Below are 71,442 nucleotides of genomic sequence, written 5' to 3' on the forward strand. Positions count from 1 at the left end.
CTAGAATTCGAGTTGTCTTGAAATTACTAAGCTTGTGAAATACTTGAGTTCGACTCGTTAAAAGCTCGTTTATCATGTTAATTAAGTCGGGCTCGAGCTTGGTTTATTAATAGCTCGTTTATCATATTTAACAAGCCTGACTTGAGTTCGGCTCGTTTTCGAGCTCGTAAAACATACAATTGAGCTCGAATTTGAGCTTGATTCGAGCTTGTTAAAATTAAATATATCTATGAACTAATTTTATATTAGACATACAAGTTTAACTTTTATTAGTACTAATATTTTTATTTGTCAACTCAACAAATGAGTCAAGCTCGAGCTTACGAGCCACCTAAACGAGCCGAGTTCGAGCTCGCGAGCCTATTAACGAACATGTTTGCGTGCTCACGAGCCGAATACGCTTAGGCTTGAGCTTTGTTTGATTAAGTTGTCGAGCTCAAAATCGAGCTTGAGTTTGGTTTGATATGATTAACAAACGAACTCAAACAAGCTTTTTATCGAGCCGAGCTCCGAATAGCTCGTGAACGGTTTGGTTTGTTTACATCTCTATTTAAAAGCATCTTTATTTATCTTATTCTACTCTTTTAGGCAATAAGTAGATTAAAGGGTAGGAAAAAAATTTTATATATGTCAAAACTTTTGGTTAGATTAAATAGTTTTATTTATTTATTTATTATTATTTAAATCAATTAATTAATTTTCGACTAAATACCTCAATATTTTTTAGGTTTTACATTTAATCTCTATTAGCTTTTGACTATCACGAAAGGGGAGAATTTATATGGTTAAATGAATTCAAAATTTTCATTATCATGTATTGCCCAATTAAAGGGGAGTTTTATGCCAAATAAATAAAATTTTTATGTTTGAAAATTACTTGAAATTTAGATTTCATAATTTAATCAATTTTGTGATCATAAAAAATAGGAGATTTTTTAGCCTTAAACGCGTAAAAAAATAAAATGGAGGAAGTTAATTTTATTAATAGTTTAAATGAGTAAGATGCAGAAAACATGTTGTGTATGATTCAACTGTTGGATTAAATGTTTTGGGTTTTGAGGTTTATGAGCTTTCCATACGAGTGAATGAAAATTAGGAAAGGTGTGTGTTTCTCACATCGGAAAATAAAAGTTGTATAAATGAGTTTATATTGTGTTGTACTTTACGAAAATATAACAATAATTGGTCAAAAGGTTCTATCTCGCATACGCAGGCGCAGGGATGCAAAATCATGGGCCTGATTTGAACAGGAAAAAACTTGATTTGTGTGCAAGCATACGAGCACGACCTGGGTGCAACGAATGTCATACTTGTGTGCACAAGTGTACGACGAGCAACATCACTCCTGGGTCTACCGTTGTATCCTAGGAAACAGACATCCGTCGAAACCTCTAAGGACATACCGGATGCGACAAATCTGTTTTAAGGAAACTGTACATGTTACATGCATCAGTTTGGTTTAGCTTTTCATTGCACAATGATCATATTGTAAACTCATTTTGGCTACTGGTTGGTCTTCACAAGTTTGTTTTTCAGCTTCCGTTATTAGCATTTTCGCTAACCAACTGGTTCTGAATTTGTGAAGATCGTTTCGTAAGGACGAACCAGTTCAAACTAGATAGTTCAATGTGAAGTTCGGTAGAAGCGGAAGTGTTTCGGAAGCAGCAATTCAGAAGTTCCGAAAGGCGTTTGGAACGTCCGAGTCATGGCAATAGATTCAGCAAAAATCTGAAAATTTACAAGTTATACCATGAACATTTCGGAAGCTTCGATGAAACTTCGGAAAGTCCGATGATCAGCATATCAATCATACAGACTTCAGATACTCAAGTTTGCTGGGCGCCAAACAGTTGGGAAGCAACATTCCTAGATCGGAATGTCTTATCACAGCCTTGAATGGAAAACATAAAGCTATAAGGAACAGATCATCGGATCTCGGCCCATTTTTGAAATACTTACCATTTCAGTCGAGCTCCTCAAACACTGTATAAAGGACGTTCATCAACCATTTCAAGATGCAACAACAAGCATTCAAAGCTAACTTATCTCATTTCTTGTGCCTACATTGAGTTTTTTGTAATATATCTTTAAGTGATCAAGAGTGGTGCTCGTGTAATCTTTTTTTAAAGTTGTATTGAGTTTGTGGCTATCCTTGGAGCTACGAAGGCCAAGACGACGCAAATAGCGTATTTGTAATGATGATAACTTGGAGCCATCAAGGCCAAGAAGATATAGTGCATACCTCAGTTAATCATTCTTTACTGGTAAGGGGAGACGTAGACGGACTTCCAAAATTCAAGATAAAGATATCCCATATAGATATATGGATTACTTTAAGAACTTACTAAATGGTACAAGTAAGGAGGAGTTAAGCATGGGAAGACACGAGATTCATGAAGTAAGGCATCTAGTGTTCTATTGTAGAGCTAGTTCTAAAGAAGTAACAGATACACTGAAGAAGATGAAACTGGCGAAGTAGTTGGACCAGATGAGATAACAATTGAGGTATGGAAGTGTCTAGCGGGAGTTGGGATCCAATGGTTCGTTAAACTCTTTAATAGGATACTAGAGAAATGATATAATCTTGGAGAAAAAAGTATTGAAGTACCAATTTATGAAAATAAAGGAGATATAGAGGACTATTCAAACTATAGAGGGATTAAGCTTATGAGCCATATGTTGAAGTTATGGAAGCGAATGATAGAGAGTAGACTTGTGAGTATCATTACTATATAACCAACTTGATTTTATATCGGATAGGTCTACAATGGAACCTATCTTCTTGATTAGACAAATGATAGAGAACAACAGAAGAGTCTGTATATGGTATTTATCAATTTAAAAAAGCTTATGATAGATTGTCTAGAGAATTAATCTTTTGGGTACTTAAAAAGGAAGAATATCTTCAATGCTACATCGAGATTATTAAAGATATGTATGAAGGTGCCATAACTAGTGTTGGTCTATTGGAGGGATGTCATGTGAATTGTCTATGGCAGCAGGACTCATCAAGGATCGGATTTTAGCCCTTGCCTCTTTTCTTTGGTTACAGAAATGCTGACGAGACATAATTAAGATGAGGTACATTGGTATATATTGTTTGCAGATGATATTGTTCTGATAGAAAAGGCTAATAAAGAGTAAATAAAAAATTAGATAGATGACGCGAAGTTCTTCAGAGTAAATGTTTTAGAATTAATCGCTCGCTTGTAAGTTTGGCCCAGATCTAGACGAATGGGTAGCCTTATTGAGATTGACGGTCAAAAATTCCCAGAGTGAAGCTTTTTTGTTATTTAGAATCTATTATCCAAAAGACTGGAAAAATTAAGATGATATCGACCATATGATTAAAGCAGGGTGGACGAAATGGAGGATGACATCACGAGTCTTGCAATAAAAGGATACTAGCGAGATTGAAAGAAAAATGTTATAAGATTATTGTATGACCAGCTATGCTTTATGGTTCAGAGTATTGGACCACCATAGGATTACATATGCATAAGATGGCGGTATCATAGATGTGTTTGTTGAGATGAATATGTGGAAAAACACGCAAGGATAGAATTAGGAATTAAAATATTACGAGCTATTTATGTTTATCCCTATAAAGGATATGATTAGGGAGAGATATCTCAAATGGTTTGGTCATGTAAAAATGAGATTAAACACTGCTCCAATCTGACATATCTTAGATTGACGTGTTAATGAAAAGAGTAGAATGATGGGTAAGCCATTGAAAAGTCAAAAGTTCAATAAATGTGGTTAAACATGATATCTTAGATCATGTTGTAAGAAATGACACATGGAAAAATCATTTGGAGAACTAATATCCATATAGCCATCCTCGCAACTAGCGGAAATGTGCTATCATCACGTTGTATCTGTGTATATTAAATGCTTTGAAAAATCATCCAGATGGATATTTTAAATGAAGAGAAGTTACATCAAGAATAAAAAGGCCTATCGGCGTACGAGTGAAACAATTTCCCTTGAATGCTTGTCCAACTTTTTTCCAATGTGTAATTCAAATATTTGGAGGTGTGTACTCGAGAAAACCCAACGCAACTGACATTGTTCATTTTCTTCAAATTCATTAGCAAATGAACAGTTTCCTGGCATGTTAGGAAACCATGATTGCATGCATTGGGTCCGGAAAAACATTTCAGTCTCATGGAGGGCCTGTACGCATGAGGAGATGATGACTACCAAAAATTGTGCTTAAGGCGGTCGCGTATGCCGACTTATGGACACGACATGCCTTTTTTGGTGCCATTAGGTCTCGTAATAACATCAATGTACTTAAAAAAAATTCTCTTTTAATGAAGTCTTTAAAGAAACGCATCGGAGGTTAATTTTATTGTGAACGGTACACAATATGCAAAAAGATACAACCTATAGATGGTATATACCCGGAATGAGCACTTTCATGAAGATTTTTTCATTGTCCCAAGAATCCCAAAAGAATTAAATTTAAGGAAGACAAAAAGCTACAAGAATGGATGTTGAGGAGGCATTTGGAGTACTCCAAGCTCGTTGGGCAATAATAAAAGGTCCAGAGTGACACGAATTCATGGATAAATATAAAGAAATCATGTGTACGTGCATTATTTTACATAACGTGATTGTTGAGGATTAAGATCATACAATATCGATTTTGGATAATGACAAACAAGATACTTTCATAGTGAATCAAGATTCAACCCTAGAATTTGATGAACACCTTTGAAGAAATTTCGGTTTATGTGATAGTCAGGTGCATTAACATCTTCGTCACAAGTTGGTTGAACAAATTCGAGAAACATGTTGGGATGATAAGTGAAGGGCTAACTTATCAATTATGAAATTCTTAGTTATTTTAATTTTGAATTTGCCAAACTTCGTATTGTTATGTTGTTCAATTTCTTATATATATAAAAAATTAATAGTAAATTATTTTACTAGATAATTGTCAAAATGTTTACATAATTCAATATTAAATGAAAATTATTAGTGAAAAATAAAAATGAAATTAATTAAAATAAAATAAAATAAACTTAAAAAGTATAAATCATTTTATTTAAATGAAAAATAAATAAAGATTGATAAAACGATAGTGAACCGATAAATATTTGGTTGATGAGATATTTGTAAAATGCGAGACATTTGAGGATTGAGACATTTGGTTGATGATGTGAATCAATGGACCCACAAATGTTTGGGAAAAATGTCTCATTTATAATGGGTGCTTTAATGGGTCCAATGACGTGGAGGGTAATGACGTGGAGGTTGTTCTAGTCAGCACAAGTGTCACGAGGATTGGGTAAAGTGAATAATGATTATGCTCCATTGAGATGCTTGGGATTTTCGTAGTTGAGAAGTCGTTGGATCGCGATCAGATTGCACTGAACCGAAGAAGTGTGATGGTTCACGATCTAGACATCTGACATATGTGATTTAAGGGATGCCTTGAGCGGTTTGATCATATAGTATGGGGTGCGATATGGATCGTTAATCTAGGAATAAACACCTTAGATTCAATCTCTTGAAAAAATATGATCCAATTGTTGTAACCTTTTCAAATGAAATGTGATATACACATTTAGATCAAAATATGACAGATTAGATTGAGTCTTAATCATGAGTCACAAATAATCATGGAAATTCCCCTTCAATCGTTGGAAAAAGTATAAATAGAAATTTGGCTTGGAATTCACTCATAACATAAACATATACATATTCTGCATATATTTTCATTACAAAGAGTTCTAAAAGAATATTTAATTCGATGGTTTTATGATTTTGAGTGCTTCCATAAGAAAACATAAGTTGTTATATTTTGAAAAACTATTGTCGTATTAAATCACACAATGTGAGAAAAATTCGTCTTAAAGAGACATAATCCAACTCTAGCATTTGCTTAAAATGTACTCTATTTTGTTCCAAAGTTTGTCGCGTCATGGCATCTTCCGACAACAACTTTCTGACAATTTCAGTTTGTGCAGAAATAATCTTTACTTTTAGTAATATTTTAGGGTTTTATGCAATTGTGAAATTTATATTATCTGTATACCCATGCAAGCTGCACAAATAAGTCCTTCAATATACAATAGGTACCATGAGATCTACCTCTCAACTAAGACCATTAAACTCATTAAGAAGTATACCATATATTCTAAACATGTTCCTATTCGAATCATTTGTTTGCCTATGGATGAAGATATCCTGTATGATCTGATGATCTAATAGTGCAATGAATCTCTGGTCAGAGTAAGTCATTTATATTTTGGAAAGGTGTTTCTTCAATTGCACATATCATGTCACTGTTAATACTCAAAAATATATAATATCATTATCGAATTCATTTGCAACTCTCGATATACAAATGGTTGCAGATTCAATTAGGATATATAAGTTGAAGGGACCATATTATACACTAACCATAACTTAATGTTTTTGTAAGCACTATCTGTGATACATATGGGATCATAGATTGATGCTATTAGATACTCTTACCATGATCGAATAGGTGCATCAGACTTGAGTTCTGAAATTCTTGATCAAGGGGTTGATGAAAAGAATGAGACTAATTGGATAAGCCCGAATATGAACAAATGGTGTTCTGAATCACATGAAGTTCTGATCTCATGGCTAGCTATATCTCTGAGCCATTGAGAGTCACACAAATGACTCTGTGTTCTCGTTGAGATAGTCAAGTTCCAGTAGTATAACGACTGTAGTTTGATGGAAATCAAACAGATTTCTTATAAATGAGTTTATAAGTTGATTTCGTGTAATGGAACATGTGGAAGCTAAGTTGATAGCTAATTAAGTGAGGAATGTGGAACTGCATGTTTTAGTGAAGAAGTTCACAAAACTTGTAGCTGCCAAAAATAGATCAGTGGAAAATTGTCTTTTGAACTTTTCAATTTTATTATATGAATGAGATTTTTAACCTCGATACATCGGCACTGTCAAATCGCCCGTCGGGATTATAATTAGGTCACAAGTATTTATTTAGCAAATTTAGAATCTATTAATTAAATAATAATATTAATAGTGGTGACTACTAAGTGCAAAATTCTCATCAAATGATTTAATTACGCATGATATTTTCAAGACTAGAAATTACATGCATGAGAAATTTTGAATAACGGAATTACAGTGCCTTATTCAAGTAAGATTCCAAATTTGATCAGAAATCTTTTTAATATTTCATAAAGGTTATATGAAATAACATAATTTTTACACCAAAATTTTTCTCTTTTCTCTCCTCCACTCAAAATTTTAGGCCACCCCATTGTTTGAGGGAAATTTTTTGGCCAATCTTCTACCACACTGCCGCAACACTACCGGATTCTAAAATTCCGGTTATCCAATCTTCACGCAAACTTTGTTTATCTCTAATGCGATCCATACAAGGAACAAAATTTCTGATCGTGGATTTGATTTGACGATTGAAGAATGTACAAGAATGGATATATCTGCTTAAAATCCGAAATAGTTGACGCCGATGTTATTTATGCAAATGTAAATCAGATCTAACACTGTATTAATTATGTAAATCATACGACGCCGAAAGAACATTTTAGACATTAAAACTAAAATTTTAAACTTCAGACGAGCTTTGGGTGTGAGAAAACAGCGCTCCGACAATTATATCATTAGTTTTTTGCGTAATTCGGTCTAGAGCATGCTACACTTGAGTTCTACTCCGGTGCAGCCCACCTATTGATATGCATGGCCTCACATGAATTTTTTGTGGGGCCTATGTATCATGTGTCTCTCACCCCACCGGGTATGTTATACCCGGTGGGGGAAGATACACTCGACAAGGATAGAAATTTTCGCAAAATTCGGACTTTTTGAAAATAATATTCAATACATGTCTTCCGAAATTATCATCCCAAAATGCGTGCATACACTTTCTAGCACCATGATCAAAATACAAGAACCATCAAATCTTACAAACGTGTTGTTTTCATGTTGGGAAATTGGACAAAAAAAATTTGGTTTGAATTCTATCAAATTTAGGAACGATCGAAATTAAATGAAGTACAAATCAAGGGCTTAATTTGTGATTGACAATGGTACGTCTGAATCTAACGAAATTCATGAAAAATAATATCATCACCAGAGATGTGGTAAGTTATTGCCGAATGATGGAAAACGGGAGCATTTAGTGTCCATAAAGGTGAAATCAATGTTCATATAATCAGACTGATGATCGAACCGATTCATCTTAAATAATAGTTTAATAAGATGATCGAACTGAAACACTGTGAATGGGGCCGACCGATTCTTGACCAATTTGACTAATAAAACGGTTTTTGGGTTTGGACCGGTCACGCCCATTCAAACCAGATCTGAAAGCACGGGTGAAACGAGCATAACTGTTAACACCTCAAATCAAGACATTTAAATATGAAGCCAATTAAAATAATAATAATGAAAAACCATGTTTATGGTAGTGGAGAATTAGTCACTTAATGCCCGACAGCGGATAGAGATGGCTTTGAGTCCCCAAAAATATCCAATTAGTGGGTTGTTAATGCCTCAAATTCAAGTCTATACTGGTGATGCAGTAACTCTACCAGTAAGCTGGATTATTATTTCATTTACTTTTGGTTCATCAGTTTCTTTCATCTGCTCATTGCCACTATTGCAATTTGTGCAAGAACTTTCCACTATACATGCATGAGAAGGCACACGAGTAGGTAATGTCCAAAAGATAAACTAAGCCACACCTCTTAATAGACTTAGATATTCACCAAAATATATAATGCATAGAAACATGGTCTGTGAATGTTACAAATCCTGCCCAACAAAAGGGAAGGAATAAAAATGTATGGGTACTTTTAACCTCTTAACACAAAACTGAAGCAAATTACTTCGGGACACATTTTTTCCTTCTATTGCAAATGTATAGCATTTGAGATAGTACCGTCGCAGGGATCAACCTGATGCACCTGCAGCTGCTCCCTTGTCATATTCTCTTTGCTCTTCTATAACAAACTCTTCTATTAATTGGCGCTGCCTCTGGGTCAAGTTTCTGATAGAAGAACAAATAAGGTAAGTTGGAATTACAGACTTAGGAAATAAAGTTTATCGTATGTACTCGTGGAAGAGCGTGTAATACTCGTGTAATACTCACACAGTCATCTTTTAAATTTGCTATTCTTACTAGGTACGAGTTTAAGACGAGGGCTAAAAGGACAAGCCTTAATTATATTAGAAGTAGAGGGGTTCGCTGTTTTAAAAATGGAACATCGCCGTAGAAATAGGTTTTTTATGTTCACCACCGTCGTTCCACCATGAAACTAATCAGGAAACAATAAATAGTTTCCCAATGACAGGATACTAGGGAGAAAGGGTTCAAGGTACTTACGTTGGAATGCTCACGTTGAAGTGAACATACTGGTCCCCAAATGAATACGAGTTTCTGACTTTGATCCCTGCATGACATTGAGAATAATTAATTTTACTGGTGTACAAAAAACATACGAGCTTCTAAAAATTTGAGAGAGAAGTTTCGTTCAGATCTATGCTAAACAAATCCCAAAAACCGTTGGCATTTACAAGCAAGGGAAATTTTGATATATAATAATTCCAGCAAAGGAAAACAATGACTACTAGCATTCACGTTCATTGAAAAAGTTTATACTGCATCTTAGCAAGTAATAAGTGTAATCAAAACTTCTGAAAAAGGAATTGCATGCCAAGCATACTGTTCTCCACTGCAGTTCCTCGCGAGACTTGACATTAACATATCAGCAGCACATTAATATCGGTTTTCACGTGCGTTCTTCTCAAGGAAGACAATAATGAGATACTGATGAAATATAAGCCAGCTCATCAAATATTAAAGTAAACTTACAATAGGCACAACTAGACATACACCTCAAAGAACCCTATTTAATTCCATATTAGGGGATAAGTCAACCATTTTGTACCTTACATGTCTCTTATCCTCCAATACATTCCTATACTTCTTAATGAACTGAACACATTTAATCAAAAAGAGACATTCTTTAACATATTCCAAACAATATATCGCAAGACTCGCGGGACACATATCCACATTGATATTTTTTTTTTGCATCAGAATATCTAAATGACCTTCAAGATTTATGACCTCTCAATGATTAGCGAATGAACAAGAGGATTTTAAATCCACCAAAACTCATACCTTTTTTCCTCAAGACAACCTTTTGGCCAGGTTGAGTACCAGGTCGTACCTACAAACCAGAAATAAATAAATAAATAAATTTTACCGGGAGGAAACAAATTGAAAGGCTGATAGTACCAGAAAAAACACCTTTCACGACAACATCACACAAAACCCCATACCAGCCCTCTCCATCACAAAAATTAATTTTTTTTAAAAAGAAACAAACAGTTAAAAAGCAATCGCAAACTTTCAATTGCAAGTGATAAAGTCCAAAATAAATTCATAAGTGTGGGTGTTGTAAGAATAAACAAATCCCAAAACAACCTCAGACAGACCTTAACAACAACATCCCCAGTCAGGGTGGGCACCTGGATAGATCCTCCCAAAATTGCCTGTAAAAGTATTAAAGTATAGAGTTACTGATTGACTTAGTCATGTAAGAAGCATAGCTATAAAATAACTGGATCTGATAATACCGAGGAGACAGCAGTACAAGCATCAACTTTCAGTATTTTAGAAGTATAAAACTTGAACGTTCAGCATAGTATATTACACCAATATATAGTCACTATCACCAAAAATAAAATCAATGGCCACAAACCAACTCATTTACAAATTACAAAGTTTTGTTACTCTAGAAAAGGTTCAACAAAAGTGTATTTCATTAGGAATTACCTGAGTGATACTTAAAATTGCATCAACATGGATGTCAGCCCCTTCTCTACGGAACACTGGATCTTCTCTGACCTATAAAATATATCCATAAGCTTATAGAAAATAAAATAAAATACATCCATAATGACTTTGAGCATGTCACTATGACCACAATCAAACGATAAAATGCCCAGAAATAGAAACTCGTGCCCCTGTAATTGAGCTAATCAAGTAACCTTGATCATAACATAAAGGTCACCAGATTGACCCCCATCTGGATCTGCTCCTCCACTCCTGGGGACCTTAATAGTTTCATTATTATCCACCCCTGCATATTGAGTAATTTAAACCAACACAAGAAAAATTGAAAAATAAATACACATCCATGCAGAATCATATCATTTGAAAAATCACGTTTCATGTCGTCATAACAACATGTTTGTCCCAGAATTATGCAGAAACAGGGCAGTAACAAAGCATTCGGAAATGTCCATAAAACCTCAGCTAAAAATAAAGTTTCAAACATACAACAGTTTTGCCATCATCATTATGGTGCATACGATTACAGAACGGTTGAGAAAGTTAGATTGATTTAACAGGAAGAGAAAACATGAAACATCATTTCAGTCAACTCTAATTTGGCCTTGAGATTGATACAGTGATGAGTGCGCTAAAAGCTGCAAAAGGCAGTTGCTTAACACAAGACTAAAATCAAGATGAATAAAATCCATCAAGCACACAATTGATTAACCTTTCTATGAACTGACCTGCCATGACATTCATTTTCACCGCTTTCGGACCTCTCAACACTCGCTTACCCTTGCAAGATTTGCAGAAGCTCTGTCGGCAATAGAAAATTGGAATCAATAGTCAGTATTATTTTATTTAATTCACCAATACATTTTTATCATCACTAAACCATAAAAAACATATGGAAAAACAAATGTTTAAAGCAGATTATCAGTTTATTATGGTGGCATTCGCACAACTTCAAGGACCAAATTGTTTGGAAGAGTAGAGTTCAAGTAAATATCTTTTCTCATTCTCCATTGGAGACAAAGTTGGACATTCTCAAGTAATTGTATTGACGTGATATTTTTGTCGGGCCAAAACAGTTCCACTTTTGTATGCTATAACCTAAATTTTTTTACTGACGAAAACATATAACCCTACTTAAATACACTTCCAAGTATTCGTATGGTAAACCTAGAGCACAAAGAATGAAATGCCAACGATTTCTCCCAACAGGAAGACGAAGAAATCAACCCAAAGGTGAATATATTCAGTAAAACTATTTCAAATATTTGAAGAGATCCCAGCACAAAGTTACATGAAAATTATTAGGGAATCCTAACCATGCAATAATAGCAATGAATATATAGTCATATTTTCCCGTCATTGCTGAACTTACGATGATGCCACCAAGTTCTACCACTTTTTCGTTCCTACACCTTCACTCATGCAGTAGGAAACTACCACACACCTGGTTTCAACATGAAGAATAAAAAGAAAAAATAAAACCAATAATAGTACATAGAGACACATATATTTCATTAGCTTCCCAAGAGGACCATCATTGCCATTAAATCAGGGTAAAGATCAGTACAAGCAATATCAACAGCTATCCACTGCCTCCCAGGCCATTTTGCTCACTTCTCAGATAAATGGTCCAATTGAATGAAAAGCTTAACCAAGACAGACTAAAGTATCCACAGGGACAAGGAATATAGCACGACATAACTGAAAAAATCAAGTTGATGAGAAGGAAATAACAAAACATCTTATTAGGACATAAAATGTCATACCGACACGATTTTCCCAGCACCTCCACAATTTGGACAAGTAGACTGAAGCGTGAAAGGACCATTCTGTGATATTATCTGGGTACACAAAGAAAGATATTAATACTCACCAATAACACAAGGTGGTGATGCTAAAGATACTCACCATGCCCGAGCCTCTACAACGTCTACAAGTTTCAGGCCTGGTACCCGGAGGGACACCAGTTCCACCTAACAAAATCAAGCAAAATGATGGAGAACAACAGTATGACAAGTTGGATAAATCACTTGAGCATTAATAGACCAATCATACCACGTATATTCTAACTTACTTAACTAACTCAAAGGATTCAAAGCTAATAAACCAACGCAGAACATAATGTATGGACTTCATAAGTTTTGATAGTGATAGTATAGTTTTCAGGGAAGGTATAAGCTAATACCACAAGTATCACAAGCTATATCAGTTAGAATTGATAGAGTTTTTGTGCATCCCTGGACAGCTTCCATAAAGGATAGTTCCAACGAAACCTGCATTCAATGACCAAAATTTATCATATTTATATTATATTAAAAAAGTAAACATTAAATTTATAGACAATTGAAAAAAAGATAGTAACCTTGACATCCTCGCCACCCATGTCCCTATTAAAGATGTTGAAAATCTGAAATTGCAACAAAATATGACAAAACACACATCAATTAGAACTTTGGAGCTTGAGTGGAAAGTAGCAACAATTTAGATGAAAAAAAATATCAAGGTTTATGGTGCAATACTGCAACTTGGCCAGTACAAACATGTCAAGGACAGTAAAATCGAAGGCCAAAGTCGATTCTCGCATAGTGTAATGCATGTCCATGTGTAACTCATCTACAGCTCTTTCCACGCAAATACCACTAAATCCAGGACACCAGTTCTATCCTGATCATAAAAAAACTTGTATAGCATTAAAGTTTCTGGTGGCTGTAGCCTGTATATCTTTTATTTTTGATAAGAAACTAGATATTATTAATAATTGAAGTTTTACAAAGCATTTAATAGTTGCTGCACTCAGGATTTCTCCCCTCACAAAATCAAAGATTGGAAGAGTAAAGATATATATGGTTAATGTGGTTCGGGAAGAGAAAGACATAAGGAATTCATTCGTTTCTTATAGTTTACAGTACATTTATAAAAAGATCCTACCTTATCAAAAGCTAATCTAATTCAAATACAAATAATAGATAACCTTCTATCTAACCTAACTACTAGATAATAATCCTATTATATCAATTTCATCACTCCCCCCAAGTTGGGTCATAAAGGTTGATCAGTGCCCAGATTGGAACTCAAATTTAAAAAGGTAGGCCGAAAGAGTGCCTTGTTTAGACTATCTGCAATTTGCAATTGTGTGGGAACATATCTGACATTGATGATCTTGTTTTCAATCTTCTCACTCATGAAATGAGGATCCACCTCAACGTGTCTTGGATACACTAATCGCAGCCTGATTATCACACATAAGTTCCACTGGTCCAAAATCTTCCATCTTTAGTTCATCGAGTAATTTCTTGAGCCACATACCCTCACAAATTCCATGAGACAGCTCAAAATTCAGCTTCAGAACTGCTGATAGCAACCACCGGTTGCTTCTTGCTCCCCCAAATTACAAGGTTTCCCCACAAGAATGTATAATACACGGAAGAGGAGTGCCTATTTATTGGTGCCGGCCCCGATCAGCATCACTGTAGATTTTGACACATGTAGTTGATGTTTTTCTGAATATTAATATTTTTCTTGGAGCCTTTTTCACATATCTCAACACTCGATAAGTAGCTTCCATGTGGTCTTCAGTTGGGTAATTCATAATGAACTGACTAACGACACTCACAACAAATCCGATATCTGGTCGTGTGTGAGATAGATATATATAAGCTTTCCAACTAGTCTTTGGTATCTCCTTTTGTCAACTGGTGGGCTATCCTTTTTCACTCCGATCAAGATATTTGAATCCATAGGCATATCCGCTGGCTTACACCTTAACATATCGTTTTCCTTCAGGGGGTCTAAGACATATTTTCGTTGCGAAATTGAGATACCAAGAGATAATCTTGCCACCTCCATTCCCAAAAGAATACCAAAGGTGGCCGAGGTCTTTCATTTCAAATTCCTTCGAAAATATAGATCTCACATGAGCCATTGCTTCTTTATGATTTCATGTAATGACAATATCATGCACGTAGAGTATGAAAACCGTAACCTTTACCAATTCAAAGTGTTTCACAAATAACATATGATCATATTGACATTGTCTGTAACCATCTCACTTCAAGTCATTGCTGAATCGGTAGAACCAGGCTCTAGGAAATTGTTTGAGACTTCTTCAGTTTGCACACCTTCGTCGTTGCTTCAGATACAAAACCCGGTGGGATCTCCATATGTGCTTCCTCAAGATCTCCATTGAGAAATGTATTTTTGACATCGAGTTGATATAAAAGACAGTCTAGATTTGCAGCAATTGATAAGAGGACCCGTACTGCGTTAGTCTAGTCGCTGGAGCGAAGGTCTCTTGATAATCATATGACTGCGTGTACCATTTGGCTACCAATCATGCTTCAAGTCTTTCAATTCTTCCGTTTTGACTTATGTTTGATCATGAAAATCCACTTACATCCAGCTGTTTTTTCCTAGTGGGATAACAGTTATCAGCCATGTATTGTTCTTTTCAAGTGCTTTTATTTCATCAATGACTTTAGATTTCCAATTTGGCTCACATAATGCTTCTTCAATAATTGATGGTACTTGTACCTGGTCGAATTTTGAAACAAAAACACGATATGTAGCAGAGAAACGATCAAGTGACACGTACTTACATATGGGATGTTGTGTACATGTTCTTATTCATTTTCTGACTGCAACGGGTCTATCATCAGTATCACTCATTTCAATGACAGAAGAATTAACTTCAATATCAGCTGCACCTTGACAAGTTTTACTTGAATTTGGCAGCCGAGAACATTCTCGGACGTGTTGATTCACAAAGGATCGTGTATGCTCCTCAGTTGTGGTTGTTCCTTTCAAGAAATCACTTGGAAAGGCCTGCTCGGATGTAGTGGGTACCTGCTGATATATGGGTTTGGGTTCGAGTAATCTGTATGTGGTACGCTGGATCTGAAGGGGTTACGACTGGGTTGATGGGGTCTGAGTATGACAGGAAAATGTCCAAAGTCAGAGCTTCAATACTGGTAGTCTCCCCATGATGCGAAGAAGTGGGGTAGAATGGCTCATCTTCAAAAAATGTGACATCCATCGACGTATATAGACGTTTGGTGAGAGAGAATAACTTTGTGTCCTTTTGGTTGGGAGAGTAACCAAGGAAGATGCACTTAACAGCTCTTGGTTCAAGTTTGTCGCGGTTGTGTGAGACTGTGAGTGGATATGAACAAAAGATGAACATCCAAAGATTTTGAGCGGGATATTGTGAAGGTGTGTGTTAGGTAAAAACTCAAGAAAAGCCTCGATTGGAGTTTTGTAGTTAAGGACACGAGAAGGCATCCTATTAATGAGATACGTGGTCGTAATAATAGCATCATCCCAACAAGACTTTGGGACATTTGACGTGAACATTAAAGATCGGGCAACCTCAAGTAAGTGTCGATTTTTCCTTTGAGAAACCCCTTTCTGCCGAGCTATGTTGCATGGATACGGGTACGATTATCGTAACAAATACGATACGACCGACAAAATCTTTCTTAAGCAAGTAAAAAAAATCTAACATCCATATCGATTTCATCACCAACACTACCTTCATCAGTAAATAAGACCGACTCCAATTCAGTTTCATCAAGAGACAAATTGGCAATTTTAATGATAGCAACACCCTCCATGTCCATGGAATCGAATGCATCCGCTCCAACATCCAACATCCAACATCTTACTTTGTCCTTCACTATAATGTGGACTCCTCCTTGATAAAAGACGAAGATTGTAGTGAACATACACCAAATCTTCCGCTCTTTGTGGTGTTATTTGTTTCTCTTCAACGAGTGTATGAAATTGTAGGTGCTCCAATTTTTCTCACAACAAGAAGAAGAAGAAAGCTGCCCAAGTAGCTTTAAAGCTAAACTTTGAAGAGTTGGTGTGGAAGCACCATGTATAACCCTCAACTTAGTTGGAGACATCAAACCTCGATCACGGATTGCATCATTATCAGAAAAATCATCAATGGTGGCTAAAAAAGAGGCAAACTCCTCATTGACACTTCTTCGTTCTGATGAATAAGAATAATATCTTTCAATGCACTTTTAACTTTCCCTTGAAACTTCGATGTCCCTATGAGGAGGAAGACGATTGGAAGATTCTTGGAGCCACTCATTGCTGTAATATCTATATAAAAAGATTGATAATTAAATATGAACTGATATGTATAATTTGCTCAAACTTAGTTAAATTTTTTAGAGTTTTACCTTGGATTCAAAGAATGCGCCAAACAATGTAGAGATGTATTGCTTTTATTCGATCGCTGCATCAGAATATCATGAACAATCTCATAAAACTTTGAATCTCCATTGTGAGGCCCTTTCGAGATAGCAACCCTGATCTTCTTTATCATTTCATCCCACCACTCATATACTAAATGAAGACAAGGTTGATCAGTGTCTGCTTTTCTTATCATAAATTGGACTTGTGAAAGAAAGTATATAATCAATGTTTTCCCAGAATTGATCATCTAATATCTTGTACTTCACTGCTCTAGCCTTCTGTACATCATCCTCCTTGTACAAATTTCATCTTTCACTAATCACCATGTTTTCAAGACATTTCTTGATTTGCCCTGAACCTTTTAAGCATACTGATCATGGAAGCAAATCGAGTCTCTACAAGTGAGAGCATCTTCAAGTTCGAGTTATCGTTGAACATCGATAATCACATATTGTGGTTCATTATAAAATTCTTGATCATCGAAGCATTATCTGATACTTCTGCTATCCACTTGCACTCTTCAAAGACTTCTTTGTTTTGTGCAGAGTCAACCAGTGCACAAATATTCTTTAAAGCAAGATTCAAAGTATGCACAACACAAGGTGTCCAAAATATGTGTGGGTACTTTGCCTCAACAAGTAACCCAGCGGCCTTGCATACGGGAGCATTATCAGTGACCACTTGGACAACATTCTGATGTCCCACTTCGTTTATGGCATCAATGAGCAACTTAGAGATGAAACATTTATCCTTGTACTCACCTTCACAATTTATTGCTTTTAAAAACATATGACCACTTTCACACACTGCCATGATATTAATAAGCGGTCTTCTTTGTACATCTGACCACCCATCACTACAAATACTAACACTTTTTTGTTTCCAAACAGCTTTTGTTGGCTCCAACAACTTTTCAATATGAGCTTTTTCTCTTTGAAGAAGTGTAGTTCTCAATAAATTGTACTGGGTGGAAGATAACCTGGAATCGTTCGTTGAATAGCCATACTGAAAGCACGAATATAATAAGGATTTCTAGCAATATTGAAAGATAATCCCCCTGTGTAAAAAAACCTCGCAAATTCATAATGCAGCTCATCTCTCGCATTCAAGTTAAAAGCTTTTTCAAGAGGGCCAAGTGTTCGTTTCCTCTTCTTTGTTGGATCGTCACTTTGCAAAGCGAAAGGAGCAATGCATGAGGATTTGAAGCCATGTTTTATGATGCAGATGATGAAGGCAATTGTACTTCTTTCGGTTTTGCATTTTTCCTTCTCAATTCTGCGTCATCCAGAAGTTGTTGCATATGTTTTATTTGATCTATTGAAACAGCCACACAACCGGCAATTCCAAGTCCTTTGAGTTTTAATAGGTGTGCTTTCACCCTTAAGTACGATCCCTTGCACACTTTATTACATATGTTACACGACCAAATAACATTTCCTCCATCAGCTCCCTTTTCAATCTTCGTTACAAATTTCAACAAAGGAGAATAATCATCTACATCCTCTTGTATACTCTCTTTTTGAAAATTTCCATTGCAAATAGGCTGCTTGAAGTTATGACAAGCCAGAAACATAAAGTCGGCCATGGCCCATGGAATACGCCGTGTCATCTAAATTGACCAAATTCTAATTTACAACAAATAGTTCATAATTATTACTTCTCAGACTATTAAACAATAAGAATGCAATTAAAATTTTATTTACATCACAAAAGTCAAAAACTTTGGATAATTCATTTTCAAAATTTATTTTGTTATGAATTATATGTTAGAAATCTTCATAGAACTTAAATACTTAATCATACAGTTCTTAGATTAGTTAATCCAACTGAACGAAGCAAACACTTCTAAGCCTCTTTCTTACAAATAATGTTATAACATTAAACTCTTTTGTGATGCATGAAAATTATTTTCCAATAGCAAAACAAGAGATAGAAAACTCGTTGTATAGCCAAGAGATTTTCAAAAAAAAAAAATTAAAGTAATTTATTTATGGCAAGAGAGATGCAAAAAAGATTACTATCCACTTGGCTGCAGGCGGCGACGGCAGTTGCAGGGGGCGACGGCAGCTGCGACGGCGGCGAAGGCGGAGGCGACAACAACAACAGCAGCGGCGAGTGGCGACAGAAAGAGAGAAGAAGGGCGACACGATTGAATTGAGAGCCGCTTGAGCAGGAATAAAATGAAAGAGACGGACAAATGTATTTAGGGATTTAAAAGCCCAGCCCTATTTATTTTAAATTATTTTCCTTTTAGTCCTTAGAAATTTTATTTTTTTTAATTAACCCCTAACCATAGTTATTTGAGGCGCAAGGCGCACTAAGGCGCTAGGGTACCTTGGAGCCTGAGGCGCGAGGCGAAGCGCACGCTTTATCGAAGTAAAGCGCATTTGATACAAATTTTAAAATTCAACATATATAAAGTATTTTATACTATTTAAATTCAATACTTTTCACAAAATAACAAATAATATAAATAAAAATCAATTAACAGATAATATAGCATAAGTATGTACAAGCGCTTTACTTCGATAAAGCACTACAAAATCAATTAACAGATAATGTAGCATAAGTATGTACAAGCACTACAAAATTTTTCTGCAACATGCTTTCTAAATTTCATCGTTGTTACTTGTTAGTATGTAAATAAGTATGTAAACTCACAGTTTTTGATGAAGCACACTAGCAGTCTAAGTGTCTAACACAGGTTTATGAAGCACATTAGCACATGCAGAGAGAGACGCACAGATCAGATGACAGAATTTCCAAAAGTTTGAGAGAGGCCGCTGCACGTCGCACACACAGAGAGAAACTGAGAGGTCGCTGGAGAAAAACGGCACATGCAGGGCTTTGTAAAAAATAAAATAGGGATCCTATTTGTTATTGGGCTTAAAACTTATTGGGCTTTAATTAATTAATATGTATCGTTGGCTTTATTTGACACAGGCGCACAAGCGCACGCCTTCAGCAGAGCGCGCGCTTGATTGATGTATTGCGCCTGGGTGGTAACCCAGGCGCAAAAGGTGCGCCTGGCTGCGCCTGTCGCCTAGGCGCAGCCAGGCGCTCGCCTTTTATAACTATGCCCCTAACACCTTTAAATATTTGCAATTTTTCCCCAACGTATCCACGCCGTATCTATGGCGTGTCCTCGCCGTGTCCAAAACGTATCTGGCTGGTCAACCCTAAACAAAGTCAACGACACGGATTTTGAGGTATCCGACATGCGTCGTATCTGTATCCGATACTTCAAAAAAAAAATTAAGGTATTTGTGCTACACTACTGCCGAGGAGAATCAAACACATGAGCTTTGGTGCACAATACCCATAATTTGCAAGTAACCCCCAAGATTTAATTGAAGAATCACGTGCTCGGTCCGTTATTAAAACTTGAATCTTGCTGGAAAATTGAGTTTGTATCATAGTGTGGAATTGTTTGAATATCTTTGAAGTTGTGTTTAGTCTTTCATAAGGAAAACCCAGGCAGACACGTATGATCAACAACAAATAGTAGAAACCAGCGGGTTCCATCAATATTTTTGACGTCAGAGGGTCCGCAGATATCACTATGTATGAGGGAAAAATTGCAGATGGCTTGTAACGATGTGTGAAAATGGTACGAGTGTGTTTTGACAATTGGAAAATATCACAATATATAGGAGCTGAACTTTTATTTTAATAACGAAGACATAATCTTGCAAGATACAGAAAATTTGGGTGTCCATATATCGATAGTGCCATAACAAAATTTCACTATCTCTATTAGAACTCAAGGTTGGCACAGAATAGGATAAAGGACCGGTTGAACTTGTGGTCAGGCTTCTCTTGGGAACATCCTACTTTCAGGAGATATAGCCCTGAAGGAGATATGCACACAATTCAGCACTGCGAATCGTCTTGACTCTTGCCAATGCTGAATCCAGGAAAACACATGAACCAGCAAGGAATTTAGCGGAGCATTTGAGGTCATTTGTGAGTTTACTTACAAACAAAAGGTTACAACTAAGGCCAGGTACGAATAAAACAGATTGCAAGCAAATTTCTAGAGTCACATATCGTTCCATAACCGGCTACCCTGGAGCAAGATCCATTAGCAATTCTGACAGCATGAAAATCAGTACATGGTGTGAATGATCAAAATATATTCAAGTTTTCAGTCGTGGTCCGAGGCACCCGAGTCAACAATCCACGAGGTAGATTTCACATGTGAAAGCAAAGCGTGAGGGATAGTACCTTGATATGCCACATTATCAGAACTTATAAGTGAAGGATTGGAGGACGGGATGATTTGTCCGAACAGTTTTTGAAGGATCTCAAGTTGCTCTTTGGTAAAACGTTGCTTGTCTGTAGAGCGTCACAACAGCGTTGGCTCTCCTTTCACAGGCTGGTTTCCAATCTGCAGGCTTTCCATGGATTCTCCAACAAGTGTCAAGTGTGTGATTAGGCTTTTTGCACTTTTCGCACCATGTACGACCATTTTCAGTTTTCCATTGAAGGCTGTTGGCTGAAAATTGTTCGGCATGCAAGGATCAGTGTTTGTTGATGTATGAGTAGCGAGAGCCAATCCATCAGTGGGGAAAATAGCAGATGAAGGACCCAACATCACTCTCCTGCGGTTCTCTTCATGGCGGGCTTCTGAAAAAACGGTGTGCTGACTCGACAATGATTTTGTGCCCAATATGGACCACGTACTTCATCCAGTGTGTTGTTGAGGCCCGATAAAAATTTGAAGATGCGTTTTGTTCAATAATTTCAATATAGGGACAGGTTGTTGTCTGGACATTTCCATTAATAAACCTCGAATAGGCCCAATTCTTGCCAGTGTCGTGTAAGTGTAGTGAACTACACAGTGACTGTGGACTCCTTGAACTTCGGATTGGTGGTTTCTGGATATGACGATGTGCCAGAGATGAGATCGTCCTTTCTTTACCATAGATGAACATTTGATGGATTATGACCATTGAAGGAAGTTTTGTCTGTTGAGTTTGTGGCGAGTGATTGGGATGGGTGAACGGTCTGTGATCATTGGTGCGATGGGAAAAGGCTGGTCGTTGGATTTTGAGGATTTGGATGGAGCAGCCATGCGGCATTTGGACATAGATTAATAGCTCTCTAATACCATGTGCTTCTGGAAGAGAAAGTAATAAGGAATTCGTTCCTTTCTTATTGAATTAATCAGCATAAAGTTTACAACCCGTTTATGAAAAGATCCTACCTTATCAAAAGCTAATCTAATAAATTTTAAATACAAATTATAGATAAAGTTCTATCTAACCTAACTACTACATAATAATCCTATTATTTCGACTTCATCAGTTAACAATGCAACCCAAAATACTTTACTCCCCCAGAACTACCAAACTAAAAAAGCTAGTCTCGAGTGGAATAACATAACTCTTCATCTATACGCCTCTGTCATTACAACCTCCTGCAATTTCTAAAACCACCCTTATAATGCTGCCTCTCCGAGAGTATTGCATGATCTCATCAACTAACATTTAAAGCCTTTAAAGTGCATGTGATTGCTTTTATTTGATTAATCCTTTGTATTTATCATTAGAAAGATATTCATCACACTATTTAATCAATTGCAAAATCTCAACATACCATCCATCTAGGTCGTTTGAAGAAAACTGAGAACCAAAAACTGTGGTGAACAATAGTAAAAGAAATTGTCTTCTGATCAAATACTCACATCGGCATTTTTAAATATGTCCTGGAAAGGATTGAAGCCAGCTCCTCCAAATGGATCAAATCCGGGACCTTCACCATTACTAACTCGTTCAAAAGCTTCATGACCAATCTGTTAAATGGGAAAATTTTCGACCCAGTAGCAAAAACAAACATTAAAGTCTTTGAGGACATATTGCTGTTCGTTAGATAAATATGAACCAATAGCCCCTTCAAGCCAGATTATGCATTTAGTCACTATCTTGGAAGTTGGCAGTAGGAAACACAATTGAGAATAAGTAAAGTTATATGCACAATATATGCAAAGATATAATTGAGACCTGATCGTATTGTTGGCGTTTTTCTTCATCTTTCAAAACCTACAAAAATAGTACCACACATAAAGGTTCCCAGGAGTTTACTCGAGGAACCAAAGGTTTTCAAAATGTACCTCATATGCCTTCTGAACTTCTTGAAATTTCTTTTCAGCTTCTGGATCATCTTTGTTTGTATCTGGATGTAACTTCTTTGCAAGCTATGGAACCATAGAAATTACTAAGAAGATGAAAACTATCGGAAAACCCCCCAAGTCATCTCCCTCTGAAGCTCTGACAAAAGTGAAGAGGCAAACATACCGCATAATAAGCTTTCTTAATTTCTGATGCCGTTGCATTTTTACTGACATGGAGTACGTCATAAAAATCTCTTGACAGTTGTGCTATTCAAGGAAAATATAACAAAAAGAAAAAAATGTGAACAGATTAAAATTGATAAGCTACTATAACAGAAAAATAACGAACCAATTCAATCTCATCCCTATCACATATCAATTATCATGAATTATATCTCTTTCAAGGTCTATATTATAGACATCAACGAGTGCACAATACACTTATTTACACATATTCATCATAATATACAAATTAAAAATATATTTTATCGAAAAAATCACTTTTTTCCACAAGCTCAAGCTTATGGAAAGATCATATGGGAAATGACCTAGCATTCATGGTTCAAGATGCCTCTAAAATTAAGTTTTAAATCAGAAATATATGTCAAAATTTAATACTGCGTCATACTCACAATTGCAGTCAGATACTGACAGTAAAGGCCCTGAAATAACCAGCCAAAACGATATTAACTCTATACAACGGGGAATGCACATACACAATTCAAGCTTGTGACAACTTCTCAGATTCCAATTTCCATATTAGGAACCACTTCTCCAAAAAGAACAGGTTCAAGAAAGGGGGACCAACAAAAAAACCTATTCTTTAACATGCGTATGACATCTCCATGTCAACAATCAAATTCCAAATACAACAGAAATCACAACAAACCTGCAGCCGATATAAAAAAATTAATAATGATAGGTAAGTGATTACCAGTGGAATGAATTGACCTTGGAGAGCCGAAAATATTACCAGATAATCCCAGCTTCAACCAGTACTTCTTTTCATCACTGCCTGCATAAATTAAAAAACGAGTTGGAACACATAATTCATTCAGAAACCAAACAAAGGTAGCATCATGAAGCAATAGAAATGAAACACTTCAGCAAGAATTCAAGTACCATTTCCAAAACTGGAATTAAAGTATTGATTGGACAGAATGGTGCTGAAGCTCCTGCAATCCCCTTTTAATAACGAATCGAAAAACTGCAAATCAATCACAGAAATAATATAACGTCCCGCAAATATAAAGCAAAAAGTAAACAGCTTTACAAAGACGTTGTCAGAAGAGGTGTACAGAGGAAGGAGAATCGTGAAGGAACAAGGACAAGAGGGACCGGCGGGCGGCGGCAGCGCGGCGAAGGCCTTGGGAAGGGAGCATCTGCTGGTTCCTGTATTCGCGGGAATCGGGAAAGGAAGTTGAGTTATAGCAAGCAGTGGCAGGGACACCAACATTTACAGTGTGTTTGGCAACCAGGATTTGGGAGGATTTCATGGGATTTGGATTTCAAAATCATATTTTTACTGTTTGGCAAGATGTTAAAAAAAAAAAGATTCGGATTTGCTTAGGATTTAATGGGATTTCATGGGATTTCAACAAGTATATCCAAATCCCATCAAATTTGATAAGATTTGGTGGGATTTGGATTTTAAAAACATAAAATTACTTTTTTATCCAACACATCATTCTCCACCGAAAGTTTCTAAGGGTAGTTTAGTAAAATTTTAAAATCCCAAATTCGAATCTTTTTTTCTCCAAACAAGAAATGAATTTGTAAATATCATTTTTAAATTTTAAACCAAACACCAAATGGAATTTCAAATACTTGAATTTCCAAATCCAATTCCAAATCAAATTACAAATCCCACAAAATACTCTCAAATCCTGGTTACCAAACACACTGTTACAAATGGGAGAAGGGTTTCTCGTCATGGGTTTTAGCCTCTCTTTCTTTTTCTTTTTCTTTTTCTTTTTATATATATATTTGGGTATGACAATATTTTGAAATGGAATATCGATTGTCCCGAAAAGTAGGAGAATTAGTAAATATGTTTAAAATAGTTAATTTGAATTTGTTTTTAAATATATAATTTGAATTTGGTGTATACTTAATTAAGAGTAAAAATCATTTTGGTACACAAATTATTGAAAAATCGTAAAATTTATACATGAACTATTGTAAATCACTTGATTTGTGGGGATATCTAGCACCTGGTCTAGTGGCATACCTTGAAGTTACATATACTGCTCCAGGTGCCAGTGGACTCGTCGATCAACCAGTGAAGAGACTCCGATAGTATTATCAATCAGATCAATGCAGAAGAAATGAATGCATTTCCATACTATTTCATTTTTAGATACTAGCCTTTTATAGAGAGAATTTTAGTGTTGACTAATCCAAAAAAGAAGTAGGGATCCGGACGCTAATTCATGTCTTAATCATTATTAAAGTCAAATATAACAATTAAGATAAGTGGGACTAATTTTTTTAAAAAAAATTATAAATGCGGAAGCATAATGTAATCTATTAAATATACATATCAGTATAAAAATACAAATCATGTACTACTAGTCTCTATCTTCACTAGGTTCAACAGCTATACTTCAAGTGTTGTATCCTATTCTGCTTCTGGGCCCGGACCTCCACACTAGCTATCATCTCTCATCATCTTCCTGATCATGTCCCACCTGTTGTCATGCACTCATACAAACAAGACAACAGCAGGATAACTCCGGTGAGAATTACATTCCTAAGTATAAATCATGTATACATGTATTTCATATAAACAGATATAAAAGCATGACATAGATATTTCATAACATGTATCAATCAGAAGTGTAAATCAATATAAACTCTGAATATAACATGTATCAAATCCGACACATGAATCAACACAAACTCTGAATCAGACTCAGTGACTCATGGACTCTGACTCGACTCATCCTAATCTAGGGATCCCGATCGGAATAAGAACATACACCCACTTACACTCCCGATCGGGGTGTTGGTATGTTCTTATTCATGGAATTTGGCTCTTTCCATATCGAACATCAGTAATAGAAGAAACTCCAATTCTATCCACTCCGATATAGCCAAACGTCTGGCGTCTTGGCGAATCAGCAACAGACTGGGCCTATCGACCCTGGCGTCCATATCGAACATCAGTAATAGAAGAAACTTCAATTTTATCCACTTCAATATAGCCAAACCTCGGTGACAATGTAGCAATGGGCCAGTGACGATTCCATCACAATCAGGCACCTTTGTCACGAGATCAAATGTATACGACTAGGCACATCCGCTTATGACTCAATACATACATTGTCTATAAGTCCATAGACCAAAGATATCAATCACATTCAATTGCAAATATCAATGCAATAAAGTAAAGTATGTGATTTTGGGAGACTCAAGTCAATCGGACTCGAGTTGTGCAATCCCGCATCAATATTAATTTATACCTTTGTCTTCTCGGTCCGACGAAGTCGAAGTCTCGAAATCAAATCTGTCCATATCCAATCTGAAATGACAATATCGGATAGACTATGTCAATATACAACTCAATTCACTGCCTGTTCTGATTAATACGCAATTCAAGACATAATCTGATCAATATCGAATTAAAATACAATCTAATCCATATCGACGATATCACGATATAATCGAAGTCACTACTGATTCTGATCAATATCAACCCACTGATGTTTCGACGGTATAACAATACAATCTCAATAACGCCAGCAATATCAACATCCCGGATATAATATCACGACTCATAATTGATATCGTAACAATCATGATCTCAACTATAACAGATCATAATATCAAATATGTGCAATCTCAGTCTTATCAGTTCTGAACATCATAACAATTACATAAACAGTCTGTTCTTCGATCTGACTTCAACTATATACTGATCAGTATATTCAGAACACATAATATCAGTCAAATCACAATTTCTCCAATATCATAATTTCACACCATGTCTAAACGTATAAAACTCATGTCCAGTTGTAGCCTACGTCGATAGGATCTCAGAACCGTGCTCAGATTAAAAGTCTGATGGTTGGATTTTGCACAATCGCAAATCTACGATTCAAAGAAATACAAATTCTCCCAGCGTTTCCCTTCGGTTTTCTTTTTTCTTTTTTTGTTTCTGAAGGAATTGAAGCTTCTTTATATATATATATATATATATATATATATATATATATATATATATATATATATATATACCTTCATATTGGATTAGTCCAAGTTGGAATAAACCTTTAACAAAAGAAGGATTAAATACCTCTATTCTTGCTATTTTAAGAGATGCCAGATTCACTAACTTTGAAGACTCCTTGTTAAGTTCCGTTGAATCTAGTCTATGTACGGGACCAATTTCTTTTGATTGCTATCCAAATTTTTCAGTCTCCTTAAATGATAAAAATATTCTAAAATCTTTAGTTCTACAAGTTAAAACTCATAATTATAATATGCTTCAAGGTTCAATTCCCGTAGCCTTAATTTTTAAAGTACATTATAAAGCCATGATTTCTGCTTTTGCGACAAAAGTAAAATTTCACAGTAAAAAGGGAGAAACTCTTTTATTACAAACAGATTTAAGAAAATCTAATACAGTAATTCCTAAACCGATTTAATGGAAAGATATAACACTTCCAGAAGAATGGATTTTAGAAGTTATTGTCAAAACAGAATTTATAGAACAAGAAGAACCCAACACCCAATTAAAAGAAATAACTCAATATTTAAATGGAAGAGTTAAACTTTCTTTTGATAGAACAAGTAGTCATAACAGTAGATCTGATGATTCTTCAACTTCAGATACTATAGATTTAGGAAGAATATCACAAATAAACTCTCCTTATAAAACCCAACCTAGATATTCTACTTAAGATATACCCAATTCTGTAATAAGAAATGTAGATTATTCCTCAGAAATACCTAGACCTATATATACCAAAAATAGGATAAGAAGACAATTGAATATTCCAGAACAACAATTTGAATCAGAACAAGATCCAACTAGTCCAACTTTTTCCTCAATAACAGAAAATATAATTAATGAACTAAATGTTATAGAAAAATAATTCCAAATAGATAAAAACTTTCTACATAAAGATTTTTATGATATACATAATAAAGAGAAAAGATTATGGTTTTTTGAAAATTTTATGAATACCAGAAAAGATATTCAAGAAAAATTCTATGAATTTATAAATAAATATAAAATTCACATTTTATTATTCGATTGGTTTGAAATATACTCCTCTCAAAATTCTTTAAAATACTCATTTTCAAACTATGTTAATCATATTACAATGAGAAATAAATCACCAGAATGGGAAACCATTACTGATTCTAGAAAAATTCAATCTAATCATCCTCCTTTACAAGGAATTAAAATACTGGTACAAAATCAACAAATTGAAGCAATTCCTAAAAAAAAATCCAGGAGATAATGAAAAAATTAATATAAGAAACATCATAATAAAAAATAATTTCACAAATACAAATTTAAATACCATAGGAAAACAACTAGATCGGATAGAAAAACAAATACAAAAACAACCAACAACTAAAATAGAAACCTCGAATAGTAAACTCAAAAACCCAATTTTTAAACCATACCAAATAACTGAAAATAGTGTTAAAAATATCAAAGAGAATAATTTTGAATTTATAAAAATAATACAAGATAAATTAAGTAAAATGGATACAACAGCCAGTAGCTCAAATCAACCCATAGATCAAACTGCTCTTGAAACAACAAACTCTAATCTTAGAATAAATACCTTAAATCATGATTCAGATATTAGTGAAGCTTTAGAACAATTCCAAAATCCTACAAATAAAATCAATAAAATGGATTGGAATCAATCTTCACAAAAATTACAAATTATTCATGCTCCAGATTTAGGAATAATAAAACCCATAACACAATCTCGTTTTAATGCTTCTTCCGTTTATGATTGGAACATAGATGGAATGACTGAATATAATATTCTTAGTATTCTACAACAAATGACTATGGCAGCAAATGCCTATAAAACTCAAACAAATACACAAGATAGAACCATAGCCGAACTCCTTATAGCTGGTTTTTCTGGCCAAATTAAGGGTTGATGGGGGGACTATTATCTTACTAATCAACAACAAGAAGATATTTTAAATTCTATAAAAACTGATGAAGACGGGATACCAATTTTAGATCAAGATGAAAATCCCCAACAAGATGTTGTAGCTACTTTAATCCTAACAATCTCTTTACATTTTATAGGTGATCATTCACATTTAAAAGATAAAAATGTTTAATTATTATCAAATCTTAAATGTAAAAAATTAAGTGATTTTCAATGGTATAAAAATACTTTTCTAACCAGAGTCATGCTTAGGGAAGACTCTAATCAACCATTTTGGAAAGAAAAATTCCTAGCAGGATTACCAACTCTTTTAGGAGAAAATGTTAGAAATAAAATTAGGGAATCATGTGGAAAACAAATAATTCCTTATAATGAATTTACTTATGGTCAATTAATTAGTCTAACTCAACAAGAAGGTTTAAAAATATGTCAAGATCTAAAATTACAAAAACATTTAAAATGGGAAATGAAAAGAACGAAACAAGAATTAGGAACTTTCTGTCAACAATTCGATATAAATCCTAATAAACCTTCTCCTTCTAAATGCCTAGGAAACTGTAGTGAATCTAATGAAAAACCATATAGAAAAAATTTTTACAATAAAAAAAATTTTAAATCAAAAGAAGAATTTTATAAGAAACCTTATAAGAAATTTAAAAATTTCAAACAATATCCTAAAAAATCATTTAAAAATATTGAATGTTATAAATGTCATAAAAAAGGACATACTGCTAATTATTGTAGATTGAATAAACAGTTAAATGAATTAGAATTAAATGAAGAAATATTAAATAAAATTTCTAATCTTTTAATTGATTCTTCTGAGTCAGAAGTAGAAAATTTTTCTTCTAAAGATGAAAATGAATCTTTACAAATAGATGAATTAATTACATCTAGTAATGAATCTGAAAAACAAATTAACATGCTTTCAAAAGATCAGCAATTCCTTCTTGATATTATAAAAGATATAAATGATCCCAATATTCAAAAAGAATATCTTGATAAAATTTTAAAATCTCTCAAAGAAAATAAAGAAGAAAAAACAGAAATAAAATATACTACTTTACCAAATACTTCTAAAAATACTTACGACCTAACCAATATTTTAGAAAAAAATAAAGAGATAACAATCCAAGATTTACAAAAAGATATAAAAGAAATAAAAATAGAACTAAAAGAATTAAAAGAAAAACAAAAACATGATTCTGAAATAATCAAATGAATATTAGATAATATTAATATTGAAAATTTCGAAGAATATGAAGATAATGAAATTTAAAACATTTAAAACCTTGAAAAAATTCCAGAAGACTTTCTTTTTGTATTAAGAGAAATAACCTCAAGAAAATACATACTAAAAATAAATCTGGTATTTTCAGAAAATTTTAAAATTTATACAATAGCACTTTTTGATACTGGTGGTGATTTAAATTGTATAAAATCAGGGATAGTACCTAAAAATTTTCAAGAAAAAACTAATGAAAAACTTTCGGCTGCTAACAATTCTAAATTAAATGTTAGTTCAAAAACAGAAGCATCAATATTAAACAATGGAGTTTTTATTAAAACTACATTTATTTTAGTTAATGACATACATCATACTATAATTCTAGGAACACCCTCTATAGAATTAATTACTCCATATAAAGTAAATAATAATTCCATCTCTTTTAAATTAATTATAAAAAATTAGATTTTGAATTCTTAGAAAAACCTCGTACAAAAAATCTCAATTTAATAAAAACATATTCTATATATGAAAATAGTATTAATGCACTAATTCATGGGAAAAATTTTCAAAATAATATTTCTCTAAAAAGAATAAAAACTTACGGGGATTATGAAAGAATTCTAACAAATTTATTTGATCAATGCAGGAAAATGGCGTCATCAAGAAATGTTAATTATTCCCAACAGAAATCCCCCACAGAATTAATTTCTTTTGGAGATATCAATCTCTCTGTTTATCCTCAAAACTCACAAAAATGTTTCAGGAATTTAAAACCTTTTCATCTAGAAAAATCCCAAAAAACTTTATTAAATTCAATATGGAACGTCCAACCAAACGATTCCAATCAAAAAGTCATAGTCTTAAACGCCTTGGCCTATTATTTCAATCAAATAAATCTTTCTTCCCAATCAGCACATGAAGCTGATTCAGAAACCATATTATATTACGTTGTTTATCAAGAGAAGGTGACAGGAGTCTACAACCATTGGACCCGAGTGGTTGAAGTTATTAAAAATGAACAAAATTCTTTTTATAAAAGTTTTAAAACCCTTCCTGAAGCTCTAAAATCAGCCAATCGTTGTATTGGTCCAAATTACTTTATTGATTATCCAATCCGAAAAGATATAAATACCCAAAAGAGTTATGGTAAACAAATAGCCAATGAAAATAATTTTCCAAAAAAGAGTTTTTATGAAATTCCTAAAAAAGTTTTAAAAACTGATTTTCAATTTTGTAATCATTGCGAGACGATGGTAAAAAATTTTAAAAGACTAAATGATTCGAAATCATTAATGTCTGATAAAATAAAGGAATTGATGGAAAAATTACAAACAACAGAAGCAACCCTTAAGGCAAACCTTATAAACTTGGACCTTCTTAAAAAGATTCAAGATTTTGAAATAGACAAACTCAGTCTATTAGACAGACCTAGTCTATTTAATTCTGGGCAAAAACTGAGCCCAACAAGATTTTTCTTTAAACCACTTACAGAATTAAGCATATTACATACCCAAATAAATGACATTATTTTCTCAAAAGCCAAAGAAAATTTCTACAAAAAATTCCAAATGATCCAAGAAATTATTTTCTTAAAACCTGATGGCATAAAAATTACTCCTTTAAAATTAATAAATGAATATGCCAAACATAAAATTGATTGTGAAAAAGAAACTTTAGACATACAATTGTTCTTGTCAACTTCAATTCTAAATCCTTTCTACCCAAATACACTTTTCATCATTTAGAGATTTTTTCTTTCAGTTTAATAATAAGGAAGAAAGAATAAGTATAAATTCCTTATTAGATTTAGGATTAGTTTCCGAAATAATCATTACAGATAAAGATAACATAGACAGTCTCAACAGTGTTGTCCTGAAAAGTGCAATCCAATATATCTTTGATATCGACAATAATGAAGTAAAATTAAAAATAAGATCAACATGTCCAGAATGGATTAGAACAGATTTAGAACCAGCCGTTCACAGAATTTGGGTCAACCCTTTTTTAAATGGCAAAGACAAGAAGCAGAACCCAAAGTCCATCATCCAACCATTTGCAGTGCTACAATCCAAAAACAACTAAAACATCAGAGATTACAGACATTAGCCTTCAAGTATAAATTCATCGAAAAGAGAAACTGTAATGCCCGGAAATTTCATCCTAGTAATCTATAATTATTGATATATAATTTGATACGATTATGAAAGGATTAACCGGGACACGAAATAAGATTAAATATGAAGGGTGCAATCTTTGGACAGAACCAGTGGCGCCCGAGCGGTAAGAAATGACCACCCGAGCGCCAAAGTTCCATGGAAGCACGTCTTGGACAGAAGATGTGGCTCTCGGGCGGTAGTTTGTGACCGCCCGAGCGCCAAAGTGCATTAGAAAAATGCTTGGACAGAAAGTACCGCGCTCGAGCGGTATTTTCTTACCGCCCGAGCGCCGACTGGAAAACATGAAAACAAGCCACGTTTCTTTAACCGAGCAACTTGATGTATATATTTATATATATATACATGCAACTTCGAATTTCCTCAGAGGAACGAGCAAAAATCGAGAAAAGGGTTTCTGGAAAAGAGATAAAAATCCTTACGTCTTTTCTGAGAAATCCGTCCGTCCAAATTGTAATCTGACTTCAGTACTGTAATCCTATCGACGTAGGCTACAACTTGACGTAAGTTTACTACGTTTTGACATGTTTTGGAATTATGATATTTTCAGAATTGAATAGGATTCATATATGATGTTCTTGATATGTTAGACATCGTAGAATCGAAGTCAGACTGAGAAACGGACTGATTATGGAATTGTTATGAATTTTTAGGGTATATTGATTTATACCAGACAGATTTGAATCGTGATTTAATTACAGATTGTAATGGATATGAGTTGTGATTGGTAATTGATGTCTGTTGATTTGGTATTGACGGGGATACTGAGATTGTACCGTTATGCCGTTGATTTTGAAATTAAATCCAGATTAATCAGATTGTTAGTAATTTGAAAGATATATTGATATGAGATTATTGGTATTGCCATTGTCAGATTGAGGGATTGACAGAGTTTGGATTCCAGACCGAAACTGCAACGAAAGGTATAAGTCAATGTGTATTGGGACATCGACTCAAGTAGGATGTACTTGAATTTCCCTAAATCACATACTTATTATTTGTTTATCATTGTGTTTAATGATTTCATTTAAATGCTTGTTCTATGGATTTATAGGAGCATGCATTAGACGAGTAATCTTGTGACAGAAGTACCTGATAGTGGCAGGTAACCACGGGTAAATTGCACGATGTCACAAGATATGGTGATAGACCATAGTCTATGACGGATGCGTCTGGACACCGGACGTTTGGTTATATCGACTTGGATAGAACTGGAGTCTTTTCTATTACTGTTTGTCGATATAGGAATGTCACATCTGGACACCGGGATCCCTAGGCTAGGAATGAGTCTAGTCTGAATCGTGGAGTCACGAGTATTGTCGACAGATTGATATTGTTTACATTTCTGATTTTGATATGTATTACTGTTATCTGTTTCATGCTTTGTATTGAACATATGACAGCATGTTCTTTGATTTATATTGGGATTTATTCTCACCGGAGTTATCCGGCTGTTGTCTTGTTTGTATGTGTACATGACAACAGGTGGGACAGGTTCAGGGTCCAGGAGATGAGAAGAGATCGTGATTAGAGTGGAGGCTCCGGACTCGGATTAGATATAGGGTCGAACACTTGATATTAGATGTTTAAACCTTGGTGGTATAGATGTTTGTTGTACAGTGTTGAGGATCGAAGTTGAGTTTAGAGGGGGGGGGTTGAATAAACTCTACTCGTTTTTCGTTCTGATGAAGTACTAGAATCCTGTTAAGAATAGTAGTTGATCTTGTGCGTGTACTTTCATCTGATTACAATGAAAATGTGCGGAAACAATCTGATGAAGTAGTAGAAAAACAGTAAAACAGTAGGCAGCAGTTGTTTATGGAAGTTCGAAGATAAACTCTTCTACGTCTCCCCTTCTTCTGTTTCCAGAAGGTATAACTAAAAGACTTTGGATATTACAGTACAACTCTTGTACACACTCACTTCAGAAGGACTTACACTTCAGCCTACTGAAACTCTTAGTTTCTCAACTCACAAATGTGCGTAACACAAGGTTCTGAAAAGACTCTTTTCAGATTACAAACTCTTCTTGATGAAGTATAGATAGTGTAGTGATAGTGAAGAGTGTGATGATCAGTAGCACAAGATGATCTTCAAATGATCAGATAATTGCTATGAAGCGTGTGCTACTTTTCTTTTTGTTGAACTTTAAGAGTGATTTCGATGTAAAAGCTTTGATCCTTGAAAATCTGTTTTCGTAACCTGCTTTTGAGTAAGGTTTGTTACCCTTATATAAGAGCAACTGAGTTCAACGTCCATAAATCAGAATAGTCTTCAGATAGTCTGATAGAGTCGGCTATATTGCCAAAAGAAGTTCCTGCAACAAGACTGTAGAACAATCAGTTCTGTTTTATACCAAAATGGGTAAGGTGCATTAAATGTTTCAGTATAGCAATTAATGCCGCAATTAATACTAGTACTTGGAACCCTTAACGGTAACATTAAAGAAGTAACGTTAGGCAACGTCTTCTACTGGTTTTGTATAACTATCTCTTCTACTGATTTAGTTTTACTAGAACGGCAGCTACTGATAAATTAGACGTTTGATTTGGTCTGCTGGTCTGCTGGTTTTAGTTATCATCGCCACAATACAATTCATGTCTAACATACAGGACTTGTACTTTTATTTTATACTGAGTTGTATATTAATTTGATTTAACTACGTTCCATATTTTAAAAAAAAAATTTAGACCCTGTTTTATAATTGATTAATTAGTCACAATGATGATTATGATTATGATTAGCGTCCGGGTCCCCACAGAAACGAAGACTACAGATTGTATTTTATGAACCAGATTTACAAAATCTACATATTGAGCTCATCACCATGCGTTGATCATTTTCTAGATTTTTATACAGATGCTCCCAAAACTTTTTATTTTTATACTATAATGTACAACAGATTCTTGGAAGAATTAGAAGACCAAAAGATAGAAGAAATCTTCTACTCCTCAGAAGAAGATATTATCCTTGAAGATTTACTCGATGAAGAAGGAATGCACAATTTAGACACATGATTTTATTGAATTGTAAATTTTGTATTTTAATTGTAGAATTTGTACTAAATATATATATATATATATATATATATATATATATATATATATATATATATATGTATACATATATATATATATACATGAAAAATGGCATCAAAATGATGCAGGCATGACAAATGGCATCAAAATGATGCAAGCATGACAAGGACAAATACCTACTCAAGATTCCAAAAATACCCTTGAAGATGTCTATAAAAAGAAGACAAGGCCTCCAAAGAAATGCAAGTTTTTTTATACCAAGTTTTGATTCCCACTTTCTCTTTCTTTCTTCTCTCTTCTCTTTCTTACTTTTTCTACTTTCTCCACTCACATTCAAGGTGTTCTTACCCTTCAAACTTTATGTTCTTAAAGAATTTGTCAATCCTTTGAAGATTCATATTGAAGTTCTTATTTTGATTCCAAGGTGTGTTTTATTTATGTGTTAAATACTTGTATATATATATTATATTATATGGACGGTTAAACCGCCTAAATATATATAAATACTTATATATATATTATATATATATATATATATATATATATATATATATATCTATCTTTGAAGATTTTGTGGTGTTCTTTGCAAAAGTATGCTCTACATACAATCTTTTAAAGATCGTATGCAATCAGAAACTGGAGGAACCTCAAATCTTTAAAGATCTTTAAATTCCTGCATTTAAATTCTTGTATTTAAATTCATGTCTTTAAATTCCGCATTTATATATATATATATATAATTATACATAATATATGACCGGTTAAACCGCCTACTTTATTTATTGTTGTTGCATTTTCTTTTTATTAATTGCTCATTATTATTATTGTTTATGAATATTTCTATTGGTGTCTAATTATCCCCGTAAGTATCACTGGGTAGTCTTTGGTATATATATATATATATATATATATATATATATATATATATATATATATATATATATATATATATATATATATATATATATATATATATATACACACACACACACACACGTTGCATGGCTAGGGGCAAGTGGCCACTTTCTCAAGCTGCACGTCCCGTTATCATCGCCACAATACAATTCATATATATATACACACACGTTATCATCGCCACAATACAATTCATGTCTAACAATTTCCCCCTTTGTGGTGATGCCAAAACCTAATCAGTAGAAAGTTGTTAAATAAAACAGATAATCATATAAACTGAATGATAATTGTCAATAAGGATTTAAAAGTATCAATTGATTCCAATATCCCTGAAAATAATTTCTTCAGACGGAGGCTCTTGATCTCTTCTGTCAGAAGGTTCAGCCTCATCTTCTTCTTGATTTCCTCCTTGATCTCCTCTATCTGCCCTATTCTCCTTGATTTCCTCCTTGATTTCCTATATCTGCCCTATCTTCCCCTTTTTTGGCATCAGCGGCAACCACATGAGCAAAGAGGTCATTCAATCGGCCTGAGATATTGTGAATGCCATCGGTTAGCATTTCCAGATACGGGGTCTGAGAAGAAATGCGATTATCCAGTGTAGCGATAGATTGATTTTGAGAATCAATCTTGGCATCCAAAAGTTCCACAGAAGTAGATAGAGATCGAAAGTGATCATCATGCTCAGTGAGTCGAGTGAGAATATTATTTTGATCACTGATGAGGGTGGCGTAAGATCTCGATATAGCTTGTCTGAAAATGGAAGTTTCAGCATACATCTTGTCTGTGGTCTCCTTAGTGAGATAGAGATGTTTACCCATTGTTTCTCGGAAGGATTTAGCACCAGTGAATTCCGCAAGGTCTTCACAAGACATACGCTTCACTAACTCAGAGATGTTGTTGAGATCGTTTTGCAGACATAGAATTTGATGTTCGAGATTGAATGCATCGAATTCCGGGGAGGGAGTGCGTGCAACCATGCGTTGTTTGATTTCAGAGACATTCAACGCAGTAGAAATGGGAGCAGCATCCAACAAAGCAGTAGTAGGAGCAGGGTCTGCTGTGCTTTCTGCTGGAGTTGCAGAAAAAGGAGGAGCAACAGCAACCAGAGGAGTAAATTCTGCAGTAGAAACGGCCAAGACAGAGGCCAACACTTCTTCCGTTGGTACAGAAACATCCTGTGAGACTGAGGGACCTTCAGTAGAAGGAGCAAGCTGCTGATTCAGAAGAGCTGTCATCTCGACTTGATGAGCAGCAGAGAATACCTCTAAATTCGGTAGCAAAGAGGGAGCATCTGAATCTGCCAATTGTTGCCCTGGAGTAGGAAAGTCAGAAGGTGGCAACGAAGTAGCCGGTGCTGCTTCTTGAGTGGTTGAGACTGAAGGTATAATAGATTCAATGACTTCTTCAACCGAAGCCAATTCATGCACGGACAGCAGTGATGATGTCGGGATGTGTCGAGTCGGAGATGCAGGAGTACTGAGAGCAGAAGCCTTTGGGGAGGCTGTAGTCCTTTCCTCAACTGACTGTTGAAATACTGGAATAAGACCGACATGATAAACAGTGGGCTCTCCAAAGCCTTGTTCTTGAGCAAGAAGTTGCTCATTCATCTGCTTCAATTTGTCAGAGAGAATCATGATAACATTTTGATCCTGAACAGCGTTAGGAACAGCAGGATCAAAATTGGATTGAAGAATTTGCAGAACTGATTCTAACTTCTGACATTTCAGCTGAGCGAAGACAAAATCCCTTCTTTGCAAGGCCTCGATGATATTTTTTGTTTTGGCCAGCTGAAAAACCTTCCTTTCTGCATTCATCATTTTGGCAAAATTTCCTTTTGTCTTGAAGTAACTCAAGGAATGGAATAGTCTCACATGATGCCATTCATCAAAAAAATTCATGTCATCATTAGCAGAGGTCTCAATCTCTGCGAGATGAAGATCAACGCCAGTAGCCACAGTGGTTTTGTGACTAATAACAGGTGGTTCTTCCACCATTTTTCCCTTGCCTTTGTCAGAAGATGACACAGGCACGATTGGTCGGAAAACAGAAGACCCGCTTGCTGGTTCCCGAAAAACAATTCCAGATGTTGGCTTAAAAACTGGAGCAGAAGGAGGTGCTGAAACGAATGTAGTAGTAAGTGCAGTTGAAGAAGCAGTGGTCCTAGCAGAAGGGACCGCTTCTGGAAAGACCTGTCGAATAGGTACTTTCTCAATCTCAGACAGTGCTGCTGTCTTCTTAATCTTAAGAATTGTGCGAGATTTCTTCTTAGCTGGGGTTGGCACTGCTGTTTGAACACCAGCAGCAGACTCTTCTGGTGCTGTGTCATCTGAATCCAACGAAATGATCAATCGTTTCTTTGATATTTTCTTCTGAGGTTTTGGAGCCTTAGAAGCAGTGTCCCCAATTTCCTTCTTCATCGCCACAAATTCTGCCACTGTTGGCTTAGGCCTTAAAGCCAACACATTCGCTGCATCAATCATGGTGATGGGAGTCGCATCTAGATCACTGGTGGATGCAAAGCCAGCATCCTTGAGCAAAACGCTAATTTGAACCGCGAAACCAGAACTTCGCCTGACAACCATGTCCTTCATGATTCTGAAAATAAAATGACTCCAATCCACCTTAATCCCCTTGGTGATGGCAGTCATAACTTGAACCTTTTCCTTAGTCAACTTGTCGAATGTTCCAGCCTTGATCAAAATAGCTTTGGCCACAATATCGGCCAGAATCTGATACTCAATTTTTAGCAATTTCTTGTGACAGGAAGGAGACAGTTCTTCTCAAGAGGCTGAGAAAGAACTAAGCGCAATAGACATATCCAGCTTAGAAATGTCAGAGAGTTCAGAAACACCTGCAAGTGGAAGGAGGAAGACTGCTCCTAGATGAGCGGCATCAATGGAGATAGAAGCATCTCCTTGAGTATAAACAATCCTGCCTTCATGCACTGTGGCTTTAGCATAAAATTCCAGTAAAGCATTTTTGTAGATGACTGCTGGTGCTTCCAGGAATTTGCGGAGTCCCGATTGCTCAAGATCCTGAAACATTTTCAAGAGATTCTCATCCTTGATTTTGAGAACTGAAGCAAAGTTAACTTGATACGCGTTAAGAGTGTAAGCGTTAGCCATTCCTGTATGCAGATGAGATCAGACAAATTTGCAGTAGTTAGTGAAAGTAGAGAAAGCAGTAGCTGAATAGCGATAGATATGAAACAGTAAAGGTAAAAAGGTTAAATCTAAAAGAATATATACAGCCGTCAGATAAACATAAAGACACGTGTCAGTATGTTCTTGGTTGAGTGTTCGAAAATTTTGCAGAAACTGTCAGATATTAAAATAATTTGAAAATTTTGAAAATGAGCGGGCTGTCCAGTTGGTTACTGAACAGAAGGGGATTTGTCATTTTATGATAACGTCTGCTGGAAGTTTCAGGGTGCTGAGAATATTTCAGCACTTTGACAAAAAACAGCAGACTCGAAGTTTTATCGAAAAGACAAACATCCTATCTGTTTTCTGAAAAGACGTCAAACTCTCAATCTGACTGAGAGACTGTTCCCCCTCGATAACTGCAATTAATAAATGGTCATAATTGCGATAAGTGACGCTTGGCCATCTTTCAATCTGAGCCGTTGAAACTGAACAGTCGCAATCTTGCGATTCACAAGAGTCTTTGTTCCCTCTATAAATACCTGCACATCTTGAACGAAGCTAAACAGATGAATGTAAAATGAAAACTCAAGTAAAGAAAGAGTTAGGGTTTGATTCAGGAATCGAAGCAAAGCTGTTCAGAGAGGAGTTTGAAGATGTCATTCTTCACGTAATGATCATTGAAATACACTCCTGGATTTCCAGTATCCACCACCAGACGGATTTGATGCTTTCATTAGTATGGATATGTTGCATCCATTTCTTCCAGAAGCATGCTGATGCAATTAGAGAGTGATGGTGGATTGATGATGATGAAATCCCCTCTGATGCCCTGTAAGGCATCTAAAAAATAGATTAGTTCTAACAAGACCCAAGCTTGTTAGATTCTTTCTAGGCCTTTCTTTGCTTAGAAAGTCTTGTTCGTGTTGAAGTGCTTATTAAGCAAATTACAGAGAACTACTGAAGTCAAAAGCTAAAGATAACGCTACTGGATAAATAGCATTTCAGATCTACTATTTTTACTTTTGCATGATGTAATGTACTGGAATGGTTTCTAATAAAATTTCATTTTCAGCACTTGACTATACTCTACTGCTTTTCTTCAAGTTCAGTACGATGAATAAGCGAATAATAAAAGTTAACCAAGATAATCAGAAAGTAATTAAGTTAAATCTATTAAACCAAGAGAGTTACGAAAGTAAGAAAACTTATTCTCTGGTAAGGGTTTCGTGAAGATATCTGCTGTTTGTTGATCAGTAGAGACATATTCCAGACGAATGTTCTTCTTCTGCACGTGATCTCTGATAAAATGATGTCTGATGTCTATGTGCTTCGTTCTGGAATGAAGTACTGGATTTTGAGTGATTGCAATTGCACTGGTATTGTCACAGAATATAGGTGATTCGGAGGCTTGAATCCCATAATCTCTCAACTGTTGTTGAATCCACAGTATCTGAGAGCAGCAGCTTCCAGCAGCCAGATATTCTGCTTCTGCAGTAGATGTGGCTATGGAAGTCTGTTTCTTGCTAAACCAGGATATCAGCCTATCACCAAGAAATTGACAAAAACCACTTGTGCTTTTTCGATCTAGTTTACAACCTGCATAATCAGCATCTGAATATCCAATAAGATTTAACGATGAGTCATTGGGATACCATAAACCAACATTTTGAGTTCCTTTGAAGTACTTCAAAATACGTTTAGCAGCAATATAATGAGATTGTTTGGGGTTAGATTGAAATCTAGCACAAATGCAAACAACAAACATGATATCTGGTCTACTGGCAGTTAAATATAATAATGAACCAATAAGACCTCGATACTGAGTTACCTCTACTGGAATACCACTTTCATCTTTATCAAGCTTAATAGATGAGCTCATTGGAGTAGAAGCAGCAGAACATGCTTCCATTCCAAATTTTTTCAGAAGCTCCTTGGTATATTTGGCTTGATTTATAAAGATTCCAGTTTCTAATTGCTTGATTTGTAGTCCTAGGAAGAATGTTAATTCTCCCATCATACTCATCTCAAATTTATCCTGCATCAATTTTCCAAACTTTGCACATAATTTGGGGTTAGTTGACCCAAAAATGATATCATCAACATAGATCTGTACTAAAAGAGTATGCTTATTCTTGACTAAAGTAAACAAGGTTTTATCTACTGCTCCAATGGTAAAATCATGATCAATAAGAAACTGTGATAGAGTGTCATACCAAGCTCTAGGTGCTTGTTTTAGACCATATAGTGCTTTGTGTAATTTAAATACATGATGAGGAGAGAAATGATCGATAAAACCTGGAGGTTGTTCCACGTAAACTTCTTCTTGTAAAAGACCATTGAGAAATGCACTTTTCACATCCATTTGATATACTTTGAAATTTTTGAAAGCAGCAAAGGCTAAGAATATTCTGATTGCTTCGAGCCTTGCTACTGGTGCATAAGTCTCATCAAAGTCTATGCCTTCTTCTTGTCTGAAGCCTTGAGCCACCAATCTCGCTTTGTTTCTGACCACTGTGCCTTCTTCATTAAGTTTGTTTCTAAATACCCACCGAGTTCCAATGACAGCTTAGTGAGATGGTCTAGGTACTAGAAACCAAACATCATTACGCTTGAATTGATTCAGCTCTTCTTGCATGGCTTCAATCCAACTAGGATCCAGAAGAGCTTCTTCAATTTTCTTTGGTTCATCCTGAGATATAAAAGCAGCATGCATGTATTCATTAAAAATTTGCCTTCTGGTTCTTAAAGGCGCTGTTGGATTACCAATAACCAATGATGGAGGATGGGACTTTCTCCAGATAAACGGATTTAACTGAGCATCTTCCTGATTTGATACATTAAGATTGTTTTCCACAAAATCAGTAGTAGGCTCTAGAACATCTTCTGCTGGTATTGGTAGATCCAAAGTCTGTACTTCTGGTTCCACTAATGGAATGTCTGGTTCTGGATTTTGAAGATCCTTGGTATTAGTTTCTACATCATCTTCGCTGTCAATTTCCAGATGAATCCTGTCTAACCTGTTACTTAAAGCAGATATGTTAGAGATTTCAGCACTGCTGTCTTCATCAAAGAAAACATGAATCGATTCTTCAACATTAAGAGTTCTATTGTTGAAGATTCTAAAAGCTCTGCTTACAGCAGAGTAACCAAGGAATATCCCAGCATCTGATTTAGAATCAAATGCAGTCAAATGATTTTTGCCATTATTTAGTACAAAACATTTGCAACCAAATACATGAAAGTAAGATACGTTAGGCTTCTTCCCTTTCCATATTTCATACGGAGTCTGGTTGTGTCTTTTGTTGACCATCGATCTGTTTTGCGTGTAACAAGCAGTATTGATAGCTTCAGCCCAGAAGCGCTGAGAGATGTCTGCATCTGCTAGCATTGTTCTAGCTGCTTCTTTTAGAGTTCTATTTCTCCTCTCAGCTACTCCGTTTTGTTGAGGAGTTCTGGCAGCTGAATATTCATGATGAATTCCCTGTTCATTCAAATATAGCTCAAGATACTTGTTAGTGAATTCAGTGCCCCGATCACTTCTGATTTTAATGATGGTGGTAGATTTTTCATTTTGAATCCTTTTCAGAAGCTTGATCAAGAGACTACTGGTCTGATCTTTTCCTGTGAGAAAGATTACCCAAGTAAATCTAGAAAAATCATCAATAACAACAAGAGTATACTTCATTCCCCCTATGCTCATGATGGGAATTGGGCCAAATAGATCCAATGCAGTAGTTCCAGACATCTTGAAGTTGATTTGCTATCTTTGGTCTTGAAGCTGGATCTTATCTGTTTCCCAAGCTGACAAGCAGAACAAACATGATTTTTAACAAAATTAATGTCAGGTAATCCATCAACCATATTCTGCTTTTTGAGATAATTGATTGACTTGAAATTCAGATGATTCAATTTCTTGTGCCATAGCCAATGTTTATTGCTAAGAGAAGCAACTAGGCATGTAGGAGTATTGACATGATTTGAGTTCCAGGAGACTCTGTAAGTGTTGTCTTCCCTCTTTCCGGTTAACACAGTAGTTTCAGCAGAATCTCTAATTATGCATGAATGCTTCTGGAAAGCTACAGAATAACCATTATCACACAGTTGACTAATGCTGATAAGATTGTAACAGAGGTTGTCAACTAGTAACACGTCATTTATAGTGATGTTACCATGGATAATCTTACCCTTACCCATGGTTCTACCTTTTGAGTTGTCTCCAAAAGTTATCTTTGGTCCAGTACAACTCACTATCTCAGAGAGTAGGTTTTTCTGTCCAGTCATGTGTCTGGAACATCCACTATCCAGATACCATGTAGAGTTACTGATTTCTGCTTCCTTCTTCTGTTCCTGCAAACACAAATTTTAGTAACTGGTACCCAAATCTATTTGGGTCCAAGCCTTATCAGTCCTTTGGGAACCCACATTTGTACAACTCTTGGGGACTTTGTACTTCGGATATCCAAAGATGTGAGTGCAACAGAAGATCTGTTATTTCTAACGGTATGCATATCAAAATGGTGTTCTTCCCTTCTGTTTCTGTTTTCCAGTCTGTATCTCTTCTGAACAGGCTTAGAGTTGTAGTACTGGTAGTTTTTAACCTTCATAGGATGTTGTCTTCCAGAGTTGAATTCTCTTCTGAATCTGTAACTCTGGTCAACTTTTTCCTTAGGTTTAACGTAACCCAGACCATAGTGCGTTCTTCTGTTCGTTAGATTTACATTCCTTTCAACTGAAGCAGTAGGTACTACTGGTTCCTGTACCATGCTGGATTTCACAAAATGAATATATTTCCCTTTGCACATATCCAGTTTTGGCTTGGTATTCGTTTCAGAAGATCCTTCATCATTACAAAATCCGAGACCACTCCTGTCTCCAGACTGTTTTTGTAATTCTTGCATCTTTTTCAATGAAACAGAAGACTTATTCCAAGCATTTACCAGTAGCGACAACTTCTGGTTCTCAGAAAGTACCTTCTGGTAATCTGCTTTTGCTCTTTCATTCTCAGTTATCAATTTACTCATCTCAACTTGTAAATCATTACAGCTGTCTACTTGCACGCAAGTTAACTTACTGTTCTGATTCTTTAAGTCCTGATTTTCGATCTTAACTTCCTCGAATGATTGAGAAAGTCTAGAATACTCTTCTACCATGTCATGTAAAGCATTAATCAGATCAGTTCGTGTAAATTCGTCGGAGTCAAAATCAAATACCTCTCCAGATGTCGAGGTTGAGTCAGTGTCTGCCATGAGACATTTTACTTCTTCTGAATCACTGTCACTGGAATGGCTTTCTGAGTCAGATGACTCAGAGCTAGAGTCCGCCCACTTGGATTTGCTTTCTTCTGCAATCATCGCTTTTCGATCTCTTCTGGACTTTTTGTCATTCCTTTTGTGATCGTTTCTCTTTTGGTCATCCTTCTTTGGTTTAGGACAATCTGCAATGAAATGACCTATCTTTCCACAGTTAAAGCATCCCATATCACCAGATGGTGAGTCTTTCTTGAAGTTGCGATTGGGACCCTGATAAGTTCGATGGTTCTTCTTCATGAACCTGGAGAATTTCTTTACAAACAGAGACATAGCATCACTACTGATTTGTTCAGCAGTCTTCTCCAGATTATTGTGAGTGATCACAGTCGGTAATGCCTGAGGTACAACTGCAGCAGCAGTAGAAGAGGTAGAGGCAGTAGCAGTAAAAGCAGTAGCAGTAGCAGCAAGAGCCTTGGTTGGTAGGCTTGAAGGCTCTTCTCCACTTCTCACTTCCAATTCGAACTCGTAGGCTTTCAGATCTGCAAATAAATCGTGCAGCTCCAATTTGTTCAAGTCTTTGGATACTCTCATAGCCATTGTTTTAACATCTCATTCTCTAGGTAATGCTCTCATCACCTTGAGGGCTATTTCCCTGTTGCTATGCTCTTTACCCAGAGCAGCTAGCTAATTGACCAGGCTACTGAATCTTTCATCGAACTCGTTTAGAGTTTCACCAGCTTTCATTTTTAGATTTTCAAATTTCTGCATGGCTACAGACAGTTTGTTTTCTTTTGTTTGCTCATTCCCTTCGCATATCTGGATGAGCTTTTCCCAAATATCCTTTGCAGTAGAACACATCTTTATCTTGCTGAAGGTGTTCTTGTCTAGAGTTTTATACAATATATCTTTCGCCACATTATCAAGATTGGCCTTTTTCTTATCTTCACTGGTCCATTCACTTCTTGATTTTTCGACCATCTGTGGTGCTCCGTCAGTGACAGCAATAGCTGTATTAGGCTTTAAGATTCTCAGTGGACCATCTGTGATGACATACCACATGTCATCGTCTTGTGCTGCAAGATGTGCTTGCATTCTTATCTTCCAGTCATCAAAATCTTCCTTAGAGAACATAGGGATCTTGCTGAAATGTGCCATTTGTTGTAGTTTTTCACAAACAAGAATAACCTGCTCTGATACCAATTGTTGAGGATCGAAGTTGAGTTTAGAGGGGGGGTGAATAAACTCTACTCGTTTTTCGTTCTGATGAAGTACTAGAATCCTGTTAAGAATAGTAGTTGATCTTGTGCGTGTACTTTCATCTGATTACAATGAAAATGTGCGGAAACAATCTGATGAAGTAGTAGAAAAACAGTAAAACAGTAGGCAGCAGTTGTTTATGGAAGTTCGAAGATAAACTCTTCTACGTCTCCCCTTCTTCTGTTTCCAGAAGGTATAACTAAAAGACTTTGGATATTACAGTAAAACTCTTGTACACACCCACTTCAGAAGGACTTACACTTCAGCCTACTGAAACTCTTAGTTTCTCAACTCACAAATGTGCGTAACACAAGGTTCTGAAAAGACTCTTTTCAGATTACAAACTCTTCTTGATGAAGTATAGATAGTGTAGTGATAGTGAAGAGTGTCATGATCAGTAGCACAAGATGATCTTCAAATGATCAGATAATTGCTATGAAGCGTGTGCTACTTTTCTTTTTGTTGAACTTTAAGAGTGATTTCGATGTAAAAGCTTTGATCCTTGAAAATCTGTTTTCGTAACCTGCTTTTGAGTAAGGTTTGTTACCCTTATATAAGAGCAACTGAGTTCAACGTCCATAAATCAGAATAGTCTTCAGATGGTCTGTTAGAGTCGGCTATATTGCCAAAAGAAGTTCCTGTAACAAGACTGTAGAACAATCAGTTCTGTTTTATACCAAAATGGGTAAGGTGCATTAAATGTTTCAGTATAGCAATTAATGCCGCAATTAATACTAGTACTTGGAACCCTTAACGGTAACATTAAAGAAGTAACGTTAGGCAACGTCTTTTACTGGTTTTGTATAACTATCTCTTCTACTGATTTAGTTTTACTAGAACGGCAGCTACTGATAAATTAGACGTTTGATCTGGTCTGCTGGTCTACTGGTTTTAGTTATCATCGCCACAATACAATTCATGTCTAACATACAGGACTTGTACTTTTATTTTATACTGAGTTGTATATTAGTTTGATTTCACTACGTTCCGCATTTTAAAAAAAAAAATTTAGACCCTGTTTTATAATTGATTAATTAGTCCCAATGATGATTATGATTATGATTAGCGTCCGGGTCCCCACAGAAACGAAGACTACAGATTGTATTTTATGAACTAGATTTACAAAATCTACATATTGAGCTCATCACCATGCGTTGATCATTTTCTAGATTTTTATTCAGATGCTCCCAAAACTTTTTATTTTTATACTAGAATGTACAACAGATTCTTGGAAGAATTAGAAGACCAAAAGATAGAAGAAATCTTCTACTCCTCAGAAGAAGATATTATCCTTGAAGATTTACTCGATGAAGAAGGAATGCACAATTTAGACACATGATTTTATTGAATTGTAAATTTTGTATTTTAATTGTAGAATTTGTACTAAAAATATATATATATATATATATATATATATATATATATATATATATATGTATACATACATATATATATATATATATATGAAAAATGACATCAAAATGATGCAAGCATGACAAGGACAAATACCTACTCAAGATTCCAAAAATACCCTTGAAGATGTCTATAAAAAGAAGACAAGGCCTCCAAGGAAATGCAAGTTTTTTTATACCAAGTTTTGATTCCCACTTTCTCTTTCTTTCTTCTCTCTTCTCTTTCTTACTTTTCCTACTTTCTCCACTCACATTCAAGGTGTTCTTACCCTTCAAACTTTATGTTCTTAAAGAATTTGTCAATCCTTTGAAGATTCATATTGAAGTTCTTATTTTGATTCCAAGGTGTGTTTTATTTATGTGTTAAATACTTGTATATATATATATTATATTATATGGACGGTTAAACCGCCTAAATATATATAAATACTTATATATATATATATATATATATATATATATATATATATATATATATATCTTTGAAGATTTTGTGGTGTTCTTTGCAAAAGTATGCTCTACATACAATCTTTTAAAGATCGTATGCAATCAGAAACTGGAGGAACCTCAAATCTTTAAAGATCTTTAAATTCCTGCATTTAAATTCTTGTATTTAAATTCATGTCTTTAAATTCCGCATATATATATATATATATATATATATATATATATATATATATATATATATATATATATATATATATATATATAATATATGACCGGTTAAACCGCCTACTTTATTTATTGTTGTTGCATTTTCTTTTTATTAATTGCTCATTATTATTATTGTTTATGAATATTTCTATTGGTGTCTAATTATCCCCGTAAGTATCACTGGGTAGTAGGGGCAAGTGGCCACTTCCTCAAGCTGCACGTCTCGTGCATATGCGCGACCACCATCGGCGCCTAAGTTTATCTCTGCTCGCGCATATGTGCGCACTGACACCGCGCATATGCACGAGACCTACTGTCTCGGCATGCTGTAGCTCGCGTATATGCGCGCTTCTACGCCGCGCATGTGCGCCCAACTCTCTGGACTTGTCACTCATCTTATGCACAGCTGGCGCATATGCGCGACTACCTCTCGCGCATATGCGCGAGGTCTTCTGCCAATCACGCGCATATGTGCGACAAAGAGCCGCGCATATGCGCGAGGTGTTCTGCCCTCGCACATATTCCGTGTTTTCTCCCGTCTTTTCGGTCAAATCTTTCCCGTCTATAATCACATTAATTATCCCCAAATCATTTCTGATTACGGTAATCAAATTCTCGAGCCTGACATGATTAATACATATTAGCTAACAATTCGATTTTACTCTTAAGCTGAATTTATTCTAAATCCAATTACTATTATTAAATTCAATGTGAATGCAAAAATTTATTTTAGTGTTATTTTATTGATTATGTTTTTTAAAAATTATATTTATTTGTGCTAAATGAGTATCATATTTGTTGCTTTAAAGTAGAATTATTATTAATACAAATATAAATTACTTGATTAGTTATATTTTCAAAGGTAGTATATTTTAAAAATATTTATAATATATAATAAAATAATATTTTTATTCAATCCAAAATTTTGATTACTTTTAATAAAATTTTTTAATGATAAAATGTTGTGCATTTAATAAATTTTTATTGACTTTTATAGATTTTCACGGAATTACAAACAGATTTATGTGGATTCCTGTATATTTTTGCAAGATCTTCGTAGATTGTTGTGGTAGAATTATATAGTTTTTGTACCTAATTATAACATATTATTTTTTATTAATATTTTTGAACTAATAATTAATGGACATAGAAAATATATCCAGTTTGACATATATTTTAAAGATTTATATCAGTAAATAAGTTTACTTATTTAAAATTAAGAGTAGGTGTATTGTGAGACGGTCTCACAAATCTTTATCTATGAGACGAGTCAACCCTACCGATATTCACAATAAAAAATAATACTCTTAACATAAAAAATAATAATTTTTCATTGATTACCTAAATAAGATATATGTCTCACAAAATACGACTCGTGAGACCGACTCACATTAGTTTTTGCTTAAAATTAAATCACTTTTGTAAATTTTTAAAAACATATTATTGTATTAATCTGTATATTATGTTTGAATTGATAATATTATATAAAATTATAACTTAAAATCACTGTATTAATCTGTAATATTGTGTTTGAATTGATAATATTATATAAAATTATATATTCATGTGAAAATAATATTATATATCGTTATGTGAATATATATTTTTATAAAAATATGATAATTTATATATTAATGAAAAGGTTAAAAAAATCAATTTTTAATAACAATTTTAAATTTTATTTATTAAAAAAATTATTATGATTTCCAATTCCATGAGCCAACAAAATTTTATGATCTTCTTATATTTAGTATAATACTTTTATTATAAAATTCATAATTTCTAATTTTTTAAACATATTAAAATTTCAAAATTAAAAGTCATAAAATAAAGAAATAAAATGTATTTTTTAAACAACAAAGAATTATTTTATCAGTTATATCATAAATATTTTTTAAAATTATAACTTAAAATCTTAATTTTTATTTTATTCTATATCATACTTGTTGCAAAAAAATCTAACTATTAAGAATTAAGTGACATTATTTTTTTGGATCATCATTTATTATTATTAGATACTGTATTTATTTGTATAAATCATAAATTAAAAATCACAAAATCAATTCTAAAATTCAAAATTTCATCTGATATTAAAATAAAAAATTATTAATTAAACATTAAGTCAAAAAATGAAAAATCTGAAAGGGATAATAATCTCTCATTGTGAAGTAACGTGTATAAAATATTTAATTTGAATTTTTTTTTAAAAAAATAGTTCATTTAAATTTGATGTATACTTAGTTAAGAGTAAAATTCATTATGGTACATAAATTATAAATTATTTTGGTACACAAGAAAAATTATAAAATTTATAGATGGACTACTGTAAATCATTTGATTGATACTTATTATTTAAAAGCCAAATTTACTCGTATTTACGTAAAAAAAATTATATGATGCTAAATGGGTATCATATTTTTTGCATTAAACTAGAATTATTATTATCACAAATATATATCAATTGATTAATTATATTTTCAAAGATAATATATTTTAAAAATCTGAGGCTTGGAAATAGTCTGGTTAATAATTTAGCACTTTTATTCAAATGAATATTTTCAGTATGAAAGAAACTGTTCATAACAGTTTAAATGAAGAATATGATTTACCTGAAAATTTAGATTTATTGAATAAATGGACTATTTCTAAGATAGAATCTAAAATGATCTATAAATTAGGAACTTTTGAAAAAATTGGTTTTAAACAAGTAGTTAAAACTACAGAATCATCAGTACCTCTTCATAATGAAGAAATAGTTATTAGATTGTTAAACAATAAAGATATTATGTTTTATAAGAAAAATTACAAATTTATTCATATAGGTTTAATTCAAATTGCTTTTAGACCTTTAACTTTAGAAGGTTTACCAGAAAGCTTTATAGCAGCTTTAAAAGATGGTAGAAATTTAAATTGGAAAAAATCCTTATGGGAATAATTCAATCTAGTCTGGCACATGGTCCAGTATATTTTGATATTTATCCTAATTTATCTTTATCTTTGTCTGATATTAATATTTTAGACACTTTAACATTAAATGTTAAAACTCATGGTTATAATTATACTCCTGGCACAGAAGTTATATGTATCTGTTATCGTATCTATTATAAACCATTATTTACACTTAATCCTATGTGTAAATGAATAGATAAAAAATTAAATGAAACTATTCTAATAGAAACTAATTTTAATAGATCTAATATTACAATCCGTAGATCTATAAAATAGGAAGAAATTGAACTTCCAGAAAACTGGATAATTGAACAAGCTGTTCCTAGAAATCCTATAATAAATAGGGATTTACAACAAGGCATACAAACTAATGAAGGATCTGTTCAAATACAGTTTAATAATGAACAAAGAAGATCATCTACTTCTCAAGTCAGAGAAAATTTAGAATCTACTAATACAGTAGATGATTTAATTATAAATCAAAATAATATTGTTCATAAAAGTAACTTTCAAAAACTTAGAGAAACTGATACAGTTTCAGAAATGAATTTTAGTATTTAATGGATAGTAAAACAAAAATTGATTTTACTAAAGGATCTTCTGCTAGAGCAAAGATCAATGCAGAATTTTATTTACCCAAATGGGAATCTTTCAGAGATTGGTACTTTTAAAGTTTCTCTGAAGAAGAGTTTGAATATATTGTTTCAACATTTTATAAATATTGTGAAAACCAGAATAAATTAATACATTTTGTTCCTTGGTTTTTTAAAACATTTATTATAGATTATATTTCTATTCTTGAAAGAAATTATAAACTTTCTTCAGGACAGATTCAAAAATCTGTTTATCCTCCTCAACAATCTTTTATAATAGAAAATAATAATAAAATTTTAAATTTTACTGTTTTTTCAAAATTATTTGAAAATGATATGTTACAAATTACTGTTAAACATATTAATCAGATAATTGAAAAACAAAATTATACAAATTTATATCTTACGATTATAGGAGAAGAAATTAATTCTTTAAAAGATCGAATTGATAGAATTATTTTAGCTATCAATAAAATTAAACCAGATGTTCATATAGAAGAACCGGAAACCAATATTGTTTCTGTTGCTACTTGATCTATTCAATCACCTCATGATATTAAGGATTTTAAATTTAAATCTTCTGTTTCTGATATAGAAAAATTATTAGAAGAAAAATTTAGAAATCTTAATTTAAATACTCTTAATGAAGAGTTTGAAGAATTAGAAAAAATTAATAATCATTCTGATGTAGAAATTAATAAAATTAAATGGGCTGATAGACCTACCACATCCAAATATTATTATAATAAACCTACTCCCATAGATAATCTTATTGAAGAGAATGAATATATTTTTTGCTAACAGTTATAATAGAAAAAATATACATGAATGGAATATTGATGGTTTTAGTGATAGGCAAATTTATAATACTGCTCACAGAATGCTTATGTATAGTACTGTGTGTAAATCATCAGGTAATACTGATAAAAATATTGCTAAAATGATAACAGCAGGATTTACTGGCCAACTTAAAGGTTGGTGGGATAATTATTTACATTATTCTCAAAAAGAGGAAATTTTTAATTCCATAAAAATAGAAAATAATATTCAATCAGAAAATGTAGTTTATACATTAATATTAACCATGATTGAATATTTTACTGGAAAATTCACTGATAATAGTGAACAAATTATAACTTTATTAAGTAATCTAAAATGTAAAACACTTACTGATTTTAGATGGTATAAAGATACTTTCTTATCTCGAATTTATGAGATTCCAGACTGTAATAATAGTCTTTAGAAAGCTAAATTTATAGATGGTTTACCTTTCTTATTTGCTGAAAGGGTTAGAAAAATATTAAGAAAAGATGATATAAATATTTCTTATGATAATTACACTTATGGTAATTTGATAAATACTTGTATTCAAGAGGGTTTAGCTCTCTGTAATGAATTAAAATTAAATAATCAAATTAAAAGACAGAATTTACTAGAGAAAAAACAGCTAGGTAAATTTTGTGATCAATTTGGTATGGACTTACCTGATAAAGGTAAAAAGAAAATTAAAGATAAAGTTGAAAAAACTTATAAGAAAAGACATTTGTCTGATAGACAAAAAGATAGAAAAAAGAAAAGAAAAGAAATCCGTGAATCATGGAAAGCTAAAAATAAATTAATAATTTGTAGAAAATGTAAAAAGCCAGGACATTATGATAATCAATGTTGGGCTAAAAACAAAATTAATAATTTAGATATAGATGAAAATCTAACAGAAACATTATTTAAAATAATAATGGATTCTAATAATAATTCTGATAGTGAAACTGAGAATTCTTCAGAATCTTATAATTCAGAAGAAAAATAGATAATGAATCTGATATTTCAGATTTAGAAAAATGTAATAACTGTATACTAGGAAAATCTTATATCAATCCTATAGAGGATAATAATAAAAATGATGAGTTTTATAAACTTATGTCTCAATTTCAAGATTTAAATATTAATGTTTTAACAAACAATAATATTTTAGAATTCCTTAAAATGATTAAGGATCCAGTATTAAAATCTACTATTATTGATCAAATGGAGAATACTGCTTCAACAAGTAATAATGATAATAACATTCTTGTTCAACAAGAACAAGCTTATTCTATGAAAGAAGTTAAAAATCTTCTACAGAAAAAATATAGTCAACAAAATCCAGTTACTATACATGATTTAGTTAAAGAGATTAATAATCTTAAAGAACAAATAAAAATTTTACAACATAACAATAATAGTTTAAACTATCGTATTTCAGTTATTGAAAATAATAATAATTCAATTCCTGAAAGTTTTGAAAATATTCAAGATATTTCATTTCCTGATAATAATCAGAAACATTTATCTGTTTTGAGTATGATAATATCTCAAAAATGGTATACTAATATTACTTTACTTATTGACAATTCTTATAAGAAGAATTTCATTGCTATGATAGACAGTGGTGCAGATTTAAATGTTATACATGAAGGATTAATTCCTACAAAATATTTTCATAAAACTACTCATTCTCTTTCTCATTCAGGAGGAGAACCTTTAGAAATAAATTATAAATTACCAAAAGCATATATTTGCAAAGATAAAAACTGTATTCAAACTAGTTTTTTATTAGCGAAAGATATTTCTAGCCAACTTATACCTGGTCTCCCTTTTATTTATCAAATTTATCCTTTAACTTATGTTGATGAAACATGTATAATAGGAACTTATCAAGGTAATCCTATTTATGTTCAGTTTATAACTAAACATGTTCATAGAATATTAAATGAATTACAAGAACAGATTGAAAGAAAAACCTTTCAAATAAATTCTTTAAAAGAAGAAATAAAATTTCTTACAATTGATAATAAATTACAGAATCCTAAATTACAGGAAAAAATAAAAATTATTAATAATAAATTTTCATTAGAAATATGTAATGATTTACCAAATGCTTTTTGGAATCATAAGAAGCATATTATCTCTCTTCTATATGAAGAAAATTTTGATGAAAAGAATATTCCAACCAAGGCTCGTCCTTGTCAAATGAATTCTGAATATTTAGAATTATGTAAGAATGAAATTCATTCTTTACTAGATAAAGGTTTAATAAAACCTTCTCAATCTCCTTGGTCATGTACTGCTTTCTATGTTAATAAACATTCTGAACAAGAAAGAGGTGTTCCTAGATTAGTCATAAACTATAAACCCTTAATAAGGTTTTAAAATGGATTCGGCATCCTATTCCTAATAAAAAATATTTATTAGATAGATTAGTTCATGCAATCATATTTTCAAAATTTGATTTAAAATCAGGATTTTGGCAGATTCAAATAAAAGAATCTGATAGGTATAAAACTGCTTTTAATGTTCCAATAGGACATTATGAATGGACAGTAATGCCATTTGACCTTAAAAATGCCCCTTCAGAATTTCAACAAATTATGAATGACATTTTTTATAATTATAGTAATTTTATAATTGTTTATATAGATGATATCTTAGTGTTTTCTAATGATATTGAAACAGATTTTAAACATTTAGAAATGTTTAAAAATATTGTTATTCAAAATGGTCTTGTTATTTCAAAATCTAAAATGATTTTGTTTCAGACTAATATCAGATTTCTTGGTCATATGATTGAGAAAGGAAAAATAATTCCTATTCAAAGAAGCATAGAATTTGGATCGAAATTTCTAGATATAATAACTGATAAAACTCAGTTACAAAGATTTTTAGGAAGTTTAAATGATATTTCTCCTTATATTAAAGATCTTACTAAAGATTCGGCTATCTTATATGATAGGCTAAAGAAAAATACTTTACCTTGGTCTGAAAGTCATACTATAGCTGTTAAAAATATTAAGGAAAAAGTTAAAAATCTTCCTTGTCTTATGCTTGCTAATCCTCAATGGGATAAAATAGTTGAAACTGATGCCTCAGATGTAGGTTTTGGAGGAATTCTAAAACAGAAAGATCCCCAAACAAAACAAGAATATCTTATAAGATTTTATTCTGGGAAATGGAATAATGCCCAGAAAAACTATTCCACAGTAGCAAAAGAAATCTTAGCTATTGTTAGATGCATTTTAAAATTTCAAGATGATTTATATAATCAAAAGTTTATTATAAAAACTGATTGCAAATCTGCAAAATTTATGTTTAACAAAGATTTTAAACATGATGTATCTAAACAAATGTTTGCAAGATGGCAGGCTCATTTAGCTCTTTTTGATTTTGAAATCATTTATAAAAAAAAGTGAAGATAATCATCTACCTGATTTCTTAACTCGAGAATATTTATCCTAATGTTTTCATTCACAGATATGTATTCCTGAAGAAGAGGAGAGTCCTCTTATAGAGGGCGAGGTGGTAGGGGAAAACCCCTAATATTATTGCACAATATGGCAAACAGAGGCTAATATCCCAGAACTTATCTAGTTCATCAGCCAGTAATACTGAGCAGACTGAGTTATACAATGAATTTCAAGAATTCTTGAAAGAAAAACAGAGAAGTAATACAGATTCTCAAGGTTCAGCATCATATGCTAACATCATAAAAGATGATGATAATGATTCAGCTCTATATACAGAGACAAAACATCGAGAATTGATTCTTCTTATAGAAGAAAAAGATATCCAATGGGAAAAAACTCCATGGACTATCATGGAAAGATATTTAACCAATACATCATATGTATATAGTTCTTACAAGCAAAGAGGATTTTATGAAAATCTTCTAATATCTACAAAAAGTGTTGATATAACTCACTTTTTCAGTAATACTCAGCAGAAAGGAAGTTATAACTTCTCAAAGTTTATCATCAAGAAGATCATATATATTGAAGAAATGAAAAAGGATCTTTATCAGAATATTGGATGTTCTGATTCAAAATCAGACAAATCTATAGCATCTGAATCCAGTGAAAATCAATTCATACACCTGATGCAAATGCAGGATGCACAGGATCCAGAGGATGATACTCCTCAATTATCTCAAATAACAGATATCTTTGAAAATCTGAAGAATTCGATAAAAGACAATCTCAAAGATGATTAGAAAATCGATGGAAGTGGAATCTCACTATTCAGAGTTGGTGGAATAACACGTCATGGCATATCATGACAAAAGTGGGTGGAATATCCCTGTATACATTTTGAATTTTGTAACCATGTTGCTTTTATAAAGCATTTTACTGTTTTTATTTTGAGATGGAATCCGGGGTTTCATGTCCGGCTCTTCTATCTATTTATAGGTTATTTCTGTGTTCTTAGAAGGACACGGTCGAGTTTGCTCCCCTCTATTCCCTTCTTGTAAAAACCCTTCTGAAGTTCATAAATAAAGCTTGAAGTTCTGATAACAACTTCGTAAGTTTACTGTTTTTATTTTCTGTTTTTTACTGTTTTTAATTTTTATATTTCATAGATTAGCCTGAATGACAGGCTAAAGCATTTGTGCTAAATTATTTTCCTTACTATGACATGATCTATATTTATTTGTAACTTGCAATCAGATTGATATAATAAAAGATTTATTTAAATTTCTGGAATCTAATGTAATATAAGAGTCTTTGGTTAGAACATAAGGTAAGAAGATGAACCAGGAAATAGTGAACACAAGGTTCGAGTTTATCCGGGAAGAATAAATTCATGTTGTAGCCCTTCAGCCTGTTTAGCCGAGAAATGGCGTTTAAGGCGTTTATGGGTGATTTTTTATGAATTTATGATTCTTTGGGCCCTCGGTAAATCCTCCGTTGTTTAATTTCTTTGGAATATCTTTCGTAAATCCTTTTATGTTTTGTAAAATTCCAAACAAGAATCTTATATTCATTATTATTCTGGAGTTTAAATTTCTCCTTTTCTTAGCTCAATTTGAGTTGAAGATGGTATATAGGCTGGAAACCAATAATCTCCATGTGTGCGAAAACCACTAAGGAAAAGTTTGGTAAAACAACGCTACGTATCAGATTTCTCTTTAATTCCAAGCCTCATATGATAATATAAAATAATATTGAAACTTAAGCAAGGTTAATCATTTTTTTTTCGACTTTAATTCGAAAAGAGAAAGGGGATGATTCTTTAATATAATTTATATTTTATAATTTTAAAATGCAAAATATTTGCGTAGATTTACTAATAAGAAGGAAAAGAGAGGAAAAAATGAAGTTGATATGCTCCACCCTATCCGATCCGCCGAGGGCCACCGAAGGAAAGAAACATGTCCCTTTCTAATTCTCAAAAGGTCGCCAAGTTTGCCTCATAATCAACCCCTAAAGCTAGAGCCCATCTCCACTCAAAAATGTATATAATGCACTTTGCAAATACAAGAATTACCTTAAATCTCATTTCTTGAGCTTGCCATGGCTCTTGTTCCTTCAACTTCCTCCGCCATAGTGGTTCCACCGAGAAGAATCAAATCTTTTTACCTCAGAAGACTGAACGCGGTCAGCTGCGCTTCATATGCAAGAAAGGCGTCGCTTTTCACAGAAAAGCACTCTGTTGAGAGGTACGAAAGAGAAAGCTGGCTGTACAAGAACCAGTTGGAGCAGCCCTTCTCGTCTTGGCCTCTAACTGATCAAGAACTCAGGGATTACGATATATCGTCGCAGCTGCCTGAGCTGAAGAAATTGCTAGAAGTTTTGAGTGAAAAGAGGAGAAATGAAAATGGGTTTGATAAGAGAGGGCCCGGGAATGTGTTCTTGGTGGGCACCGGGCCTGGGGACCCGGAGCTTCTGACGCTCAAGGCATTGAGAGTGATAGAGAGTGCGGATCTTGTGTTGTACGATAGATTGGTCTCCAATGATGTGTTGAATTTGGTGGGGCCTGATGCCAGGCTTCTGTATGTTGGCAAGACTGCTGGGTACCATAGCAGAACTCAGGTTTGTCGATTCTTTGTTTATTTTACGGTTATTGGTTCTTTCATTGATAACATTCATATTTGAGTTTCGTACTTTTAGATATCGGTGTCTTCTGAAGCTTGAGACTTGGACAGAATGCTTTTTTGAATTGTGATTTCTGTAAAATGAATCCTTGGTTAAGATTATGTAAATTGGAATTTCGAATGATTGGCTATTAATGGAAAATTATGATTTGCCTTATGAATTGTAAAACTGACATTCTATTGTCCTGCATAGTGTTGTAAATGAAACGTTAGTGGCTATATATGCTTGGGGTGCGAAATTCTTGTCAAAGTGTAAGTTTTGGTTACTGATTTCTTAATGGTAAGAGATATTGGCTCATTATATTCGAATCCTTTCTACAATCTAGTGTTTGCCCGCTGATGGTAATTATATGATATTTTAAATCATATAGTAGTTCAATTGTGTAGAGGTCTAGTTATGATCGTTCTTCCGATGTTCCAACACTTGCTATTCTCTCACCAGAAAACTGTCTTTGTCATGCTATACCGTTTCTCAAGATGAAAATTTGAACTTTGTGTGGAGAAAATATGAAACTTGTGATAATGTCTAGATTGAAATCCATTTTATCCTGTAAGTGTTGCCCGAGAGGCTCTGAACTGGGAAACGTATTTGGGAATAAAATTCGTCAACCAAAATATTCTTGTGCACTGCAGTGCCCTTATTTTGTGCTCCTTTTTATCATTTGTTGTTTTGTTGGGAAATTATATTTATAATGGAGGGTTTATGTAGGAGGAAATTCATGAGTTGCTTTTGAGTTTTGCTGAAGCTGGAGCCACTGTTGTGAGGCTTAAAGGCGGGGATCCATTGGTAAGTTAACCTAAACCTTGTTTTTTAAGGTAATCTTTAGTCAAGGTAGACAATGTTTCAAGGATGTATTCGATAATGAGCACTAGAACTGTTGATTTTAGGTATTTGGAAGGGGTGGAGAGGAGATGGACTTTCTGCAACAACAAGGAATAGAGGTGAAAGTCATTCCAGGTATTTAAAATAATTTTGGTTCATACCTTTAATTTGTTTATCATTTTGTACGAAAAAAGGCTGAGCTTTAAATCTGTGGCTTATTTTATCTCGACTTTTGTAACTTAGACCTGGTTCACCGCCTTTGAAACATTGGCAGTCTTTTTCCTCTCATAATTATAATACTTAGATAGTCTCTGTGAATATGTGACAGGCATAACTGCAGCTTCTGGGATAGCCGCTGAATTAGGAATTCCATTGACACACCGTGGAGTTGCTAATAGTGTCAGATTTCTGACAGGACACTCGCGAAAGGGAGGAACCGATCCTCTATACGTGGCAGTGAACGTGGTCGATCCTGATTCGACTCTTGTTGTCTATATGGGATTATCGACACTCCCTTCTTTAGCCTCCAAACTAATGCACCACGGTTTGCCACATGACACACCAGCTGCTGCTATCGAGCGAGGAACCACGCCTCAGCAAAGGATCGTGTTTGCTGAACTGCAGGATCTTGCAAATGAAATACTGTCACATCAGCTCGTGTCGCCTACATTGATCATCATTGGGAAAGTTGTCGCTCTTTCACCATTGTGGCCTCACATCGTCAAAGAAACTTCTTTGACTTCTACGCTAATCGAATCCAGATAGCAGACCGTGGCTACTTTACATTGTCGAGACTTGCCATTTCTTCACTTTTTTGGGATTGAAAATTTGCCAGGACACAGAATTTTGCATCTGGATCTCATTTCTAAAAATATTGGATATCCATTCATTCCTTCCAAGAAACTGTGTGACACTTGAAGACAACCTTCAACAATTAGAGTTGGGATTCAAGTTGTGTGGTGCCGAAGACGTCCGACCAACGAGCAACCATTGAAATTGTAGTATTTTGGGGCACTCTTCTTCATCCAAGTATACTTGTTTTTTTTCTTTTTTCTTTTTTCTTTTCTTTGTGTATGAGAGTGTGTTCGAAATATTTCTACTACAACGAAGCAATTGTTTTATTTTTGATAATTGATGCTATGTTCGATTTATGTGCTTCCACTTAGAATTTCACCTCAAAATTTTGTGAATTATTTGTGCTCAAAATATACTGAGAATTCCAATATACTAATGAGATCATGTTCAAATTGTTTATCTATATCAATATTCTAAACCGATCAAAGAGAATGAATAAAATGGTATAATTTTTCAATTGTGAGTTTACGACTCCGTCCATGATTTGGTTGTGTTTGGATTTTGTCTGTTGGAAATCGGTTTTTGAAACAGGGAAATAATTGGGATATTTGATTTTTGGTGATAGGGTCAGTCAACGTTTTGATTATGGTTGGTTGTACGTGGCTGAGGAATGTGAATGGGTGTGCATTCATCTAGTTACTGGGTATACGTATGTTATCATATCAATGGTGTTTTGTTGTTGTTATTATTATTATTAATTACACTGTGAAGGCTTTCTTGCAGAAATTGTTGGTTCTGTTTCAGGTTTTCTAATGCTATGTTTGTGTTGAATCAACCAAGTTTTTCTGATTTAACAAACTGAACATGAGCTAAACTGAAAGTATTATGAGACAAAATGTGTTTGAAGCTTAACTGATATCTAGGTCTACCGAACTAATAGCTGAAGACCGACTTGACTAAAAGATAGTTGAGTAAATGAAGAAACATTCTCTGAAGAATCAGTTAGACTACTGATAATTACAAAGTTGAATTATTGGATAAAGTCTTCCATAAACAATATTTGAATTTTCAGAAATCCAAGAGTACTACTTAAAGTGTACGAATTGTCAGAAAGTACAGTGACGTGGAAAAAGCCGGGATTAGGGGCTAACATATTTAGAATGAATATAATATTTGATTTTACTAACGGTTTGATCCAATTATATAAATAGAAGAACTTGTAAATAAGTTAGACTATCTTGAATCATCGCATAAATTGAAGTATTCGAACTTTCAATAGCCCAACTGCTTTCAAGACTTTTTAGCACTCGCTAAAGTACTATATCAGATCATTGAAAAATATATTATTTTAATATTTTTTTATTTTTAAGAAAAAAATATTCATGAAAAAACATGGCAGTTTACATGTGGGCTGCAAAATACAAAATCCCCCCCGTTCCAGGGTTTTGGCACGCCTACTCCATCGACTGACTAATTCGCCCCTCGTTAGCAAAGCTGGTAATAAACAACAATCGAACATCAATTTTAAAAAATATTTTTAAGCTTTCAAATTTAATAAAGAATTTAATTATTATTCTGTTTACTACACTTTACAGCAAAGAGAAGAATAAGAAATTCTTGAGGGCCCAAAATACCCCTTCTTTATTAAGTTTGGTAGCTTTGTTCTTGTCAAAAGTAGCCGTTGAACCTCCCCCCCTTTTTCTCGTTGAATATGCTCTAATTTTCTGGGCAAATAATCTCAACTCCGCTCCTCTCTCTCGAGCCCTGGACTGTCTTTCGTAATTTTTGTTATATAATTTGTTTGATTTTTTGGGAAATTCCCGCAACGTCTCTCTGATTTTGCTTTTATATAGTACTTCCTTTAATTTCGATTTTGAGCTCATTCTCTTGAATCTGTGTCTCTCTTTCGCCTTGATTCATTCCTTTGTTGTAAAAATCCTTTTGCCCACTTTTTTAAACACTTGTTCGATCAAGAAAATGATCCACCCGAAGGGTCCTTCGATTCAAGATACGATTTTGGCGACTCCGTTGTTGTCTTCTACCTCAACACCGAGCAACAGCAGCGGGAGAAGCAGTAGTGATACAGATGATAGCCTCGAGACATCATTTCGATTCGGATTGGAGAATCCCAATTTCAAGATTCCAAGCTCACCCATTTCAGTCTTTGAATCCTACAAATCTTTGGCAGTTCTTTCTGGGCATATTGGATCGGTTTCTTGCTTAGCCTTGTGTGGAGAATTCATTCTCAGTGCTTCACAGGGAAAAGATATCATTGTTTGGCAACAGCCTGATTTGAGAAAGTTTGCTAAATTCGGGCAAGGCGACGGCTCGGTCAAGGCTCTGATCACCGCAGGAAATCGGGTTTTTACAGCACATCAGGATAGTAGAATCAGAGTATGGAAAGTTTCAAGAAGCTCCGAAAATGTGATTAAACTAGTTGACACTCTTCCAACTACTAAAGACTATTTAGGCAAGTTTATGAGTCAAGGTAATTATGTCCAAACTAGGCGGCATCACAAGCGTTTGTGGATCGAACACGCAGATAGCATTTCTTGTTTAGCCTTCTCAAACGGGCTATTATACTCCGGTTCTTGGGACAAGACTCTTAAAGTTTGGAGGACATCAGATTTCAAGTGTTTGGAATCCATCAAAGCTCATGATGACGCAATAAACGGGCTTTGTTCAAGCAAAGGGGTAGTGTATTCCGCCTCTGCGGATGGGAAGATCAAGGCTTGGGGGATAGAAGGGAAGAACAAAATGCATTGTCTCAAAGGAATCTTGGAGGGCCACAAGGACATTTCATTGAATTCTGTGGTGGTTTCAGATGATTCGAAGGTCGTTTTCGGAGGGGGTTCGGATGGATACATAATGGGATGGATTGGGAATCAAGATATGGATAGCTGGAGGATGATTTGCGAGGTGAAAGCTCATAAAATGGCAGTTCTGTGTATGTGTTTGATGGGAGATTACTTATGCAGTGGTTCAGCTGATAGGACTATTAGTATATGGAAGAGAGAAATGAATGGGATGCTAAGTAGACACATGGTGATCCAAGGACATGAAGGACCAATTAAATGCTTGCAAGCATCACCAACAAGAGTAGGATGTGGATTCATGCTATATAGTGGAAGCCTTGATAGAAGTGTTAGAGTTTGGTGGATTCCTAGTGCTTCATCTTCGCTTCAAATCACCGAGAAAAAAATGTGCATATCTTTAAATCGAAGGTGCTAATCCTTCGGTTTTCGACATATTGTTGGATTTTTCGGTTTCGTCCAGAATTTACCTTGTCCACATAATTTATCTTTGACATGATTGAGGTTTCATAGATAATGTAAGAAGGCAAAGTCAATGCCTTGAGCTCATTACATAAGTTTTTTCTGCCTGAGTTTTGTGTTTTTGTGTGAAATCATTCTTTAGGGCGTTGTTTGGAGATTTTATTGAGTGCTTATTGTAAATCAGATGAAACAGTGGTTGAATGTTGATAAAAAAATTATTTTCTTTGTCGTGTTTTCTTGATCAGAGTTGGTAAAGGAAGAATTTATGGACAAGTTATGAGCTCGAGCTTGAATTTTTAATATTTATATTTTTCTTATTTCTCTTCTATAATATAAAAAAACTATTTTTATTTATTTATTCATAACTAGGCCGGCTTTAAATTTTAAAAAGTTACTTGACCACTACAACAAACTTCAGAAAAAGTAAATTCAGACTTGGCCGGAAAACATGGAATTTCTAAGCAATACACGAGTTAGTCTATACTCCTTCACCAAAATAATTATCCGAATATCTCGATATCATTAGATTATGTGAGTTTTTCAAAAATTTATATAAATTGAAATTATTTGTCGATATTTTATGTACCAAAATTTCATCACATCATAGGGTTAACACTACAGATAAGATAGAAAAATCTGCAATATACTTATGCTGTAGGACTTTACAGATTTCAAAACTCAAAAATATATAACTTGTAAGAGTCCTTTTTTTTTTTTTTTTATGATTTTTGTGTTAGTAGCATGTGAATGATTTAATGTATTGGTCACATATGATTATGAGTTATATTTTCATTTAAAATAATTTTGACTTCCATCCTTTCAGAATTCCGAACTGTGGATTTTATCGTTTCACGATTTTAATATTTTCAAAAATTTATAAATTTCATGCTTATGCTTAAATGTAACAAAACTGAAACAAACATAGGCATCAATGAAAATATGGAGTTTCCCAAGTAAAAACGACATTCACTGGTGTGATGTAACTCCCGACAAGTATGGAAGGAGTTCGGAATATTGATACCTTTTCTTAGAAATACTTGTTCAAAAAAACACTTGCCTATAATGCAAGAAAAGTAGAAAAGGATGCTATATCACACAACTTTTATATTTTTAAATTAATTACAGGAAAAAAAATTGAAGGGACCACGAAGAAAGTTTGTGTATATATAATTAAGAATCAGGTACATTGCTTTGAACAAGAATATATATTGTAAGGAATTGTTGTACAGGAAATAAATATATTAACATTATTATAATGTGTATATCAGAAGTTAGTGTTGTGTCCGGTGCTGTCAACACTGTACGCAACACGGCAGCGGAAGTTAAGTATTTAACACACAAAATATAACTTTAATAAATTAACACCAGATTTAAATTATGCACAAGTACGAATACTTGTGCGATGCCTCATAGCAAAAAATTCACTAGAAAAATTATGTAAATCGTTTACACCAAAACAATACTAGTGAGAAACAAAACCAAATTCCTTGACACTCCAAGGATTAAAAATGCATCAAAACAAACCACATAAAGACTAGATGCATTAAATAAAAACGTATTGCTTAAAACAAACACAACCACTCTTCGTCCAACACTCTGCGTCAGTGTTGTCTCCGAGTGTTGGCAACACCAATCGGCAACACGGAAAATCTGTGAATCAATCACTCAAACACTTCACACGAAAATCTCCAATACTGAACTTGTGTGTTCAGAAAATGCTCCAGCAGCTTTCTGCATTGCAAAGTGATCAATCGATCACACGAAAACTTCTCATCAAAAATAGGCTCGGCTTTCGTATATTCTTCTATGTAAGAACTCCTCTGCCGACCTTCCCGAAGACTCCCAAAAACTCCAGCAGCTTCTCTTCACAACAAAGTGATCCACAATCACACAAAACTTCAGTACCTACACAATAAAGTGACAACCCGATCACATAAAAATGTAGAGCAAATATATGTTGGACTTTTGTAATTTCTTCTATGTGAAAAGCTTCCTAGTCCAAATCTCTCCTCTCCAAAAAACCCCACTGTACGGCTGCAAGGGTATCCATATTTATATCAATAGTTTGACCTAAAATTTATTCCATAAAAGTGTCCTACAAAATATGGAAACAAGATTTTCATTAGATAAAAAACACTTTCAAATAAAGATAAAATATCTTGGAGATACAAATCATATTAAAAACAAATACTATAATATCTATAGATAAATAAAGCAAGATCTCATAGTCTACAAATAAGTAAACCAAGATATTATCATTTAAATTAAATCAAGCAAGATTTAATAATCTAGAAAGGCAAAATCATAAATTGATAATATCAATTTAGCAAAATAATAAAGGAATAAAATATTCCTTTCAATCTCCCCTTTTGCCTTTCTGGACAAAACATCCAAAAATGATAATCTTGGTTAGCATCGCAGTCAGTTAAGCTCCCCCTGCATTGGAGTGTGTCTCCCCCTGAGTCAAAGTTCATCTCCCCCTGAATTAAACATGTTAGAGCACTGGTGTTGTTGACAGTGTTGTCAACACCATCATTAGAACACCTGAAAACATAAGAAGTCATACGAATGAGAAATTCATTAATCATGTAAAGCAACCTAAAAAGAGCATTAAAGACAGAGTATAAGTATTCATTCAAGCTCAGCAACTCTAGATACTCAGCATCATTCTTTTGCATTTTTGGTCCTCATACTCCCCCTTTTTGGCCAGAATGTAAGCCAAGTTCCAAAATCAGACTATAACAAAACATATATGCTCTTACTCTAACAAAAACAATACACCGATTCAATCCTTCAGCTCAAAAAAAAACCGCATGGTAAATGTAATATTTCCGAAATTTACCCAAAACACTCATAACGATTCTATCCCAAAATCAAACAGTAAAATTGATTCAAACTCGTGTTACGACGATTTCAAAAGAAAATCCAGTAAAACCCACGTCGATTATAACTCACTGACACAAGTATACACATAAATTCAAAATCTAGGTAATCAAGGTTTTTATCAACTGTCATAGGTCAACACTGATATGTCACTGCACACGATGAATTCACGAAACAAAAATCAATATGCATGTCCTAAATATGCCTCCAATATGATGAATTATCAAAATGTCAGGCAGTGTATAAACTGTGCTGTGTCAGAACTTGGTGTTGGCAACACCTCCTGGCAACGCCACTGAGTTTTATTCAAACTTCCATAAAATTTTATTTTGATTCAGAAATGGTAGCTCCCACACTAGAAGAACGGTCTTCAATGGACTCCCCTAGGTAGCTTTTTCCATTACTATTTTTACTTAGAAGTGGTAGCTCCCACAGTAGAAGAACGATCTTCAATGGACTCCTCTAGGTAGCTTTTTCCATTTTCTTCTAATTTTTTTTTTATTTACCTCTTTTCTGTTTTTCTCCTTTTGCTCACATTTTCCAAGTCATCCTTTCACTTTAGACAAGATCGCGATTTTCATGAATGTCCTCAACTACTCAATGCCTTGGATTTGAGCAAAATCTATTTCTCAACATACGATTGGAAGTATGAACGCTCAGAGGGTACCTTTCAGAAATTTGCCTTCACTGTTCAGTCATTGCACAAATAAATAGGATGATTATGAATAGCAGTATGCCTAATATCCTAGTAATGATCATGCACAAACGGATGTTGTCTCTGGTGTTGGCAACACCACGGACAACACTGAACAAATGTTTATCTTTTAAAGTACACACATGCTGAGAGATTTCCAAAGATTGGAAAATCTCTCAAAATCCAAGGTTTCGTGAATATATCAGCCAGTTGATTCTCAGTCCTAACAAATTCCAGTCGAATTACGCCTTTTTCAACCAAATCTCGAATAAAGTGACGTCTTATGTCTATGTGTTTTGTTCGAGAGTGTTGAATAGGATTCTTAGAAATGTCTATAACACTTGAGTTGTCACAATATACCATCATGTAATTGCTTAACTTGTAATCTAAGAAAGAAATTTAGTTCTCCTACCATGCTCATTTTGAACTGTGATGACATGCAATCCACAAAGTTATTCACAAGTATTTGAGATGAAGAATCGAAAATAATATCATCTACATATACTTGACAGATCAAAATATCAGATTTCAGTTTTTGAATGAAAAGGGTTTTATCAACCTCACCTCGTTTGAAGCCCAGTTTATCAGATTGTCAGCTAACCTACCGTACCATACCCGTGGAGCCCATGCAGATTAAACCAATCATTTTGCGGTAGTCCACCTTTTCTTTGTTTCTTGTTTGCACACCATCATGTAATTCACCAATGATTTGTGATGATGGATGATTTTTCTGAATCTTGCTGGGAATTTCTTTTTCACAATTGATCACCACATCATCATTATCATTGTAATCATTATCCATAGTTTCTGTTGGTTCAGAGGCGGTGTTGTGCTTGGTGTGCCTCACTGGTTCAACACCAGACTCAACACTGTTTCTGGTCAGTGCCTCACTTATATCCAGCCATTCTTCTACATCAGCCTCCGGTGTTTTAACTGTCAGATCTGCAAGATCATCGAACACAACGTTAATTGATTCCATTGTAGTCCTAGTTCTCAGATTAAATACACGATAAGCACGACCATTTGTAGAGTATCCAAGAAAAAGACATTTATCACTTTTTGAATCAAATTTAGCTAGATGATCTCTATCATTCAACACATAACCTACACATCCAAAAATATGAAAATATTTAAGGTTTGGTTTTCTCCCATTATAATCTCATATGAGGTCATTGTAGAACCACTCCTTAAATAAACACGGTGGAAATGTGACATGCCGTATTTAAAGCTTCGGCCCCAAAAACATTTTGACACATTCTTAGAACTAAGCATAGACCGAGCCATTTCTAGGGGAGGGTTCGATTTTTCCTTTCAGCTATGCCGATTTTTTGAGGGGTCTTCGGAGAAGAATAATCATGAGTGATACCTTTCTTATGGCACAAAGAAATAAAATGAGAATTTTCAAACTCCTCACCATGATCGGTTCTGATTTAACCACCCTCATATCATACAGATTTTTATTCCTAGCATGCAACTTCTTAAAAGCATCAATGTATCTGATTTTTCTCTAAGAAAAACTTACCCAAGTAAAATGAGAAAAATCATCAACACAAACAAACGAAATTTCTTACCACCCAAGCTCTCAACATCCATTGGACCCAGTATATCCATATGCAAAAGTTCAAGGCACTGTGTTGTCCCAAAGTGTTGCAACACCGGGTGCGCAACACGGGTTTGTTTACTTTTCTGGCATGGACCACACATACACAACACCTAAATTTAAATTGGGCATACCTCTCACAGCATCAAACTTACGCAGATTCTTCAAGGTATTGATACTCACGTGTCCCAGTTTTTGATGCCATATGTCTAAATCACTCACCTTGGCACTTCGGCAACCATCACCTTCTCCCAATTGATACAATTTCAGTGAACGAGTACCTGACATTACACAAACATTGGCATCATTAAAAACTTCACATTATTTTTATTGAACTTAACATGTAAATCATCATCACAAAGTTGACTTATGCTTATTAAGTTTGAGTTAAGTCCTTCAACATGTAGAACATTGTGAAGTTCAGGAAGCCCATCAACGTTCAGGGTTCCTTTGCCTACAATTCTTCCTTTAGAACCACCACCATAGGTTACACCCACTTTTTATTTCAACATAATCCGTGAGGTGTTCTTTAGATCCGGTCATGTGGTGTGAGCACCCACTGTCGAAGTACCATGCACCTGCGATGTTAGTTTTTAAAGAAGTATAAATGATATTGCATCGAATAACAGTTTTAGGTACCCAAACTTTCCTTGTGGAAGATTTCTTGACTGCGGTGTTGCGCCTGGTGTTGGACAACACGGTGGGCAACACCCGATTTGATTTCCAATTCAGGTAGTCGTCTCTTAGTTTGTAGCAGAAGGGTCTGATGTGCCCAGGCTTATAGCAGTAGTGCAGATAAAATGTCGCTTTCTTTGCTTTGGTTTAAGTTGACACTTGCTTCTTGGTTTGTGGCATCTTCACTGGCGGGTCAACTTTCAAATGAGAAGAGGAAGCTCTGTTTTGTTTCAGCATTTGTTCGAGGCTTGCTTTGAGATTGACAGAGTGTTCATGGGAGGTTTCACTGTTAAGGGGACAGAGCAATCTTCGCTTGCCTTTACAAACATGGTTGATTTTGATTTAGAATTGGAAGTTTCACCATGTTCATATGTGCTTTCAACATATCCAAGACCAGTTATGTGTCCTTTCCCATAGTTAGCATTGAGTCAAGTTTTGACGAACTTGAGTTGAATTTTGCAAGAGTCTTTGAGGCCTTCTCAAGCTCCTCCTTGACTTTGCACAATTCAAGATCTTTGTTGCTAAGCACAACTTCAAGTCGAGACACAGATTCTTTCAGATCAGCATTATCCTTAGAGAGGATTGAATTTATTTTATTTCTTTTGATCCAATCTTCGTATAGCTCCTCATACATAGCCTGCACACATTCAAATGTGAGTTCATCAGAATCATTATCCTGGATTTCATGATTACCTGAGTCACCGTGAGATTTAGCATTGAGACACAAGGATTTTGAAGTGGTGTTGCGGCCCGGTGTTGCAACACCAGAGGCAACACCGTGCGGGTTGACTTGCAGCCGGCATTTTTCCTTCAAAACAGCAGTGTTTGTAGGAACGTCCATTGAGATTCTATAAATTTCCTGCAAACAAAAAACAACAATAAACCAGAATCAATCACTTAGTGTATCAAGCGTTGGCTCTGATACCACTTGTAAGGAATTGTTGTGCAGGAAATAAATATAAACATTATTATAATGTGTATCAGAAGTTAGTGTTGTGTCCAGTGTTGTCAACACTGTACGCAACACGGCAGCGGAAGTTAAGTATTTAACACACAAATATAACTTTAATAAATTAACACCAGATTTAAATTATGCACAAGTACGAATACTTGTGCGATGCCTCATGGCAAAAAATTCACTAGAAAAATTATGTAAATCGTTTACACCAAAACAATACTAGTGAGAAAACAAAACCAAATTCCTTGACACTCCAAGGATTAAAAATGCATCAAAATAAACCACATAAAAACTAGATGCATAAAATAAAAACGTATTGCTTAAAACAAACACAACCACTCTTCGTCCAACACTCTGCGTCAGTGTTGTCTCCGTGTTGGCAACACGGAAAATCTGTGAATCAATCACTCAAACACTTCACACGAAAATCTCCAATACTGAACTTGTGTGTTCAGAAAATGCTCCAGCAGCTTTCTGCGTTGCAAAGTGATCAATCGATCACACGAAAACTTCTCATCAAAAATAGGCTCGGCTTTCGTATATTCTTCTATGTAAGAACTCCTCTGCCGACCTTCCCGAAGACTCCCAAAAACTCCAGCAGCTTCTCTTCACAACAAAGTGATCCACAATCACACAAAACTTCAGCACCTACACAATAAAGTGACAACCCGATCACATAAAATGTAGAGCAAATATATGTTGGACTTTTGTAATTTCTTCTATGTGAAAAGCTTCCTAGTCCAACTCTCTCCTCTCCAAAAACCCCACTGTACGGCTGCAAGGGTATCCATATTTATATCAATAGTTTGACCTAAAATTTATTCCATAAAAGTGTCCTACAAAATATGGAAACAAGATTTTCATTAGAAAAAAACACTTTCAAATAAAGATAAAATATCTTGG

At 34.2% G+C, this 71,442-nt stretch overlaps 3 protein-coding genes across 3 annotated transcripts; 2 read left to right on the forward strand and 1 right to left on the reverse strand.

Moving 5' to 3' along the window:
• Positions 1–8,710: 8,710 nt before the first annotated feature.
• LOC140809021 (chaperone protein dnaJ GFA2, mitochondrial-like) lies at positions 8,711–24,870 on the reverse strand. The gene is made up of 18 exons (XM_073166473.1): positions 24,458–24,870; positions 24,282–24,366; positions 24,094–24,174; positions 23,344–23,426; positions 23,160–23,243; positions 23,050–23,088; positions 22,734–22,841; positions 13,203–13,247; positions 13,026–13,113; positions 12,749–12,813; positions 12,607–12,681; positions 11,569–11,641; positions 11,038–11,129; positions 10,823–10,894; positions 10,483–10,539; positions 10,166–10,214; positions 9,365–9,431; positions 8,711–9,028 (listed from the first exon to the last, which is right to left on the reverse strand). The coding sequence occupies exons 1-18, from the start codon at positions 24,653–24,655 to the stop codon at positions 8,932–8,934; spliced, it is 1,458 nt and encodes a 485-aa protein (XP_073022574.1). The 5' UTR covers positions 24,656–24,870; the 3' UTR covers positions 8,711–8,931.
• Positions 24,871–58,093: 33,223 nt separating this feature from the next.
• On the forward strand, positions 58,094–60,806 carry LOC140809369 (S-adenosyl-L-methionine-dependent uroporphyrinogen III methyltransferase, chloroplastic-like). Its single transcript, XM_073166966.1, has 4 exons — positions 58,094–58,774; positions 59,546–59,623; positions 59,725–59,794; positions 59,988–60,806. Exons 1-4 carry the CDS (start codon positions 58,256–58,258, stop codon positions 60,422–60,424), a joined length of 1,104 nt encoding a protein of 367 aa, XP_073023067.1. The 5' UTR covers positions 58,094–58,255; the 3' UTR covers positions 60,425–60,806.
• Positions 60,807–62,101: 1,295 nt separating this feature from the next.
• LOC140809368 (protein JINGUBANG-like) lies at positions 62,102–63,955 on the forward strand. The gene has a single exon (XM_073166964.1). The coding sequence runs from the start codon at positions 62,432–62,434 to the stop codon at positions 63,683–63,685; it is 1,254 nt and encodes a 417-aa protein (XP_073023065.1). The 5' UTR covers positions 62,102–62,431; the 3' UTR covers positions 63,686–63,955.
• Positions 63,956–71,442: the final 7,487 nt, after the last annotated feature.

This window comes from Primulina eburnea, chromosome 13 (genome assembly GCF_022965805.1).
Source record: "Primulina eburnea isolate SZY01 chromosome 13, ASM2296580v1, whole genome shotgun sequence".
In the NCBI taxonomy this organism is placed as follows: domain Eukaryota; kingdom Viridiplantae; phylum Streptophyta; class Magnoliopsida; order Lamiales; family Gesneriaceae; genus Primulina; species Primulina eburnea.

Coding starts and splice junctions, on each gene's coding strand:
- LOC140809021 (XM_073166473.1), bottom strand. CDS start 24,655: ATGAAATCCTCCCAAATCCTGGTTGCCAAACACACTGTAAATGTTGGT. Junction 22,842..23,049: donor AACGCCAACAATACGATCAG/GTCTCAATTATA, acceptor CCCATTTAACAG/ATTGGTCATGAAGCTTTTGA. Junction 11,130..11,568: donor GAAAATGAATGTCATGGCAG/GTCAGTTCATAG, acceptor CTCAATATGCAG/GGGTGGATAATAATGAAACT.
- LOC140809369 (XM_073166966.1), top strand. CDS start 58,256: ATGGCTCTTGTTCCTTCAACTTCCTCCGCCATAGTGGTTCCACCGAGA. Junction 58,775..59,545: donor GGTACCATAGCAGAACTCAG/GTTTGTCGATTC, acceptor GGGTTTATGTAG/GAGGAAATTCATGAGTTGCT. Junction 59,795..59,987: donor AGAGGTGAAAGTCATTCCAG/GTATTTAAAATA, acceptor AATATGTGACAG/GCATAACTGCAGCTTCTGGG.
- LOC140809368 (XM_073166964.1), top strand. CDS start 62,432: ATGATCCACCCGAAGGGTCCTTCGATTCAAGATACGATTTTGGCGACT.